At 37.9% G+C, this 72,089-nt stretch overlaps 1 protein-coding gene across 1 annotated transcript; it reads left to right on the top strand.

Annotated features, from left to right (window-relative positions):
• Positions 1-24,104: 24,104 nt before the first annotated feature.
• LOC140138214 (uncharacterized) lies at positions 24,105-55,791 on the top strand. Its single transcript, XM_072160129.1, has 3 exons — positions 24,105-24,846; positions 25,250-26,053; positions 55,693-55,791. Exons 1-3 carry the CDS (start codon positions 24,157-24,159, stop codon positions 55,789-55,791), a joined length of 1,593 nt encoding a protein of 530 aa, XP_072016230.1. The 5' UTR covers positions 24,105-24,156.
• Positions 55,792-72,089: the final 16,298 nt, after the last annotated feature.

A 72,089-nucleotide genomic window follows, 5' to 3' on the forward strand; every position in this document is an offset into this window, starting at 1 on the left:
TAAGGTTATGGTTAAGACTAGGGCTAGTTTTAGGTTAGGGTCATAATTAGGATTAGAGTCGGGGTTGTGTTTTGGGTTTGGGTTATATATGATTATGGCTTAGGCTATAGGTTAGGGTGAATTTTAAGGTTAGGGTAAGGATTAGGGTTTATAACTAATTTATTGGGTTTTCGAACTAATGACCCTTCGGACTTTTGACATGTAACCATAGTAAACCTTAACAACAGATTTAACGATGGAATGATCTCATAATGACCTCATTGCTACCATTTAATCTGTACGCATGCATGTATACTGAAAACGCCGAGTCGCAACGGCAAAACTTGCATGAAACGTCGAACAGGCCTTAAGAGCATTATACAAACCCTCTCTGGATGAGTTGTGTTTATCATTGTTTTCTTAGTATAGATTTAATATTAAAACATTGTAGCACTAGAACAAAACATGTATGTGCATTGCAACAGTAAGGTTTTTATCTGGATATCTGCTTCGCTTTTATAACAATCAGGTATGAAGTATGTATAAACGTGTATAATAATAATGCATAGAGTTTGGGTTTTAGCCGTATATTTGTTCGAAAGTGATCATGAGGCTGATACTATAACAGGGTGAGTAAAAGTGATCCAAGTGATCGGTACCCAAAGGTTCTATTTTGTTCCTGGTATCTTGAAACACCCTGAATAAACAATTTTAATTAATATGCTCAAAAATGCTCACAAAATGTATTTTAATGAAATAATATCGAAACTTCACTTGTTTGAAGATTTCAACTTCGTGTTAATGAAATGTAAATACATGTGAACTGGTGTATTCATACAATAACGGGTAGCAATAACTCTGAAAGGAAATGTAATTATTCTTAATAATAAATATTTTGAACAAGCATAAAAACATGAAAAATACTTAATAATCTGATTAATTACAGGTTTCATTATAGTTTTATATCATGATGTAATATATATACTAAATATAATATAATATAATATAATATAATATAATATAATATAATATAATATAATATAATATAATATAATGAAAATATAAACTTTAAATAATTTGCTCAACAAAACTAGCTTTCATTACGTTTATTTTGCACTTATTTATAACATCTGTATAGCATGCATAATATTAAGTTGATATCATGCAATATAGATAGAATACAATGTACATGTAAATATTATATGATATAAAATGAACAATTTTAAGATCAAATGGATTTTAATTGCCTTTTGTGAGTTGTAAGGCTTGTTATATTACAAGTCAAATCCTCGATTGGCCACGGGGTGGTTGCATCTGCGGCAACACAAGTGACAAAAGACTGCCATTTACATATATGGCCATAATATATACTTGAGATTATTTTGAAAAAATGGAAAAAAGAAAAATATGACCAAAATATAGACGGGTTACTAAAAGACGAGGAGGGTCAAAGCTGATAGTAAAGAGCAGTATAATTATTATGTATCAAAGATACTTGTGATCAAAGTAAAACAAATATATAATCTATATATTAACGTATATATTATTACCAGTATATAGCGGGATTCAATCGCTTGAAAAACACATTTATCCGGTTTTTTATCTTTTTTGAAACTCCGGCAATATTATTAAAAGAAGTAATATCGAAGAATCAAAGTTTTAAACGTGTACGCCATCGGATTGTTCATCGGACTCATTCAGATGCATCAGCGGTCAATCAGAGCCAAAGATGTTTTACTTTAGTAAAACTTTAGTATAGTGGACCTCTGTGATCAGAGCACATATGTTTCAACAATGAGAACCCAGTGGGCACACCTGACGTTAAAATCAATTGAAATTTCGGCGTCCGGACGCCGCCGAAATCAGGTTGAAATCATGTTGTATTTGCAAATAGACTTCAACATGATTTCAGCCTCCTTAATTTTTGCATTGAAAATGCGTTGTAATCAGGTTGAAATTTCAACGTTGTATCAACGTTAAAATTTCAACCTGATTTCAACTAACCTCTGGGTTGAAATCGGGTTTAGGTTGAAACTTCGACGTTGTATCAACGTTGATTCAACGTCGAAATTCTAATGTGCCCACTGGGAAGACGACAGTGCCTTGCAGCAAGAGTAGGGATATATTACTGCTTCTCGTTCATACCTGATGAAGACAGAGCTACACCTGACGAAAGCTTGAACATTTTTATCAATCCGACGGCGTAAGCTCACCCGTTGATACCTTGCTGCTGTTTATGTATTCCTGACGTCTCTTAATTTCCAAAATAATACATTGGTCCGAATCAGTGAATCTATTAAACAATATGGCGCAATTTGGCTGTATACAAGAGCTTACAAGGTATATATTTGTGTTGAAATATTTATTTTATAGCAATCTGCATAAAATTCGTGCACATGTAAAAAATATAGAATGCCAAACAAGAATGTGTCTGCTGTGTTTTATTTTACCAAGTCACTTTGGTGCCGACACGTTGGATAGGCCAAAAAAAATAGTTTGATTGTTTTCATCCGACCGACCTTAATTTGGAGAATCTGGAGAAAATGTGTTTCTGTTTTTACTGTACAAAAAAATACCGACCATATTTTCTTTAAAATATTTTGACATCCTAAATACTTTTTTAAAACGATGAATGAAGTAGTACACAGTAGAGAAATATCCCAATTCACACTAATTCAAGCTATAATTAGGCCTATGTTTGGCGATGACTTATAAAAATGATAAACTGGAGGGGTTCTATGGACAATCAAACAATTTCCTTTTTGACCTATTACGACTCATTAGCCTTTGTGTCGAAGAATTCCCTATTTCTTACTTCTCGACCCAAGGGGTGGCCCGGGGGGGGGTGCACTTAACACAAATGACCATACGGGTATGTTCCCCCGGAAAGATCCCCCTTTTTGGATTTCGCAGCGTCGAAAGCCCCCTATGTTTGACCAAAATAAAGCTCCAAAAGACCCTTGATTTTGATAATTTCAGCTCTAAAACACCCCAAAATTGATCATTCCTCGTATTTCTGGGTTTTTTCAGGCAATTTTCAACCAGAAAGCCAAGAAAGACCCTTGATTTTGACTGTTTGCAGCTCCAAAAGTCCACATTTTATTTGTTCGCATCCAAAAGACCCCCTTTCACCAGTACGCCGTCAGCTCCCAAAGACCGACCACTTCAAAATTCCGGGGAACATACCCACCAAAATATTTTGATGGGGGGGGGGGCAGGCTTATATACAAAATTGTTCATATAATTTGTTAGTGGCCTTTCCGTGCTCTTTTTCATCATTGTTTCTTTCCTCTTCATACAGGGCAGCATGCTTATAATAAAGCTTGGCTTGAGCAATTTGCTAGAGCCTTGTCCATCAGGACCCAAGCGTGTGTTCGCCCGTACCGACTGGTTAAATAATTTCACATTAAACTATTCGAATAAAATCAAATTACATTCACATCAAATTTTCCCCCACCAAATTATATTGAATCTTAGGTATTGGTTTTGGGGCCAAAAACGGGTGCATAGGCCTATCAGTATATAGCGAAAACAGGTTTTTACATACCTACATGTATTTGGCATTTTACGCAATGCCTGGGGTTTGCTGTCCAATACCCAATCTAAATGGATCTTCACATTTGTGTTGGCACTGCTGCTGCTTTCTCCGCTTTCACACTGTTCATAGGAAAAGAATTGTATAGACATATCCGAAAACTATCAAACTATTTTTTTTACTTTTCTTAATATTTTTACTATTCGCGGGATCACTGATACAGAGTGCCTTTAGGCCCGTTCAGTGATTTGCTCATCCAGACGATCGTAAAAATCATCAAAATTCAGATTTTGGTGTAAATTTGTCATTGTCATAGATGTGCTAACATAGCCTATACTAGCTGCTAGTGGTTACCCCGAAAGCATTGTACGTCGTATATAGTTAAGACAAAATATGGCATTTACGTGAATCTGTAATACTGATAGTATAGGCTATAAATTATTTGAATGGGACATCAACTTCGTCAATACTGCAGTTTTCTTCCTTTTTTTGCCAAATAGTTCATTTCAAAAACACCTAATGAAAATTTGAATGACTTATCCTTCACTTCAAGGTTTCATTAGGCCAATTACAATTGATCCTTAGTTTCCTGTTTCCCTCGCGCATCCAAAATCAAGAATGGAAAAATATTTAATTATTTTATTTTTATTTAGGTATTTTCATCTTTTAATTGACTTTTTAATTACTTTTTTTTGCTAATATCTGTTTTTGATCATCTCAACTTTGATTATGAATATGAAACAAGAACATTGTAGGGTCCCCTACTAATATTAATGTAAAAAATCAATTATAAAGGTAAAATAATTAAATCCGTAGTCTTAGTCAAAATGACCAAATGGACTGTTGATAAATAGTCACGACCACATTTTCAAAATAAAGAAAGTAATAGATAATTAATAATTAATAGATAATTAATAATTAATAATTAAAAGTCACCTCGTCCTTTATTTTCAAACTTGAAACAGGAAACTAAGAATTAATTGTGAAGGGCCTTATAGTGAAACCTTCAATCAGAGCACGCTGGCCGAGCGGAACGGGCCCGGACGCGTTATTTCTTTCTGCAACCATAATGGGCCGCAATGCGATAATACATAGTACATACATGTAATTATAGGCCTATGAGGCTAGATATGTGACGTGTCATGTCAAAAGGAGACACTTTTGGGCAGGATCGTAAATGGAGAAATAGCCAAAAATCTGCTGGTGGGTGATTTTTTCACAATTTGGGTTTGTTGCTAATTTGTGATGTTATTAATGTTAAAAATATTGTCTGATAGTTTCAGACCGGAATGTAACTGGCATCTTGTATTTTTGAGACATTTTCAAGTTAATTCCCACTCTCAACATTGTCAATAATATTTTTAAAGGCCGATATCTCAATTTCCAATTTTATAATACCATAACTTCCGAACTCAATATCTTTGCTTAGGAATGTCCAAATTCATTTTGGAAAACGGCGTTGTGGAGCAAAATATCTCTATATTTAAGATATGTAAAAACCTCAAAATTCATAACCTGCCCAAAAGTGTCTGCTTTTGACATGACACGTCACATATAGATAAAACACGAGTTTATTACCATTATTATTTCCTCTTACTTAAGGGCTGGGGTATGAACGTTTGGACAGTATTTATTTTGGGACATTAGAGCACATCAGACATATCGAATTGCATTTTGAATACGAAGAATGTCATTCTGATATCAAATAATTTTGATTTTTTGAAATTCGCAATTTAATACACATTTTATGGCAAATCATTAAAAATTGATATTTTTGATATTTAACAGTACTTGAAGTCAACTTTATAAATTTGATGATTTATACTTAAAGTGTATGTAGATGGGATGAAAAGCCGACGATCAATTGAACATTTTGACCTTTCGTATTGAAGATATGGATTTTTTCCCCAAAACACCCAAAAAAATTAGGTCTTTTTGGGATTAGATCCCTTAATAAAATAAAAAGAAATCGATAGAATTAAAATTCTACAACGGTTTACCTGGGGTTCGAACCCACAACCTATGTATCCATAGTCTAATGCCTACACGACTGTGCTATGATTCGTTGTGCCAGAAAGGTGTTTGTTTATGATACTTATTGATTACGGAATAAACTGCATACACACAATATACTATTACTAGTATATTAGTACTAATAAATACGAATATAATCCTAACCCTAACCCTAACCCTAATCCCTAACCCTTACCCTAAACCCTAACCCTAAACCCTAACCCTAAACCCTAACCCTAACCCTAACACCTAACCCTAACCCTAACCCTAACCATAAGACCCTAACCCTAAGACCCTAACCCTGACAATAATGAACCTTGCCTCGGACTATGCGGTTAGTGATATATTGCGGCCCATTATGGTTGCAGAAAGAAATTAAGCGGCCCGGACTCATAATCGGAAGGTTGCGGTTTCGAGCCCCGGCGACGCCATCGTGTTGTGCCCTTGAGTAAGGCACTTTATCTTGATTACTCCTCTCCACCCAGGTGTTTAAATGCTGGGAAGGTAACAGACTCGCTGTGGAGGAGGTGTAGCGATCCCCCTACAGCAACATTACATGGAGGAGTCTGGCCCAATCGCCAATGAAAGAGAGATGGGCACTCCGATCACTGTTTATACAGAATCGTCTCCTTTACCTTTACCTTTAAGCAATTTATAAACAATTTTATTTTTTTACACTTGCGCTGTGATCACTGAATGGTCCTTTAATATACTGTTTGTTCAATTATGATATTATTATTTACTGTCTGATTGATAAAGAAAAACGTCATTGTCTGTTTTTTAAGTAAATAATTTTCAATCCCTATGTACATTACGAAGTTTACATGGCACATGACGAATCAAATATGACAGCGTTTGTTTATATTATTGTAATGACAATTAATTAAATAGCATTATGGGATAATGATACTTTCGAGGAAAGGGGCGTATGTAAGTTGGGAAACCCGTACAGTTACTGCGAAACTGTTTTATTCGTTGTACGACAATTCAATCTCCTGAAAGAATATCTTCAAGTTTGCAGCTATTTTAAGGTAAGGACATGCAGTAAAAAATGTCATTGGTTTTAATAGTGTCAATGTTTTCTATTATCTTAGCGCACTGTACAAAACGGGTGATGTAGCCCGTGATGTAGACAGTGGCGTAGCTGGATTTTTCCAAGGGGGGGGGCAAGCAGTGTTCGTCAATCATTGACGAACACTAACGGATTTGCTAAAATAACACCCGGGCTTGTGCCGGATGTAGGCCTATGGCGAACATGTGCATCGATCATGGGGGGGGGGGGCTTTCTGAAGGGTGTGTGACGCAATATCATATTCCCCCAGTACTTTAGTGACTGAAAAGTAGAAAAAAGGGGGAAAGGAGAGGAAAAAAAGGAAAAGAAAGTGAGAAAAATTAAAGAGAGAAGAGAAGAGAAAAACTTAAATTACACGCAATTTAGTAGGCCTATGCATGTAAGTAGTATTGAGGGAGGGGCACTTTCTGAAGGGTAGAGGACGCAATATCAAATTCCTACCAGTTTTAGTGATTGACAAGAAAGAAAAAAGAAGAGAAAACATGGAAAAGGTTAAATTGTACGTAGGCCCAGGATAGTAGTATAGGCCTGTGATTATTAATATTATAGGCAGTGCTTAAATGTGGTTCCTTGGCCCAAAAGCCTGTGAAAATTACTGCCGGCCCGTCGATATGTAGGGCCCGTGACATTTTGTCACCAAAGTCAGTATTTATGACGGACTTAGGTCTATTACTGACTTTAACATATCAATCCATGCATGCTTTACCTGAAATTACAAGTCTGAAGTCTTATATCTAAGTGTCAGTGGATCAGTGTAACATTTTAAATTGTGCAAATTCAGTTCGGGCCTTCTTTGTTTTTTGTTTAAGGCAATAATAGTGTAAAAATGATGCACCAAAAATAATTTTCCAAATTTTCCATTTTTAAAACTAAAATTTTACACAATAGGCCTACGCCTAATAATGTAAATAGGCCCTACAGTCCCCATGCAAATGGCTTCAATTGGAGCTCCTTTTTGCTTCTGCTATGGACATCCACGTGTTATTTTTAAAGCAATTGTTTATATTATACAATAATGGTGAAAACCTTTCAATGGCTTCAATTAGGCTTTCGTTTCACCAATTTGCGGCTGTTTCAACCTAAAATAGTACCCAACAATAGTGCTAAAATTGATCCAAAAAATGACAAATGGCTTCAATTGGGCCTTCATTGTCCAAAAGTTTCTCACCTCTATTGCCCCCGGACGCTGGTTGCCCTGATATATCAGATTTGTAGCCCTTTTGTACTTATTAGCCAATATTTGACCATTTTCGTCAAAGTTTTCCCCCTTTAAAAGTTGTCTTTCCCCACTTTGTTCACCCTCTGAAAAAGTGCTTGCTACGTCACTGCCTCTAAGGGGTCAAAACCCCTCTCAGACACCCTCTCCTCCCCCCTTTTCTGATAAGGTGGACGTCCCTGTTGGTGCCACATGCGACGGATTCGCCGGTCATTTGTCGGACGTTGAACGATTGAATATAAAACGCCTGCATGATTATTAGCGGCCACAACGCATAGAGAGACGAACGGGAATCGGACCCCAAATTCGGTCATTTGTCGTACGTTGACCCCCAAATCCGGTCATTTGTCGGACGTTGAACGATCGAATATAAGACGCCTGCAGGATTATTAGCGGCCACGACGCATAGAGAAACGAACGGGAATCGGACCCCCAAATCCGGTCATTTGTCGGACGTTGAACGATCGGATATAAGACGCCTGCAGGATTATTAGCGGCCACAACGCATTGAGAGACGAACGGGAATCGGACCCAAAATCCCACCGAATCTTCTGCCGGACTGGTGATTTTTCCACCGAATAAATTTTTTTTGTATTCGGTGATGTACGTTGATCCAGTCCGTCGTAGTGTGACAGACCTATTAACCTCATTCAAAACAGCTCAACTATGTTAAATCAGGGATGTGTCTCATATCCCTGGATAAATCCATTATATGTTTCTGATTTACCTGTCCGATATCGCAATGTGCTGTGATAAAATAGGTATTATAATTTCAGTTGGATGCACCATTACAAAGCAAACGCACATTTACAATACTGAGCGTGCCTTTGTTTCCGAAATGAGAACAAAAGTCTGCATATTGTTATCCAGCCATGTTGATTTAACATAGGCCTAGTTGAGCTGTTTTGAATGAGGTTAATAGGTATGAGACACATCCCTGATGGTACAACTCATGTCAAACTTGTCACATTTATTGTGATCGTATCACACAAGTAAATGAGAAACATGTCGTTTTAGAACAGAGAAGATGTAAAGAAAGGAGATAGATCCAGCTATCCTCAAACAAAATATGTGTGTTGCCGCTCATTCAAAAGCAATCACGCTATTTAGGTTTAACAATAAAATACAACAAAAGGGTTCGAACCCATGACGGGTGTGATACACAAGTTGCTGCTTACTAGTTTTAGGGAAAGGTCAGTGTCTGTATACCATCAATACTATGCATACCATGCATGCAGATCCTAACATCCAGTTTATTTCAAATAAAATATGACCGAAGTTCCATGGCAAATAATAATTTTGCACGCTTGGTTACGCTTTCAACCTCTACGATTTATGATACAGCCTATTTTCAATTAGGCCCTATCAAAATATCTTTATTAGGTTTGCAGGAAATGACAGGAAAATACATAAAACAATAAAATATAGATGATCAAAAATCATCCATTTTCTAACAAAATCCTAAAACACTCTCCTAAATAATTAATATATGTTCCAAAATGGGCGGATTTTTTTGGAATCTTTACAAAACTACATTTCTTTCTTATAGTATCCACGTGTGGCATCCCTTCAGAGCAACATCAGGTAATTAACACACACGTGTCATACTTTCAAGGGATTCTCTATAGAAACATTGGATATGGTTTCAATTCTGGAGTGAAAATTAATCAACCGTAGTCGGCAACCCACATCACATCAAAGGCTACTTTCAAGTAGATGTGTAACTACTTGAGAATAAAGGACTATGAATAGGTGCGACAGGATTATGCGCCTGTCACACTACACCGAATAGGTCTTCCGTACAAGAAACGGATGGTATTTTAGTAAATCCGTTGTTGTTCGTCAATGATCGTTTTATGTTCTTCTTATGTCCTGCTATCATCCGCCAAATGCGTTTCGTGTTAGGTGATGTTCGTTAAGTCCGTCGGCAAGTTTTGTGCATGCACAAAACTTGAAACGGAGTGTACCGAATACACATGTTCGGTATTTATCCGATGTGTGTTCGTATGGTGCTGCTTATTGCCGGAGTTTGTTCGCTCTCCTTTCGTTCATGTTCGTTCTTTGTTCTCGGCCCGTATTCGTTGCAAATACGTTCCTGTGAGGCCTTCACACCGGATAGCATATTTTTGCATTCGGTGATGTACGTTGACCCAGACCGTGTTAGTGTCACACTACACCGGATCGGTCTTCCGTATAAGAAACGGATGGTATTTTAGCAAATCCGTTAGTGTTCGTCAATGTTCGTTTTATGTTCTTCATATGTCCTGCTATTATCCGCCAAATGCGTTTCGTGTTAGGTGATGTTTGTTTAGTCCGTCGACAATACGTTTCAAGTTTTGTGCATGCACAAAACTTGAAACGGAGTGTGCCGAATACACATGTTCGGAAGTTGTCCGATGTGTGTTCGTACTGTTCTGTATATATACCCTGGGTTTGTTCGTTATTCTTTCGTTTATATACCGCAGGTGTTTGCAAGGTTTTGCAGGCGCTTGTGCCGGATGTAGGCCTATGGCGAACATGTGCATCGATCATGGGGGGGCTTTCTGAAGGGTGTGTGACGCAATATCATATTTCCCCAGTACTTTAGTGACTGACAAGTAACAAAAAGGGGGTAAGGAGAGAAAAAAAAAAAAGAAAGTGAGAAAAATTGAAGAGAGAAGAGAAGAAAAAAAGTTAAATTGCACGTAATTTAGTAGGCCTATGCATGTAAGTAGTATTGAGGGAGGGGCACTTTCTGAAGGGTAGAGGACGCAATATCAAATTCCTACCAGTTTTAGTGATTGACAAGAAAGAAAAAAGAAGAGAAAACATGGAAAAGGTTAAATTGTACGTTATTGAGTAGGCCCAGGATAGTATATATAGTAAGCCTAAGTATAGGCCTGTGATTATTATAGGCAGTGCTTAAATGTGGTTCCTTGGCCCAAAAGCCTGTGAACATTACTGCCGGCCCGTCGATATGTAGTATGTGTCAGTATTTAAGACGGACTTAGGTCTATTACTGACTTTAACATATCAATCCATGCATGCTTTACCTGAAATTACGAGTCTGAAGTCTTATATCTAAGTGTCAGTGGATCAGTGTAACATTTTAAATTTTGCAAATTCAGTTCGGGCCTTCTTTGTTTTTTTTGTTTAAGGCAATAATAGTATAAAAATGATGCACCCAAAAACAATTTCCCAAATTTTCCATTTTTAAAACTAAATTTTTACACAATAGGCCTAGGCCTAATAATGTAAATAGGCCCTACAGTCCCCATGCAAATGGCTTCAATTGGACCTTCATTTTGAAAAATGGACAAGTCTTCCTTTTTGCTTCTGCTATGGACATCCACGTGTTATTTTTAAAACAATTGTTTATATTATACAATAATGGTGAAAACTTTTCAATGGCTTCAATTAGGCTTTCGTTTCACCAATTTGCGGCTGTTTCAAACTAAAATAGTACCCAATAATAGTGCTAAAATTGATCCAAAAATGACAAATGGCTTCAATTGGGCCTTCATTGTCCAAAGGTTTCTCACCTCTATTGCCCCCGGACGCTGGTTGCCCTGATATATCAGATTTGTAGCCCTTTTGTACTTATTAGCCAATATTTGACCATTTTCGTCAAAGTTTTCCCCCTTAAAAGTTGTCTTTCCCCACTTTGTTCACCCTCTGAAAAAGTGCTTGCTACGTCACTGCCTCTAAGGGGTCAAAAACCCTCTCAAACAGCCTCTCCTCCCCCACTTTTCTGATAGGGTGGACGTCCCTGTTGGTGCCACATGCCACGGATTCGCCGGTCATTTGTCGGACGTTGAACGATTGAATATAAAACGCCTGCAGGATTATTAGCGGCCACAACGCATAGAGAGACGAACGGGAATCGGACCCCAAATCCGGACATTTGTAGGACGTTGACCCCCAAATCCGGTCATTTGTCGGACGTTGAACGATCGAATATAAGACGCCTGCAGGATTATTAGCGGCCACAACGCATAGAGAAACGAACGGGAATCGGACTCCCAAATCCGGTCATTTGTCGGACGTTGAACGATCGGATATAAGACGCCTGCAGGATTATTAGCGGCCACAACGCATATAGAGACGAACGGGAATCGGACCCAAAATCCCACCGAATCTTCTGCCGGACTGGTGATTTTCCACCGAATAAAATATTTTTGTATTCGGTGATGTACGTTGATCCAGTCCGTCGTAGTGTGACAGACCTATTACCTACGGGATTATCTCAAGGATATAATTCCGTTCTCCCTCCTTCTTTTTCAACTTTCCTGTTTAGACTTAACACGGTTTGAAAAAAGTTTTTTTCCATTTTTTAGCTCCCTATCGGGCAGTCAGAACTCCATATTTGGGAGGGCTCGACAACAATCTTCCCAAAATCGCATTTTAATCATTTTTAGATGACCATAGAGGGAAAGAATTGAAGTTTTTTTACAGCTTCTATGGCGAAAATTGATCACACCGATCACACGATGGTGCTCGCTCGTTGGAGCTCTCTCGAGTCAGCTGTTGAGCACAATTTGCCATTAAAATTACACGTCCGACTGTTATGAAAGTTTGGAAGACTCTCTTCAGAAAAACAGCTCGACAACAGCTTTCCCGTGACATTTTTTACTTCAAATTGTAGTATGTTAAGGATGAACATTATAATTCACATGTGAGCCTCTATGGCTATTATTGGGTGAAGGGTTTTCCCTCCAGCCCACTAACTAGTCTATTGCTTATACCTAAAGTACAGCGAGAGAGCTAAAGGTCAATCATCAATTGGAGCGCTGTGTGTGCACTGAATAGGAAAAACGGACAGTAACTGCATAATGACCAGGTGGTGGCTGGTGATGGTTAGTGATACCAGGTGATGGTTTGTGATACCAAGTGGTGCCTGGTGATGGTTAGTGATACCAGGTGGTGGCTGGTGATGGTTAGTGATACCAGGTGGTGCATGGTGATGGTTAGTGATACCAGGTGGTGTCTGGTGATGGTTAGTGATACCAGGTGTGCCTGGTGATGGTTAGTGATATCAGGTGGTGCCTGGTGATGGTTAGTGATACCAGGTGGTGTCTGGTGATGGTTAGTGATACCAGGTGATGGTTAGTGATACCAAGTGGTGGCTGGTGATGGTTAGTGATAACAGGTGATGGTTTGTGATACCAAGTGGTGTGTGGTGATGGTTAGTGATACCATGTGGTGCCTGGTGATGGTTAGTGATACCAAGTGGTGCCTGGTGATGGTTAGTGATACCAGGTGGTGGCTGGTGATGGTTAGTGAAACCATGTGATGCCTGGTGATGGTTAATGATACCAGGTGGTGCCTAGTGATGGTTAATGATACCAGGTGGTGCCTGGTGATGGTTAGTGATACCATGTGATACCATGTGATGCGTGGTGTTGGTTAGTGATACCAGGTGGTGGCTGGTGATGGTTAGTGATACCAGGTGATGGTTTGTGATACCAAGTGGTGTCTGGTGATGGTTAGTGATACCATGTGTTGCCTGGTGATGGTTAGTGATACCAAGTGGTGCCTGGTGATGGTTAGTGATACCATGTGATGGTTTGTGATACCAAGTGGTGTCTGGTGATGGTTAGTGATACCAGGTGATGTTTGTGATACCAAGTGGTGCCTGGTGATGGTTAGTGATACCAGGTGTTGGCTGGTGATGGTTAGTGACACCAGGTGGTGCATGGTGATGGTTAGTGATACCAGGTGGTGTCTGGTGATGGTTAGTGATACCAGGTGTGCCTGGTGATGGTTAGTGATACCAGGTGGTGCCTGGTGATGGTTAGTGATACCATGTGGTGTCTGGTGATGGTTATTGATACCCGGTGGTGGCAGGTGATGGTTAGTGATACCATGTGATGCCTGGTGATGGTTATTGATACCAGGTGATGCGTGGTGATGGTTAGTGATACCATGTGATGCCTGGTGATGGTTAGTGATACCAGGTGGTGCCTGGTGATGGTTAGTGATACCAGGTGGTGGCTGGTGATGGTTAGTGATACCAGGTGATGTTTGTTATACCAAGTGGTGCCTGCATAGGGCCTGCACTTTGGCTCGTTTTTTGCAGGTTTACATGGTCCAATAATCACAAGATGACTGACATGTGGTAACAAAGGACGCAGTCACTGCAATTTGATTATGTCCCATATGATTGGCCATTCAAGACACCCCTGTGAATATACTATAGCGGCCTTTTCAAAATATAATACCTATTTGCTTGACTTAACTGTATTGACAATACCCGGGAACAATACACACAGTATATGCATTGGACAAACTTTTTACAATAAGCATGATAAGTGATGATGTGACCTCCAGATAAATACATCGTTCGTCTCGCACACTGACAACATTTGATTGAATGGACTGTAGGCTACTGCGCCGTGATTACGGTGAAGGACACCGGTTCAAATCCTTTGTTTGGAGCCAATCGATAAAAGCATGCAGGGCTTCTATAGAGGCCCTGCATTCTTTTATCGATTGGCTCCAAACAAAGGATTTGAACCAGTGTCCTTCACCGTAGTTATGGCGGAGTGCAGTCCATTCAATCAAATGTTGTCATCAACCTATTCGATCGTAGTGCAGGGTTATATGAGCGAGACGAACTGTCACGGTAGATTGCAATCATGCTTTTGTTGAATGCATTTGAGTAGTCCGCCATATTTACGGGATGATACGTCACATGCAAGGCCTCTATACCCATGTACAGTTTATCCCTACATAACCTATGTCTTGAATACGCTGGCAAAGTTATGTAATAATCGGATTAATACTATATAGCAGTAGGTAAAAACAAGTTTTGAATAATCCGCGCTATAAAGTCCCATTCAGTGATCCCAGCGAAAGTGAAAAAAAAAAATCAAATTGTTACGTTTATAAATTTTTTTGATGAAAAACAAATGGCAAAAAAAACAAAACAGGAAAACGACAGTATTGACGAAGTTGAAGCCCCATTCAAATACATGTAGCTAATTTATATACTGTCAGTACCGGTATATAAATTACAGACTCACGTAAATGCATTATTTTTTTTTTTTTTTAGACACACGGTTTTCGGCTAAACCACTGCATTAGCAAGCTATGTTAGCACATCTATGACAATGACGAAAGGTACAAAATCAGCCATAGGCCTTTAGATAGCAGAAGACACAAAAGTGGTGTTTTATGACCTTTGACATTCTTTTGTGGCGAGTGACATGGTCTTTCAATTCACGCCGAGTGTCCTTGACAGGTTTGACTATGCTTCAGTGGTCATGAAAGAATTCAAAAGATAACCTCTGCCCCAATAATCCCAAGCAATTGTCTGAAACTGCTCCTCGGATCATAAGAACTCAGTCCTCAAATGATAGTCATAATAATGTCCAAAATTTTGATGATTTTTACGATCGTCGGGATGAAAAAAAATCAAAAAATCACTGAATTGGCCTTTAATTCTCTCTCCTTACCCTGGCAATATAAATCAAAGAAAAATAAAGAAAGAAAACAAGAAAAGAAAATTAACCAAATTAAGGGATCTGGAATGAGCGTTTTGAGCGTTTCGATAGTATTTTTTGTGGGACATGAGAGCACATCAGACATATCGAATTCTGAATACGAAGAATGTCTTTCTGATATCAAATAAATTTCATTGTTTGAAATTCACGATATAATACAAATTTTATGACAAATTATTAAAATTTGATATTTTTCACATTTTGATAAATAACAGTCCTCGAAGTAAATATCATAAATCTAATGTTATATTCTTAAACAGTCCCTGGCATGATACCATACATGTATAGGCCTATGTATAGTAAATTTGTCTGCTTTATCTGTTTTGTGCTGTTTAAGCAAATAGTTAAACATAATTTCCATAAAATGTAAGCTTTTACTGTCAGCTAGATATGTCCCCTTTAATTTTGAGCAGAACAAGTGAGGTAAAGCAAAGAAAATTGAAATTTACTACTACTAGCGCCAATGAATGTTATACGATTGTAAAACGGTACGATCCTCTGGGTGTGTGTGTGCGTATGTGTGTCCTGCACGCGTATTTTTTTCTGCAACTATAACGGGACGCAATACGATACCGGTATGTTATAAGAATCAAACTTACAAGAAAGATGGCTCTTGTCAAATCCTACAATTCTGTCAGAGAAAATATGCATATTTGCATTAAATTTTAATTAATTGACATAATTGATTAATTAATAAATATTTTATTTAATGATTTACCATAATTCCAAATATGTCAAACAATATGTCAAATTAAAGCTAATGAAATGCTTTATAAATTGGTCAGAGCGCATTTTGCAGAATGCATTTAGTACTTTAGTTACATGATTCCAAACATTCTATTCCAATTTTTTGCTATACACGCATAGGAGCTGTACTTTTAAAATCCGCGCCTAATCAATAATAATAGTCTTTCACTCCATTGTCAAAGTACTGTGCTCCCTGTAGCTGTAGCATTATGGAGTGACCAGGTCCTAGAGTGTGATGGTTTTGTAGCAGATGACAGTGCTCATTCAAGCCTGTCAAGGTCAGTTAGTAGCCACTTGCTGAATGGATGGCCATGATCAGCTATCAAAGAGATGCCTTGTGCAGCTGCCAATCACAGTAGAGGTTTGATAACATTTTGTTAAAACCCAAATGTGATATAAGGACAAAGCTGTTCATGTTGGTACTTAATTGTTTGGATTCTTACGTTGAAATTCCCTTGTATTAGTATTTTTATGTGTAGTGTATAGTGGTCATAAATTATATAGCTTTTAAATTTTGGGCATTTTTGCTCTGTTGCACTGTACCATTATGGAATTTGAGCAAATCAATTACCGACACAAGCAGGTATACAGTGTATTATTTTATTTTTATTTCGTATCTCAGGAGCACAGCTCACTTGGTAAGGCATCAGAATTTGGTACACTAGCGCTTCGAACTTTAAATCGGAAGGTGGTGAGTTCGAGCCTCATCACGGTCACATTAATTTTATAAACCAAATATTGTTCGAACTTTTCATATTTGTTTTTCTTTTATTGTTTCTTTTCTTTGTCTTTTTTTTTCTTGTCTTCTTTATTTTTTTCTTTATTTTTCTTTGATCCATATTGCCAGTGTAAGGAGAGGAGGGAACTAACGGCCCATTCAGTGATTTTTTTTCATCCAGACGATCGTAAAAATCATCAAAATTCAGATTTTGTACAAGACTGCGGAACTCAGTCTTCAATGATATAGTCAGTAATAATCTTTTGGTCATTATGTGACTATCATCATTTGACGACTGAGTTCTTATGATACATCATATGATCATCCGAAGAACAGTTTCAGACAATTGCTTGGGATTGTTGGGGCAGAGGTTATCTTTTGAATTCTTTCATGACCACCGAAGCAGAGTTAAACCTGTCAAGGACACTCGGCGTGAATTGAACTGACCATGTCACTCGCCACAAAAGAATGTCAAAGGTCATAAAACATCAACTTGGTGTCTTCTGCTAGTGGTTCAGCCCTAAGCCGTGTAGGCCTATTTAAGACAAAAATAATGCATTTACGTGAATCTGTAATTTATATACTGACAGTATATATAAATTAGCTACATGTATTTGAATACTGCCGTTTTCTTGGGTTTTGTGCCAATTTTTTCATTAAATTTTTTATAAAAGTAACAATTTGATTTTTTTTTCACTTTCGCTGGGATCACTGAATGGGGCTTTGCAACGCGATATATTCAAAACTTGTATTCACCTACTGTTATAGCATTAATCCGATTATTACACAACCTCGCCAGCGTATTCAAGACATCCAATGCAAATAATCACCTAGATTATGACGTATCATACCGTAAATATGGCGGAGTACTCAAATTCATTCAACAAAAGCATGATTACAAGCTATTGCAATCTACCGCGACAGCTCGTCTCACACACATAACAAATGCACAAATACGATCAAATAGGTTGACGACAACGTTTGATTGAATGCACTGCATTGTGCCATGATTACGGTGAAGGACACCGGTTCAATTCCTTTGTATGGAGCCAATCAATAATTTCACGCACATCCTCTATTATTGCCCAATTATTGCCCGGGATGATTGCACACTGTAAAAGAGCTATTGTTATAATGTTTGATGAAATCGTGTTTAACTACCGTATTTGCTTAAGAACGGCACAATACAGATAAAGCAGACAGATTGACTACATGTGGTACATGTATATACATATTAATATAGGGAATGTGTGTGAGTCGAGTATTACCTAATTATAATAGGGGCGTATCCAAAAATGAATTCACGCCCCTTTCAAATGTCGAGCCAAAGTGCAGGCCCTATGGTGATGGTTAGTGATACCAGGTGGTGGCTGGTGATGGTTAGTTATACCAGGTGGTGCATGGTGATGGTTAGTGATACCAGGTGGTGTCTGGTGATGGTTAGTGATACCAGGTGTGCCTGGTGATGGTTAGTGATACCAGGTGGTGCCTGGTGATGGTTAGTGATACCGGGTGGTGTCTGGTGATGGTTATTGATACCAGGTGGTGGCTGGTGATGGTTAGTGATACCAGGTAGTGCCTGGTGGTGGTTAGTGATACCAGGTGGTGCCTGGTGATGGTTAGTGATACCAGGTGGTGGCTGGTGATGGTTAATGATACCAGGTGGTGCCTGGTGATGGTTAGTGATACCAAGTGGTGCCTTGTGATGGTTAGTGAAAGCAGGTGATGGTTAGTGATACCAACCTGGTGCCTGGTGATGGTTAGTGATACCAGGTGGTGGCTGGTGATGGTTAATGATACCAGGTGGTGCCTGATGATGGTTAGTGATACCAGGTGGTGCCTTGTGATGGTTAGTGAAAGCAGGTGATGGTTAGTGATACCAACCTGGTGCCTGGTGATGGTTAGCGATACCAGGTGGTGGCTGGTGATGGTTAGTGATACCAGGTGGTGCCTGGTGATTATTGAATAATGGTGATGGTTAGTGATGAATAAAGCTATATCCTATATAGATAGAAAAACGCTCACAAGACTCACAAGCCTTGTATGATTATGAACAAGGAGAGACGCTCACCAATCGTACACTGGAAAATAAAAACACCTTGTTACTATTTCAATGAACAAGTAACATTTTCTGCCTCTATTTGCGTTCTTGTTCATGAAATGCATTCAGACAAACTTAATTTTTGTTCTTTATTACAGCAAATCTCATCTTGTTAATGTTATTGTTGATTTCAGCTCCTACTTGGTTGTTTGTGCTTATCAACAAGAGACGCCTTGAAAACGCGACAAAATCGTGTCTGATCGCAGCATCACACAATCACCATTATACTGCCATTTAGCTATTAGTACCAGCTGGAAAATAGGATTGAAATCGTGGACATGTAAGTAAATAACGTAGCTTTGTAACTCCTATTTGATACTGAATCTTGATGCAATTAAGAACTACTTACTAGCTGGTAAGCTGCGCACATTTTGCTTTTGGCAGTAAGTTCATTTGAACAATCCAAGCAAAATACTGCACGACAACATAATTGTGTATCCTTGAGCGACCTTAGGTAAAAGGTGTTTTTGGCCTTACGCAACTTCTTGATCTAAGATCGTAACACCACAAAGGACTAGTAGTTCTGGTAGTGCCTAGTGATGGTTAGTGATACCAGGTGGTGCCTGGTTATGGTTAGTGATACCAGGTGGTGCCTGGTTATGGTTAGTGATACCAGGTGGTGCCTGGTGATGGTTAGTGAAACCAGGTGGTGCCTGGTGATACCAGGTAGTGGCTGGTGATGGTTAGTGATACCAGGTGGTGGTTAGTGATACCAGGTGGTGCCTGGTGATGGTTAGTGATACCAGGAGGTGCCTTGTGATGGTTAGTGAAAGCAGGTGATGGTTAGTGATACCAACCTGGTGCCTGGTGATGGTTAGTGATACTAGGTGGTGGCTGGTGATGGTTAGTGATACCAGGTGATGCCTGGTAGTGGTTAATGATACCAGGTGGTGTCTGGTGATACCAGGTGGTGGCTGGTGATGGTTAGTGATACCAGGTGGTGCCTGGTGATAATTAGTGATACCAGGTGGTGCCTGGTGATGGTTAGTGATACCAGGTGGTGCCTGGTGATGGTTAGTGATACCAGGTGGTGGCTGGTGATGGTTAGTGATACCAGGTGGTGCCTAGTGATACCATGTGATGCCTGGTGATGGTTATTGATACCAGGTGATGCGTGTTGATGGTTAGTGATACCATGTGATGGTTAGTGATACCAGGTGATGTCTGGTGATAATTAGTGATACCAGGTGGTGCCTGGTGATAATTAGTGATACCAGGTGGTGCCTGGTGATGGTTAGTGATACCAGGTGGTGCCTGGTGATGGTTAGTGATACCAGATGGTGGCTGGTGATGGTTAGTGATACCAGGTGGTGCCTAGTGATACCATGTGATGCCTGGTGATGGTTATTGATACCAGGTGATGCGTGTTGATGGTTAGTGATACCATGTGATGGTTAGTGATACCAGGTGATGTCTGGTGATAATTAGTGATACCAGGTGGTGCCTGGTGATAATTAGTGATACCAGGTGGTGCCTGGTGATAATTAGTGATACCAGGTGGTGCCTGGTGATAATTAGTGATACCAGGTGGTGCCTGGTGATGGTTAGTGATACCAGGTGGTGCCTGGTGATGGTTAGTGATACCAGATGGTGGCTGGTGATGGTTAGTGATACCAGGTGGTGCCTAGTGATACCATGTGATGCCTGGTGATGGTTATTGATACCAGGTGATGCGTGTTGATGGTTAGTGATACCATGTGATGCCTGGTGATGGTTAGTGATACCAGGTGATGTCTGGTGATAATTAGTGATACCAGGTGGTGTCTGGTGATGGTTAGTGATACCAGGTGGTGCCTGGTGATGGTTAGTGATACCAGGTGGTGTCTGGTGATGGTTATTGATACCAGGTGGTGCCTAGTGATGGTTAGTGATACCAGGTGGTGCCTGGTGATGGTTAGTGATACCAGGTGGTGCCTGGTGATGGTTAGTGAAACCAGGTGGTGCCTGGTGATACCAGGTGGTGGATGGTGATGGTTAGTGATACCAGGTGGTGCCTGGTGATGGTTAGTGGTACCAGGTGGTGCCTGGTGATGGTTAGTGATACCAAGTGGTGTCTGGTGATGGTTAATGAAACCAGGTGATGGTTAGTGATACCAGGTGGTGTCTGGTGATGGTTAGTGATACCAGGTGGTGCCTGGTGATGGTTAGTGATACCAGGTGGTGCCTGGTGATGGTTAGTGAAACCAGGTGGTGCCTGGTGATACCAGGTGGTGGATGGTGATGGTTAGTGATACCAGGTGGTGCCTGGTGATGGTTAGTGGTACCAGGTGGTGCCTGGTGATGGTTAGTGATACCAGGTGGTGCCTGAAACCAGGTGATGGTTAGTGATACCAGGTGGTGCCTGGTGATGGTTAGTGATACCAGTTGGTGCCTGGTGATTATTGAATAATGGTGATGGTTAGTGATGAATAAAGCTATATCCTATATAGACAGAAAAACGCTCTATTAAGGGATCTAAAATGAGCGTTTATTGCGTTTCGACAGTATTTTTTGTGGAACATGAGAGCACCTCAGACCTATCGAATTGTATTCTGAATACGAAGCATGTCTTTCTGATATCAAATAATTTTAATTTTTGAAAATCACAATATAATACAAATTTTATGACAAATTATAAAAATTTGATATTTTTCAAATTTTGATATATAACAGTCCTCGAAGTAAATTATATAAATCTAATGATATATTCTTAAAGTGTATGTAGCAGGGAGGAAAAGCCGACGGTCAATTGAAAATTTTGACCTTTCGTATTAAAGATATGGATTTTTTTCCCAAAAAGACCTAAATTTTTTTGGTGTTTTGGGAAAAAATCCATATCTTCAATACGAAAGGTCAAAATTTTCAATTGATCGTCGGCTTTCATCCCACCTACATACACTTTAAGTATAAATCATCAGATTTACAAAGTTTACTTTAAGTACTGTTAAATATCAAAATATCAATTTTAATGATTTGCCATAAAATGTGTATTAAATTGCGAATTTCAAAAAATCAAAATTATTTGATATCAGAATGATATTCTTCGTATTCAGAATGCAATTCGATATGTCTGATGTGCTCTAATGTCCCAAAATAAATACTGTCCAAACGTTCATACCCCAGCCCTGAAGACTCACAAGCCTTGTATGATTATGAACAAGGAGAGACGCTCGCCAATCGGACACTGGACAATAAAAACACCTTGTTACTATCTCAATGAACAAGTAACATTTTCTGCCTCTATTTGCGTTCTTGTTCATGAAATGCATTCAGACAAACTTAATGTTTGTTCTTTATTACAGCAAATCTCATCTTGTTAATGTTATTGTTGATTTCAGCTCCTACTTGGTTGTTTGTGCTTATCAAGAGACGCCTTGAAAACGCGACAAAATCGTGTCTGATCGCAGCATCACACAATCACCACTATACTGCCATTTAGCTATTAGTACCAGCTGGAAAATAGGATTGAAATCGTGGACATGTAAGTGAATAACGTAGCTTTGTAACTCCTATTTGAAACTGAATCTTGGTGCAATTAAGAACTACTTACTAGCTGGTAAGCTGCGCACAGTTTGCTTTTGGCAGTAAGTTCATTTGAACTATCCAAGCAAAATACTGCACGACAAAATAATTGTGTATCCTTGAGCGACCTTAGGTAAAAGGTGTTTTGGTCTTAAGCAACTTCTTGATCTAAGATCGTAGTTCTGCGTACTTGGTCAGAATTTTCAGACTATTTAGCCCTAAATGAGTGAATTTTGCTAATCGATAGGCCACTATTTTACCCTATTTTGGCCCAATTAGTGCTTTATTTTCTTCTTCTATTAAGATCTTTAGGAGGGATGTCCCCCATGGAAAAATTTAGGTTGGGGATCACATCCCCCTGCTTCCACCACCTTGGTCCTGCATGGTCACTTTAGCTTCTTATCTTGTCTCCTGTTCCAGCAGTCTGGACCATTCACCATCAAACAAAATCCTGCCATAAACATCCAGCATATAACACACTATTCTGATTTTGAAATGTTTTGGGAAGATGAAGAATATTGAAACAATTTTAAAGCCAATCAGAGCATCTTTGTGATGTTGACCCCTGTGGAGCCCAGAATATGACCTTTTTCATTTATAACTCGTGAACCATACGTCACAGATAGGCAAAACTATACTTTGCATTAATTCTCATGATCAGAGGAATACTTTAAATTTAGCCCCTCTATAAACTTTGATGACCGCCATCTTGGAAAATATTAAGTTGGCCTTTAGACCAAATTTGTTACGCATATCAAGCTTGAGCTACATCTGTGCCGAATTTGTGTGCTTTTTCATCCTAAATGCATGGCAGGTTTGCTTGCTGCATCATTCTGCAGCAGTATTATTTTTGTCTCATCTTCATAAATGCATGATCTGAACGTGATTTGATTTCTTTTTCTTTTCAGAAAGGAGTATTTTCATCAAATCGCTACTTGTAAAGCAGATTTCTCTGAAGAAAAGGTTACCATGGTTACACAGAATCATTGCAGCATCAGCCTAGCATTTTCCAAGAATGAAGAACACTGTGAGAAAGTAGTTGTTTAAAGAACTCTATTAATTTCTATAGATTATGGAACTAAACATATAGCATAGTTTGTTTGCTTATTTACAAGTTTGTTTCTATCGAAAAGGTATTTTGAGTCTTTAGTTGTAGTATTGGTATTATTCTTTCAGTAGAATTACCCTGACATAAGCCTAGTTCTACAATCATATGAATTGCGTTGGTGATTACAATAAATCAGTTTTACAAAAAACATCGCCTTTTGCTTAGTTCCGCAAGAAATTTGTTTAAGCATATTTGGAGCATTGCTAAATTACTGCAATGTACTGCTAAATTGTATATTGAAGAGGCTTTTATAAGAATGTTTAGAGGCATTTTAACTGTTTAGTATATACTACTGTAAGTTGTATTCAAGTTTGCCAGTTTCCTTGTTACTTTTATTTTATGTACGAAATAACTTTGCCAAGAACACAACCTCTAACCTGTTTTGGGCTTTTTAATAGGATCAAGTTTATATCCCTTGTTCTCTTTACTCAAATACATGAGACCAATTTGTTCTTTATATTGTCAAGTGACATTATCACACCTAACAACATAAACATACGCTTCAATTTCATAAGTCATCAGAACATTCACACTTGGAAGGAACAGGACTACCCTTAACATCGTATATATACCTCAGTCTTCCAAAGTTTGTTCAGATTGGATTGGATTTCCCATTCTCCTAGTATTTTGTTTTCGTTTCACTTCATTGCTTGAAGTGGAACAAAATTATTCTTCTTCAAAGATGGCAGAGTCAAATCCAGTAGACAATGAGGAAGATATCGATAGCCTTATCAATTGTGGTATATGCCGGTCAGAAATGGAACAGCCCAAGGCACTTACATGCTTGCACACATTTTGTTTCAAGTGCCTCAAAAACGTTAAACACCCAACCGACCAAATCACCTGTCCTTTATGCCAAGAAGATACTCTTCTACCAAAAGGTGGAGTCGATGAACTTCAAAATAACTTCTTCATCAACCAGCTGAAAGAACGAAAAGCCATTCGTGGAACAGGAGAGTTCAAGATGCTTTGCAAATGCTGTAAAAAGGATAAGGTCAATGTTGCCAGATGTGTGGACTGTTGTGGATTTATTTGTCAAGACTGTGCTGATTTACACAAGACTATAGATCCACTCAGTAATCATAAAGTATATACCATTGACGAATTGAGATCAGGAGAAGTAGACATCAGCAAAGTATGGAAAGAGCAACGTTGTCACAATCATAAAAATCAAATTCTGATGTTTTTCTGCAAGACATGCGGCATTCCGATATGCATGGCCTGTGGTTTGTACAAACACTCACGACCTGAGCATGATTTCATAGAAATGGAACCTGCAGCTGAAGATCACAAGAAAGAGATGAAAGGATTGTTGGCAAGCTGCAGAGATGTTGCTAAAAGAGTTGACACTGCAATAAAACAAGATGACAAAGTGAGCAATGGATAAAGCCAGCAAGGACCTTTTAACCGCCAAAGAAAAGGCCAAGGAGGATTTCTTAAAGCTCCTGGAAGATAATTATCGCGCAAACTCTGAAAAACTGCAAAAGATTGCTGCAGAAAGAAACACCAATATTGACAGCAGCAAGACAAATTTGAGCAATCTTCAAGCCAAATTAAACAATGCAATGGTGATGACAAATCAGGTACTGACTGCAGGATCCACGCATGATGTGACTTCCAACTACACAAAATTCACTTCTATACTCGGGAAGCTTAAAGAGGAACAAGTGAATTCTACTTCAGATGATGTCAGTTTTCTTCAGTTTTCATCTGACCAATCAGGACAAGTGTTGAAACCATTGGGTTACATCAAGGAGGAAACACCTACATGACAGTTACAGAAAGAAATTGGGAAAGATGGTGAAGGAATGTTGAGTAATGGTTTCGGTGTAGCTATTGCCTCAAACGGAGACATAGCAGTTGCAGATTTCCATGCAGCAAAAGTGAAAGTGTATCGGAGTGATGGTCAATATAAACTAAGTCTTGACACTACACAGGGATTACAGCAAGGTACGACATCACATCCATGGGGTGTAGCTGTTAGTCCAAACCAATTCTATGTTACTGACTTGACTGGTGTGGTGAAGATTTACAGTCTTGAAGGTCAATACCTGAAGCAATTTCCTGTCAAGTCTCCAGATGGTACATCATCTGATACTGATGGCTCACGACTACATGGTCTTGCTATAGATAATGATGGACACCTGTTGGTAGGAAATTACACCAAGAGATACATCAGCAAATGCAAACAAGATGGCACACATATCTCTACGATCAAGGTTGATATACGCCCATGGTTCATTGTAGTTACACCAATAGGAAGAATAGTTGTCAGTCCAGGTACATCCAACGCAGGCGTGTATGTATTGGATCAGACTGGTAAGCATATACACACCATCAAAGCACCAAAGGATGCCAAATCATGGTATCCAACAGGTGTATGTTGTAGTGATGATGGTGTTATCTACATAGCTAGCTGGAACTCAAGAGACCAAGGTGGAATCTATAGGTTTACAGAAGATGGGGAATACCTGGGATGTGTTACAACTGATGTGACCAAGGCATATGGCCTTGCGTATACCTGTGATGATGGGGATGATAAACTGGTTGTAGCCCAGAGTAGTGGGCATCCAGCAAAAGTATTTACTTTCAAATAATTATAAAATGCATTGAGATCTAGCATGTTGGGTTTTATATGTTATTGTTATTGGAAGCTCAAAGATATAGGTCTATATAATAATTGGGCTTAAAACAATTTGCCTCAGACGACCACAGCATAGCTTTCCATATCATGGCAAAACCGAGAACATTTGTAACCATAAAACATGTAAAAAGAAATTCCGCGCCCAGATTCATCATAGATTTTCCCCCTCTTTTCGGCTGTGTCCTTGTTTAAAAAAAGTCTTGTAGCTATTCAACTATATTTAACTAGTTAAGGTGGTTCTCAAACACTTCAAGCAAGTTTTCGTGATACACTAATTTGAAAGACCCATATAGGCCTAATAAAGATATCTCGCTTTTTTTCCAAATATAATTGCAGCAGTGATTGAACTTTTCTGGAAGGCCAGTTTAATAATAATTTGTCCCAACTGACCTTTGACTTTTAACAGGGAATATTCTCTAGGCCTAAAAACATTTGGATTCCTGGCATCTATAATTTTTTAAAACTTTGTCACATGACCTCAAAATTTGCTTATTTACACATTTTTGACATGAATAAACCTAAACAAGTATGCCACATGTGCATTAATCTTTTAATGATAATTTATTGTCACTGGAGGGTGTTAGTCAATATAGTCCAGCCACATGACGAAGAAAAGCATGAAATTTGGCAGTAGAATTTGACGTGCTAAAGAATCATGGATATAATATGGCATTTATAATGTGAATATAAACTGAGCTCAAAAAGAAACTTATAATTTTTCACAAGGTCATATCTTGAAATCCTGTTCATCAAATTGAACCAAAATTACACACAGGTTTACTTCAATGCTCTACTCTTAACACATGTCAGTAACCTAGCAGTTATCGAACTGACACAACAGCAAAATGCACTGACATGGAACAGCTTTCTGGACCACATTCACAGCCCAGCCCTGTTTCACGAAAAAAGTGTATGAAAAGCAGAAAGCAGCACCGTTTTATCATCTGTGCAAGGATCTTGTGTGCATTCTCACAGATTTTTTGTTCTGGGTGCCAAATGTTGGGCTGTGAAAGTGGAGGAAGTCCAGGAAGCTGTCCCATGACAGTGCATTTTGCTGTTGTGTCAGTTGGACAACTGCTTGGTTCCTGACATGTGTTTTGAGTAGAGTATTAAAGTAATCCTGTGTGTAATTTTGGTTCATTTTGATTGACACTATTTTAAGATATGACCTTGAGATTCACAAGTTGTAAAAATTAAAAGTTTCTTTTTGAGCTCAGTTTATATATATATGGTATTCCGAAAATAAAATATGGTTGACTTTTCACAATAAAAGGAGTTGGTGGTACAGGTAAATCTCTCCTGTTTAAACTTGGACCAATGAATTCTTGTTTTTGTTTCTTCTTTCTTATCCCTTAAATACAGAAGCACTCCTGATACATACATCATAATGAGCAAAATGACAAGATGATTTTGTGCAACAATATTTTATTCATACAAACTAAAACAAAAACAGTATTATGTTATCTCATTCTATCCTGATTAGTGTATAAAGTTACTAGTACATGGTGTTACGTAGAATTATCATAAGTCAGTGCAAAATTTGCTACACTAGTGGAACCAAGGTTATTTTGCTTCCTTATACCCTAGGTAACCAAACCTGAGTTGGTTCCATTTTTTCGAGTGTAATGTCTTCGGCGGCCATTTTGAAATTCAAAATGGCCGCTATATTTAGCCTTTTTAAAGCCGTATTTGTCCCTAAAGCGCACAAAGTCATATTTTTCTTAATGATTATTTATACTTTTGATTGTCAAAATCCACTAAGAAAATAATTAGGATCATTTTCTAGAATCCAAGATGGCTGCCAAATCCAAAATGGCCGCCAATTTGTCTAAAATGGTCTGCCAGCTATAAGGACATTGATTTCTTTCCTTTTTCCTGATTATTTTCACTGCGTATGTTTCTGAGAATTCACTGAGAACTTAAAACTTTATTTGGTCCATTTTCTCCAATCCAAGATGGCCTCTAAATCCAAAATGGCCGCCTTTTATTAAAATATGGCATACCGCTTTGAACAATTTACTATCATTGAGAGTAAAATACATCTATCTTATTTCTGTCAGATACAATGTATGGATAAGAAAATGATTCTAAACATCTTAAAGTAGTGCAACAACATTGTTTAAGGAGAATATATGTACATTTAACCTTTCAAAATGGCTGCCAAATTGTCTTGAAATTGGCTAAGATTAATTTTTCAGCATTTATGCAATGAAATGCAGAAAATCACGTTTATGAAAGTTAAAATTTCAATATTGTAATTCAACTTCAAACATTTATGATAGACCTGACCTTGAGGCATTTAAATGCCAAGTTGTCATTATAAGTTCCTCAGTTTGGTGCACAGCTGTAGGTATATCATATTGGTACACTCTTCATCTGCTCTACAATCACATGCTTCTGTATAAGTCAGATTGTGTCGTCTGCAGGAACATCTTCCTGACACTTTTGTGGGCTCTGGAATTTGCAATTTTTGGCCATCGAACTTTGCCTGTTTTGTGCTTACTCTGGATGTTTGGTTTAGCGTGTCTGTTTATATGCACAGTGATTTTCATCACTTATTCTAGTGCAGTTTTGTATCCTTGTTGTTTTTGCAGGTTCAGCACTTACTTAGTGGGCCTTGGAACTGGTAATTTTTGGCTATCGAACTTTGCCTACTTCTTCTGCCTACATGTACATTTGCTGTTTTTGTCCCCCTGCATACTGTCTAGTCTGCATTTTACTTGTTTCCCCACATCAAGTTGGTGTACCTTGCTTTTTTCTTTCCTGCGACAAGTAACTTATTTTGCATCAAAAGAGGAATTCTTCCTATTCAAATACATTGCAAGAACACCCGCTGTGCTCGGGGTCACATTCCATAATGTTAATATGTCTGCGCCCATGGGTGTCACGTGTCCAGAAAATTTTCCCGTGAAAATGTACCTATTAATTCTGACTGACTAAGTAATGAAATCCCCCAAATTTATTTTATAATAATCTGAAAGTTAAGTGTACTGTATTGCAAGGTCCTGCACAACCCTGCTAATGACACTCTGAGCCATTTCCCATTCTTTCAGCCACTTGCCTCTGTGGCATTCCATCCTCAACCATTTGAACAGTTTTGGCAACTTCAACTTCAGTCCGACTTCGAACAGTCTCTACCGCCAGCTATTATTCTGCAAAGACAGTAAGATGGACATTTCGAGGTTGTGCAGGACCAGGACACTTCACCACTTTTTATCTTATCCCTTAAAGTTTAAGTTTCAGAATCCAGCTGACTGAAAAATTGAGCAATTGTAACAACTGCTATATTGGTTGGTTCTTAACCAAGCATGAAGTTGCACTAAGTCTACAATGTACAATCATCAAGGTCAATGAAGTTCGTTTAAAATGTCAAGGGCAAAAGTCTGACCCTTAGGGAGTGTTCAGAAATACTTTGGTGGGGAGGGGGGCTGGAAAATATTTTTTTTTTCATGTCGAAACTTTTTGACCCCCCCTCTTAATGGACCTAAAACGTTTTTGCCCCCCCCCCCTTATATAGGTTCAAAACTATTTTGACCCCCCCCCCCATCATAATGTACCATTCTACTAATTCAATTCTACTACCATTCAAATGGCATTAATGATACTAAAATTTATATTCAAGTGCAATGAAATTGTACCCATGTCATTGATATAAAATATGTGGAATGAGCCCGCTAACATTTTTGCCATTTGGAAGCTAAACGAATGAAATTTGATGTAAAAGTTGATTAAATACGCGCTTTGGGGCTAAAATGGCCAAATATGGGCTTAATTTGGTCAGAAACACACATACAGGCGTCAATATTGGGGGGATGATTGTATGGGCCATGCGGGGGCATCCCCCGGGATCTACGACTATGTTTACTGGGACTTTCTGTTGCGGCGAAGCGCGCAAAAACAAGACTATTTTAGCCTAAAATACAGGGCGTAGCCAGTTTTCTTGGTCGGTGGGTGAATAAAATTTCGGGGGCACAGACATATACCGGTTTTGTTTTTAGAGAGACTGTATGTATTTGAGTTTCTAAAAAAGGCTTTATTGGGACAAAACGTGTGCAAAAATTGTGTATTTCGCCCATGATGGGATGAAAATGCCTTTATTGTGACAATGTGCGCACACAGCATGCAAACATTTTGTATTTTACACCATTTTGGCCCATGATCGGGTTGAATTTATATGGAAAATGGTCTCCTTGCTCCTTTTCTTTGCCCTCCAGATTTTCTCTTTCATTTTTTGTCAGAGGGGCAGTTTTCTCTTTCATTTTTTGTCAGGGGCCCTTCCGCCCCTTGTCTACACTACTGCCGAAATGGTGTGTTTTGCTATTAAATTGATGGGCCAGTTCGCTTGATCGCGAAGCACAAAATTTTGCAATTTTACCCTATTTGGGCCCAAAACATGGTGCTTTTCGATGTGCTAAAAAAGTTGTACATGGCAATTATTACTTAATTTTTTCTTCTTTAAGGATTTTTAGGGGATGTCCCCCATGGAAAAAATTAGGGGGGAGACGTGTACCCCGGTTCTCCAAGCTTCACCCGCCTATAATTGTAATGCAACATGATTGATAATAAATCAATAATCTGTACTACATGAAACATTATTGTAAAAATTGTCAACACTAAAGAAGAGCAAAGATATTGCAGCTTTTAGTGATTTAAAGAGCTGACCAGAAAGAACTGACACAAACCTCAAAATTAAGTTATAGATGACGATTTTTAACACTGGATCAAATGTACTTTTGTTCTGGTTTAATATGGGAACATTTGCGCGCGCAGCGTGGGAAAAATTTCTACACCCCCTCTATGTGCCGAAAAACTTTTTAACCCCCTGTTCATACACCCAAAACTGTTTAACCTTCCTATTCAGAACTCCGACAAATTTGATGACCCCCCCCCCCTACATATTTTCCAGCCCCCCCCCACCAGAGTATTTCTGAACACTCCCTTAAATATTTTGGAGTAGTGTGGTAAAGTTGGGTTCACGTTGTTTTGACTCAAACATTCATAATATCCATTAACTATAAATCCCTATGGAATAAACCAACAGGAATGGTATAACAATTCAAATGGCAGCCATGGTGGAGGACTGAGCTCTATTAAAGATGACCGAAGGACAGGTCTCTTTAGATCAATTCCACAAGCATGCATGTACCTACCACATGTGAGAGTCCTCATGAGGGCTTCCTGTAGCATGAGTGTACACATGTCTCATGTAGGACAGAATTTTATTTTTAAATAATAATATTTTTTTAAATATCTGTTATTGCATACCCTCTGTTAAGAATTGAAATATTAAGGCCCGGTCACACTGTGACGGACGATAAGCAACGAAAGGTGACGAACGTGAAAATCACAAAATGTTGACGGCAAAGCGACGACAAAAAGAGCAAAAACAAGATTCGGTGACGAGTGGGAACGACCTTTAGCGACAACACGACGGCAAGGGACGAGAGGATGCGGCAGGAAACGGAGACTAGCGACCAAATCCGGACGTTGTCTGGGCGATGAGTGACGAAGTCTCGACGGAGCCCGACAACAAGCAACGAGGTCAGACGGCTGGCAGCGGATTTGCTTGCGGCAAGGAACGGCAACTGACGGTGGATTGCGGTGATGATGACGTGACTCAGCAGCCGACATCAAAGCCTGTGTGTGTGCGGGTCGTAGTCCCCTTTGGCGTTCCCACTCTTCACAACGTTCTGATCATCCACTCAAAAAAAAATATCAATATCAATAATAATCAAATATATTAACATCAATATCAACAATAATCAAAAATAGTAAAATCAATATCAATAATAATCAGGATTATTAACATCAATATCAATAATAATCAAAAATATTACACATATCAATAATATTCAAAAATATTACACATATCAATAATAATCAAAACTATTAATATCTTTATCAATAATAATCAAAAATATTACCATCAATATCAATAATAACTAGAAGGCTATATATTTGTACACAAATACGGCTATACCCGCATGTTATCGGTGTACCCAAACTTACAGTCCTTATTTGCTGAGGCCTTAAAATAAAGAAATTGTATGTGTAAAAGTGAAAGTCCAAGTCACAAGCTTTAATTGAATGTAGGTTGCACTGTCGTAGCACTTAAAATAAATATATTGTAAAAGTTCCTCCCAGGGAGTCGTCTCTCTTATTCTCCATAGGGTGCTGTTGTCAGTCTCTCTTACTCACAGTGAGGCTATGCAATATGATTCAGGGGCAACTATTCCAGAGGGAGTATGTAAATTAAATGGAACAGCCATTTCAGAGGGAGTATGTAAATTAAACGGAACAGCTTTTTTTGGGCCATTTCAGAGGGAGTATGTAAATTAAATGGAACAGCCAATGGGTGTGTAATTTAACTGGAACAGCCTTAACGCATCATGCTGGTATTTCCAATTATGATATCATACGATCTGTCTGTTTAGTCCTCTGTGTGTGGGTGTGTGGGTGTTAGTAACAATATAATTCTCAGGTGCTATCTGTGTACAAATTCTGAGCCCGGAAGCTGCCTTATTTGATGAGAAACGACCCGCCCTTTGTTTTAACATTTGGGGCCCTGGGGCCCATAATATTTGACTTATGAGGCCCATGTACATAATTATGTTGAAGTATAATTTCCTAGTGCTATCAGTAGACTCAAGCTGGCCACTGTAGCTACTTTATTTACTGAGTAACGGCCGGCCCTATGTTTTAGCGTTTGGGGCCCTGGGGCCAATAGTGTGTGATATATGGGGCTCATATGTACATATAACAATGTAGTTCTCAGGTGCAAACTGTGTACCAACTCTGAGCCATAAAGCTGCTTTATATGATGAGAAACGGGCGGCCCTTTGTTTTAACATTTGGGGCCCTGGGGCCCAATATATATGACTAATATGGGGCTCATGTACATATGTTGAAGTATGATTCTCAAGTGCTATCAGTAGACTCAAGCTGGGCATTGTAGCTGCTTTATTTACTGAGTAACGACCGGCCCTATGTTTTAGCGTTTGGGGCCCTGGGGCCCATATTATGTGACATATGGGGATTATATATACATATGACAATATAATACTAAAGACCTATCTGTGTACCAAATCTAAACCCTGTAGCTACTTTATTTGTTGAGAAATGGCCGGCCCTTTGTTTTAAAATTTGGGCCCCTGGGGCCCCCAGCCTTGTACATCTGGGGCCAAAATGGGCAAAAGGCACATCTACAACTTAGGGCCCATACATGTGCCACATATGAGCCCTAGTGATCTTGTACTTTTAGAGCTAGGCTTGTCAATCTGTTGCACCATATTTTAACATTTGGGCCCCTAGGGCCCACAATATATAACATATGGGGCTCTTGTATATTTGTAAATATAGAGTACCCCTAGGGCTATCACTGTACCAACTCAGGGCCCTGAGGCTGTTTCATTTGATGAGAAACGGCGTGCTTTGTATTTTCACATTTGGGCCCCTGGGGCCCGTGACCTTTGACCTCTGGGGCCAAGATGGGCAAAAGGCACATCTACGGGGTAGGGCCCATAAGTGTACTACATATGGGCTCTGGGGCCCTTGTAGTTTTAGCCCTACCCTTGACAGAATGATGTGTTTGATAGGAGAAGGAGAAGGAGAAGGAGGAGAAGGAGATGAAACCACAGGATGGCAATATACCCGTCCATGCTTCGCATGCGGGTATAATCAAAAATATTACACATATCAATAATAATATAAAAAAACCAATATAAATATCAATAATAATAATAAAAAATAGTAAAATCAATATAAATAATAATCTAAACTTTTAATATCTATATCAATAATATATTAACATCAATATCAATTATTATAATCAAAGATATTAATATCAATATCAATTAGGCATATTATAATCAAAGATATTAGTATCAATATCAATAATAATAAAAATATTTACACATATCAAAATAATCAAAAAAATTAATATAAATATCAATAGGAGTCAAAATATGAAAATCAATATTAATAATAATCCAAACTATTATATCAATATCAATATATCAATAATGATAAAAAATACTATCATCAATATCAATAATAATCAGAAATATTAATATTTTTGATTATTATTGATATTATTTTCTTTTTATATGAACTTTAAAATTGCATCGTGCCGGGTAGTCTATTGAAATCGAACTGACGTCAATAAAACGTCAAACATCGCACAAAAAGACTTGATTAGAATTTACCGTCACTCATCGTGAGTTGCCGTTAGTTGTCGCTGAGAATCCGTCAGCGACCGCAGACGGCCGCAATTATTCGTCGGGAAATTTTCAACATGTTGAAAATTTTGTGACGACAAAAAAGTAGTTGTGATTCCGTTCAAATTTCGTTGGAGCCCGCAACTCTCATTTCTTTGACGTTTCCATACCGTGGGAAGCCGTCTCTAGTCGTTTTGAGGTCGTCACAATTTCGTTGGTAGTCGTTGTCAACGACTATAAAAAAAAGACTTGATTAATTTTTACAATCCTACAAATGCATATATCTATCTCATGAATCGCACAAAAAGTTTAAAATCGTTGACCATCGTTTAAAATTCGCAAGTCACTGTCGCACCAAGATCGTTACAATTTCGTTGCTTGCCGCAACGTGTCGTCAGGGTTCGAGATGTGACGTCGCCTGCCGTTGGTTATTCGTCAATGGACGTTGACAACGACTACCGACGAAATTGTGACGACCTCAAAACGACTAGAGACGGCTTCCCACGGTATGGAAACGTCAAAGAAATGAGGGTTGCGGTCTCCAACGAAATTTGAACGGAATCACAACTACTTTTTTGTCGTCACAAAATTTTCAACATGTTGAAAATTTCCCGACGAATAATTGCGGCCGTCTCCGGTCGCTGACGGATTCGTCAGCGACAACTAACGGCAACCCACGATGAGTGGCGGTAAATTCAAAATTGCAATTCGCAGCTTAACGTCGCTTGCCGTTCACCCCTATTCGTCACTGTGTGACCGGGCCTTTAGCAGCCGTTAAAGTGTGAAAATTGTGAAAAGGTGTCACCTATTATTATTCAGCGCTCCATGTACAATGCTTCAATGATGAGAACATAGTCGTATTCATCCACCTGTTACTGCCATTGTTCCATACGTGCATATATGGTCGAATCCAACGAAAAGTGTACACGGCATGTTCAGGGCCATAACTTAAAAGTATTAATCAATTGGCATTTGTTTTGTATTGTGTTTATTCGCCTTGATCATACGCTTCGCGCCATATATAATAAGACCCCTTCTGTGAAAAACTTAGACACAGAGACCCCAAAACATGCTATTTTTACCCATTTTTTCAAAATATTTCTTAAAGTATTTTTAAAAACGTCTAAATCAGTTATGAAAAGAAGTTATTGGATTGAATCTAAATTGATTTCCTGAAAGGCGTGTATTCAAAGATTGCCTGTTCAATTTTTCACATATTTGTACATAATTATGAATTTTTTGTGATCATTTTTTGAGTGGTATTTTTTACATTACCTACGAATACAATTTTTCATAGCACTAGATATATCTTTAAAAATGGAAATCACTAATAAATGCGCAATTGATACAAGCTTTGATATGTCCAATACTGAAATGCATTGCATTCGGGCATCTTTATTATTGTGTTTAGCTGCCAGAAATTCTAAACGGCACAAAGGTAGGTTTGGTAAAAAATATGCATTACCTCCGAATACATGTTAAAAGCTGTGTCATTTCCACAAAGTGAGAGAAAAGTAACCAATAGTTAAGCAATAGGTGCAGGGTAATACACTCTTTATTTCTACCAAGTTTCAATAGCCTGCGTTTAAATATTTCTGAGATGTCAACAATAAAAGCAAGTATTCGTAGGTAAATTTCGGTAACCGAATGTTACCTACGAATACAATTTGACATCATGACAGTATTGTGAAACACCGCCATTCATGCCAATGCCCATATTGGTACATAACGAAGGCCTGTATGTTTGCTATCAAATCATATGTCAATGAAAGTTGCGAATTCACATACATGCCCACCATGCAAAACTGAATACGGCTTAATTGTTCAAAAATATGTACTGAAATAGACGACGGTCTGCTCATTTGAAAGAAAAATCAGATTCAAAGAAGATTAGAAGGGATAAATACTTGGATTTGTCAACTGTCATGTGTGCTTCATTTTAAATGTTTACCGACCTTCTGGTGTCTGAGTAATTTGTGTCCAAATTGATTTATTCGAAGGTAACTTTTGACGTTTTCGCTAAGGTTACCTACGAATACCATGGAAAAAACGACTGTTCTCATTGTCTCATGATCTAGACAACATAATGATGGACCCTGGTATAAAGCTAATTGTAGTTGCCCTCAAACGAAAGGCCACAAGACGTAACTGACTCCAAGATGGACTTCACAAGTCTGCAATAACGGTTTTAAGCGAGTTGTGTGCAATTAAGCAAATTAAAGTCACTTTAGTGCCTTTGTTTCTTACTTCAATACTCTTTCAACCGCTGTGAACCGACATTATTAATACATGATAGGGTTTAAAGTATCAATAAACGCCATAAAGAAAATGATACATTCAAAGTGCTTTATAAAATGACGTTTTAATTGGGATATCCACCAAAAGTCTAATTCTTACCTACAAATACTGAAATGTTACTTACGAATACAGCATAATACATGACATGTGTAATGAAGTATCGCTACCAATGGAAATTAATTGTCAAAAACTTTAAGCGGTACCCCAGGACACTATTATTACCCATATACGGATTCATTCAACAATTATTTATTATGTAAAATTGCTGATTAACTACTTGTATATCAAAATGAAGTGGTCAAAATCTTGCTAAAAGCATCAAAAATTTTTGATCTAAGGTAATAGCATTATTCATTTGGACGTACCATCTGAGATCTAAAAACTACCATTTTATTAATTCATTACCATAATAGCAAACTTTAAACCTCTAAACTCAATATAGATATTGTTAAATCGGTCATGTTACCTACGAATACCCGGGTTTGTTCACCTTTTCATTGTATAAAGCGTTAGGTGTATGCTTATAATTCCTAATATTCTTGAAAACATATATCCTACTCGTTCTTATACAATGTTTAAATTGATTCATACTCATTTGATAAATAAAATACAGAAACTGACCTAAACTTCATTTTCAAAAATAAACTAGCATAAATTGACTAAGATCATATTGATCGCGTTATAAAAATAAAAACAAATATTTTCTGGTTGAGCTAGCATTTTCCTAACACCCTGTGGTCTACATTACACGAAAAAAGCGTTAATGGGAATATTCCATTTGTTTTAGGTTGATTAGTATTGCGATAGTGAAAGCATCCTAGTGGTATTCGTAGGTAACATTGGGTTTTGATATCACATTTACTATCACACGTCCTGGATTTATTTTTCAAGATTAGTAATGGCACTTTTGGTTCCTATAAGGCCAATATGTCATCAATCAATGGGCAAAAGGAAAAAATTGTGGAGACATTTTTATTTCGGACTTTTATTTTTGGCCCGTGGACACTTTTGGTTGGATTCGACCATATGCATGTGTAATTGCTTTCAGCAGGTAAACATAGTAAATGTACATCAAGCCTTACAGAAAGATAAAACAACCGTTTAATGGCGGCTTCTTTGTTACCAGGCCAGCAGAGGAAGGAAAAGTTATCTTTGTAATACTAAAATGTAAGTGATTATGTTATTTGAAGTATAAATTTGTTTAATGGACCTATAGTCGGCACCCTTATTTATGGCACCTGTATTATGTACCTGTATAGTGCTTAGTATTATAAATAATATTGGTAATTTTAGGCCAAGAGAACTGTATCTCACGCACAGCATTTGGCAGTGTCCTCTTCCATCCACCGTATGTATATCATGGAAATAGTAGATATTTCCATGTGTATATGGATAACCTTATAGCGTCATCTTACTATAATTTGCCTTATGTTGTATGCGTGTTTGTGTGCGTGTATGTATGTATGTGTGTTAAAGGCTCCGTCAGTTTTGATCCCAGCCTCGCCAAATTCGCACGGGGATGCAGAAAAATACGGGGAGTGTCGTAAGCTACCTTCGGTCAAAATCGGAGCTCGAAGGTCAAAGGTCAAATTTTAAACTTGGTCCGATTGGGCTGTAATTCATACAGGAGATCAAGGAAAATACGGGGAGTGTCCTAAGCTACCTTCGGTCGAAATCGGAGGTCGAAGGTCAAAGGTCAAATTTTAAACTTGGTCCGATTGGGCTGTAATTCATACGGGAGATCAAGGAAAATACGGGGAGTGACCTAAGCTACCTTCGGTCGAAATCGGAGGTCGAAGGTCAAAGGTCAAATTTTAAACTTGGTCCGATTGGGCTCAGGGGATGCAGAAAAATACGGGGATCGAAGGTCAAAGGTCACATTTTAAACTTGGTCCGATTGGGCTGTAATTCATACGGGAGATCAAGGAAAATACGGGGAGTGACCTAAGCTACCTTCGGTCGAAATCGGAGGTCGAAGGTCAAAGGTCAAATTTTAAACTTGGTCCGATTGGGCTCAGGGGATGCAGAAAAATACGGGGAGTGTCGTAAGCTACCTTTGGTCAAAATCGGAGCTCGAAGGTCAAAGGTCAAATTTTAAACTTGGTCCGATTGGGCTGTAATTCATACAGGAGATCAAGGAAAATACGGGGAGTGTCCTAAGCTACCTTCGGTCGAAATCGGAGGTCGAAGGTCAAAGGTCAAATTTTAAACTTGGTCCGATTGGGCTGTAATTCATACGGGAGATCAAGGAAAATACGGGGAGTGTCCTAAGCTACCTTCGGTCGAAATCGGAGGTCGAAGGTCAAAGGTCAAATTTTAAACTTGGTCCGATTGGGCTGTAATTCATACGGGAGATCAAGGAAAATATGGGGAGTGTCCTACCCTACCTTCGGTCGAAATCGGAGGTCGAAGGTCAAAGGTCAAATTTTAAACTTGGTCCGATTGGGCTGTAATTCATATGGGAGATCAAGGAAAATATGGGGAGTGTCCTACACTACCTTCGGTCGAAATCGGAGGTCGAAGGTCAAAGGTCAAATTTTAAACTTGGTCCGATTGGGCTGTAATTTATACGAGAGATCAAGGAAAATATGGGGAGTGTCCTAAGCTACTTTCGGTCGAATGCGGGGATCACATTTGGTTGCGCTCGGTAAAGGATTGGGCTCAAAATCCGCTAAAATATGCATTTTCAAAAGTCAGTGACCATGGTATAAACAATTGCACTTGCTGCCTGTGTTCTATAAATAGCTCTGATGCATTCTGATTCATGTACTTGAACTTGGTAAAATCTATATTAAGCCAATGTCTTCCACTGTGGGTTTTGAAGGGTAAAAGGCTCCGTAGCATACGGCCATACGGGTATACCTCTAGTCTTACTATAATTTGCCTTATGTTGCGTGTATGTGTGTATGCGTGTATGCGTGTATGTGGGTAAAAGGCTCCGTCAGTTTTGATCCGAGCCTCGCCAAATTCGCACGGGGGATGCAGAAAAATACGGGGAGTGTCGTAAGCTACCTTCGGTCGAAATCGGAGCTCGAAGGTCAAAGGTCAAATTTTAAACTTGGTCCGATTGGGCTGTAATTCATACGGGATATCAAGGAAAATGCGGTGAGTGTCCGGAGCTACCTTCGGACGAAATCGGAGGTCGAAGGTCAAAGGTCAAATTTTAAACTTGGTCCGATTGGGCTGTAATTCATACGGGAGATCAAGGAAAATACGGGGAGTGACCTAAGCTACCTTCGGTCGAAATCGGAGGTCGAAGGTCAAAGGTCAAATTTTAAACTGGGTCCGATTGGGCTGTAATTCATACGGGAGATCAAGGAAAATATGGGGAGTGTCCTACCCTGCCTTCGGTCGAAATCGTAGGTCGAAGGTCAAAGGTCAAATTTTAAACTTGGTCCGATTGGGCTGTAATTCATATGGGGAGTGTCCTACACTACCTTCGGTCGAAATCGGAGGTGGAAGGTCAAAGGTCAATTTTTAAACTTGGTCCGATTGGGCTGTAATTTATACGAGAGATCAAGGAAAATATGGGGAGTGTCCTAAGCTACTTTCGTTCGAATGCGGGGATCATATTTGGTTGCGATCGGTAAAGGATTGGGCTCAAAATCCGCAAAAATGTGCATTTTCAAAAGTCAGTGACCATGGTATAAACAATTGCACTTGCTGCCTGTGTTCTATAAATAGCTCTGATGCATTCTGATTCATGTACTTGAACTTGGTAAAATCTATATTAAGCCAATGTCTTCCACTGTGGGTTTTGAAGGGTAAAAGGCTCCATAGCATACGGCCATACGGGTATACCTCTAGTCTTACTATAATTTGCCTAATGTTGTATGTATGTATGCGTGTATGTGTGTAAAAGGCTCCGTCAGTTTTGATCCCAGCCTCGCCAAATTCGCACGGGGGATGCAGAAAAATACGGGGAGTGTCGTAAGCTACCTTCGGTCGAAATCAGAGGTCGAAGGTCAAAGGTCAAATTTTAAACTTGGTCCGATTGGGCTGTAACTCGGAGGGTGGACTCCTTGATGCGAGGGGAATGCGGAGGTCACATTTGGTCGAGATCGGTAAAGGATTGGGCTCAAAATCGGCGAAAATGTGATATTTTGTTTGTTTTATCCAAAATCCACAGTATGGTATATTGCACCCTGAATGCCCTCTCTGTTAATCTATAAATAGCTCTGATGATATGTTCTGATCATGCTGATACATGTATAGGCCTTGCACAATATACCAACTCTTGCTATCAAGCCAATGTCTTCCACTGTGGGTTTTATATTAACCCATTAAATGAAGGAAGAAACAAAGTGTAGTCAGTAAAACAATAAAAATATATTTATTAATTGATGTAGTTAATTACCGGTAAATAAGTGATGTCATCTGAGGTCAAAGGTCATCCAATAGGTCATCCAGGGTCAAAGGTCATAAGGGGTCAATGGGGTGAAACAGTACACTATCAGCTGGATTGAGCTTATTAACTTGGTAAAATAAATCTGAGGAATCAGGCTATGATAAATAAAAGTCCCCAGGATTAGACCTATACCACTTTATGCTGGTGATTGTATTAGGCTATATTAACCCTTTAACTGAAGAAAGAAATGGTCAGTTAAATAAATAAATAAATTCATTAATGCATACGGCCATACGGGTATACCTCTAGTCCCCTATAAAGACTCAAAGATCAGAGCAACTAAAAAAGAGTTGTATCGATAAAAGAAAGGCCTTGGATAATCATAAACAAGTGAAGAAGCTAAGTGTCTTTTCTGCATCTATTTGCGTTTTTATTCGTGAAATACAATCAGACAAACTCAATAGTTGTATTTTTTTAGGACAAAATCATATTAATCATGATGCAGTCATGTCTACAGTAGAATTCATCTCGACCTTTGCAGGACTTAAACCCCATTAAAAGCTATTAAACCAAGATAACACTCATTGAAACAGCTCAACTGATTAAATCGGATCTTCTCTGGTTGTGCACATGTGTCTGTTTTATTAGTGCGATATCGCAATAAAGCTGGTATTATAGCTTCAGTTGGGTAACCGATTATAAAGGAAACGGAAGAACACAATGGTATGTGGACCTTTGTTCACGAAATGAGACAATGGCCTGCTTTTTGTTAACCAGCATTCTTGAAAATGAGCAACATAATGATTGTTGACTTAACACCGTTTGGAAATAATTTCTTCATATTTTTGGTGTTATCTGTCGTTTACATATCCTTCCTAAAACACAAAAGTCCAAACACCTAAATTAGGTAAAAATTTAGGACATGTTACAAAACTATATTTTCTAGAATTCCATAGAATAGTTTAAATGTAGCTTGTACCGTTTTTTTTGTGGCATCCTTCAGAAGTGAGCGGTCCGATACCAATATTTTCGGTCAAATCTCCATTCAATTAACACGGGGAGTTGGCTGGCTATGCCTTGCCCTCACTCATATTTTACAAAAGTGCGACCATTTCTGAAAATCTAACCTAGCTGTAATTTTAGGTCATGTTAGAGAAATATATTTGCTAGAAGTTTGGAGAATAAATTAAATATTGGCTGGTTATTTTTCACACAGTGATGTTAACTGGGCAAGTGTCCAATCTTCCAACATACATCATTTGTAGAGGTCACGCGTCAATGGTGAGAGCACTGTGTATTGTGTATAGGAAAACGGACAGTAACTGCAGTATGTGTTATTGTTACTGTTGGTTTCAGGTCCTACTTTGTTTGTACTTATCAAAAGACGACTTGAAAATGTGAGGAAATTTTGTCTGATCGAAGTGTCACACAATCCTTTAAACTGCCATTTATCTATAATACCAGTTGGAAAATAGGATTGAAATCGTGGATATGTAAGTACAACGTACGTAGATTTACAACTCCTATTTCAAACTGGATCTTGGCGCATACAAAATATTACCAATAAGGCTTTAAAAAGTAAGCCATGCGAATTTTGTTTTTGAGAGCAAAAGTTTCCCACATTTCTGGTTATTTTTTTTTGAGAAATCCAGAAGAAAAATGTATATTTTCAAGCAAAAACTGCATGACAAAATAATTGAGCGATCTTTGGTAAAAGGTGTGTTTGGCCTTAAGCAATGAACTTGGTATAGTCTGTATTCATTTATCGAGTCAGTAATTTAGAAATTGTTTTATCTCTAAATGTAATGATGAGAAGTATATGAAAGTATACATTTTCAGAAAGGAAATGATGCAAGGAATCCAACTAGAATAACAGATTCCTGCAAAATGCAGTTTAATTAGCTCATCTAATGAAACATAATATTATCTCGCGACTGAAATTGCCTTCCGTAGTGAAGTCACGTTTCACTATTTTCCCGGTGGCGGAAATAGCCTTCCGTAAGGAAGTCACGTGATAGTTTCGCGGGCAAGGCTTCGCCCGGGTTGCCGTTAGGTACATGTGTACCGGTTTTCATTCTATATCAGTCAAGCATTCGGAATCGGACGTAAAATTTTTTCTCTCTATGTATCATGTCTATTGTACAACGAAGAGGCCGAATTAAATCAGCAAGCTCATACAATACAGCTTTCTTCACATGGAATAAACTGTGACGGCAACAGATATTAAATCAAGATGTTGTCTGCATAGTTTTGTGTAAATTACTCGATAATAAAAGTATACTGAGGTAGTCAGGCGTTACGAGTGCAATTCGCTGTATGACGATAATCAAGAGTGTGTGCTGATATTCCGGGGTTTCTTATGCTTGAACATACATGTAATGGCAACGACCGATGGCTAACACAATTTCTGTATTCGGCTTCAACGGGCAGAACAGGGGATAAATCGGTGAGATATTTGTTTTCAACAATTTGTCAAACCTTGCCGTTAATCAGTTTTATTAGCAGTGAATAACTGGGTTCTAGCCCATCTTTAGAAATTAGCCATGGAGAATAGCTCCAGATACGGATACCTACTTCTAAAATACAGGTTTACATGTCAATCTAACGTTATCTTGCTGTATTTCAGCTAGGGGCCATGGGTAGAAAATCTGGGTTAATGTTCTTAGAACAATCCAAATAGGCCTACGTAATCAGATTGCGTGAGCACTTTCTTTGTCGCGGGACTGAAGTTGAAAATCGCCCAATTGGACGCCCAAATCGCGGGTTTGGCAACCCTGCGTAATCATAGATGACCATAATGGTCATCAGTTCTATTCACCATGTTCATTGAAGTAACAAGAGAGAATTGAATAGATGCGTGTATGTCCCATCAGAAAGTAATACAATTATTGGTACTCATGAATGCTAAAGATCGATGAATCAAGCAGGTGGCCATTTCTATAACACATCATAAACCGGGAAGAAGGAAAATTGTTTTTGTTCTGGTTAAATAAATTAAAAGTTACATTTATTAGTAAAATTCGGTTTAATTTTTTGTTGTTGTTGTTGTTGTTGTTGGTTCTGAATTGGAAAAATCTCTCTTGGTATAAAATGGCCATAGGCCTATGAGGGAAAGTTATTGTCAATTTTTAACGCAAGGATATGTGCACTGGACACGTAATGGTCGAATTGGATAGTGTTCCGTGTTCCATTTTGACGAAACGAATCGTAACAAGCAAACAAAATAAAAAATAATAACAGTAATAATGATAACTTGAATATTGTCGTCAAAGAAAAAAGGCCATTTTAATTGTGCATTTGACGCGATTGGCGGCCATTGGTATATATAGGTTTTCATAAATGAAATTTCAACTCAAGCAGGGATATTTTGGATAGTTTGGCATCAACTAGAATAAATTAATGAAGGAGTTGGAGTGTAGAATATATACGAGGCTTATATAATATACAGACATGTATATGACATACAGTATTTAGTGTAGGCTTTGCAGACAGAATTTGCTTCCCTTTTCTTCTGTTTTTAATTGCAGGTCGTATGGATTTTACGAGATGGGGGATAGAAGGAAGAACGATAGACGAAAGAACGGGAACTTCTATATGGGGAAAATTATGGGCCTACAACGGCTAACTACATTTAGTGCAGACAAAGAGACAAAGGATCTACATCTTCATTAAAATACAGTGTTTCCCTCAAATTGAGTAGTGTTGCATCTCGAATATTAACATATTATACAGTGCTTCGTGCGAGTAAAAATAGCATCAGCAATTATGGAACTGAATTCTAACATGTCTATGGATGGGTAGGCAGTGAGGAATTGAGGAATATCGGTTCACAGCTTGATGGAAAGGTCAACACTTTTAATATTTGGTATCAGTGGAAGGAGCTTATACAATTCTTTGGCAATCTATCCAGGTTAAACAATTCAGGAAGCACAGTAAGGATACAGTTGGAGGGAATGAAAGAATAATCTTGGGTGTCATCAATGGATCATTCAATTAATAAAAGTTCATACATTAATCGCTGAACTGATCCGAAAGCAAGTAGTTGAAATTAGCGAGTTTTATCTCGGTAGCAGCTAACCAAATATGTTATTGCATAAATTATCTTTGATATATTTGTACAAACAAGGGGCATTCCACATCGGACAACTTGACTTTGGCTAGTTGGGCAAATAGCGACAAGCGTTATAGCAGAAATCAGATGGGATTGAAATATTACTAATCAAATCAGACGTTAGTGTGCGCAAATATTGATGCCTTGCCTTTTGATGCCTTGTCATTTATGTATTTCTGGATCTGTGTATCCATAAGGGTGATGTACTAGCAACCTCTCCCCTTCTTTATCGCATTCATTTTTAACAATAAGCGTGCAATGTGGTTTCTTTGTGACGGGCCCACGGATGTTTCTTCTGCTTTTATCGAAATCGCCGGTGGTTTTCTTTTTAACTCTATGTCATAATGTACATTGATTTTATGACGATTATAGTTTTGATGTGCTTATCATGCTTACTGTAGATTGATGTTGTTTTGAAAAGACCTATGCGTTGTAAATCGCTATATCATAATCATGTTTGATGCTTGCTATAGTTTATGATATTTGATATATAATTTTGTATTTAAGGCCTATGCTTTGTAAATTGCTATATCATGTTTGATGTACTTGTAATTTGTTGCATAATTTTGTATTTAGGGCATGCTTGGTAAAGCGCTTAACGACATCTGTTTTAGCGCTTCATAAATGTTTCGTTATTATTTATATATTATTGACTTGGTTCAGATAAATAAAACAAAAAAGATGAATTAGGGACCGATCGTTATTTACGCCAGGGGGGGGAATGGGTGTTTTGGCAAAAATATCGACAAACAATTTCGCGTTCCCCCCTCGCGTCCGCTCAAAATTTTCGCGTTCCCCCTTGTTTTCCCAATTTTCTCCATTTAAAATTTAACAATCCCCCCTCCTGGTTCAACTAAAATTTCAGGTTCCCCCTCAAGACCACAAAAATTTTCGTGTTCCCCCTAAATTTACCCATTCCCCCCTGCCATAAATAACGATCGCTCCCTTAGGTTTACCTTTTGGGAAATTTAACAAATTTAAGGCACATATTTTCTTACCTGTAGGCGTATCTATCAAACGAAGACCAGATCTCTTCACGATCATTAAGGTTATACAAAATCTGTCATGGCTTTGTCAGCTCAAAAAATATATTATCATCTTACACGTAAGAAAACATGCATACCAATCATGTGAAATAAAAAAAAAATTAAAAAAAAGTGTAAAAATGACCATTTTAGCTTATTTTGTCACCTTCAGTCATCTCCTATTGTTAAATTTGTTTACCGATGCTTGGTAACAAATTTGATTGACAGGCAATAGCTTGTCATCTGTCATGCGCAACACAATTATCTCTATAAAACATACTATAAAGATGTCAGCCTCATGCAATTAAACTGATCACCAGTTGCAAGCTCGACCCAAGACGCACTCGACCTAAAAGACACTGCCCTGTTGTAATGTAGCCAGAAAAAACCCCGACCGGCCCGGTCAATATTTTTTGAGGCCTGTGATTGATTGGGTGGGAGTGGGGCACCCAGGGGAGTCGGTGGGGGAACGTCCCCCACAGATAATTTTCAGGAATACATGGGAACAGCAAAGAGTCCTTAAAACCGGGCCTTAAAATGACTAAAAATGAGATAAAAAATTTACAAATTGGGATAAAAATTTGTCTTTTCGGCCTATCTATCCCTCACACTAAAATCCTGGCCAATAACGGGCTGTGCTGGAGTTTGATTGACAGAATCGTTTCGGGTAGGCCTATTACATTCATGTTTTATATAGCACGCACGGCCGACGGGCTTGCGTTTCAAGATGTATTTGTTTGTAGGGCTCTGTTTAGTTAGTTCGTTGGGGTGGGCGTTTCATGTTTATTTTGTTTGTTTTAGCAGAGAAAATGGGGACATCTAAAGGCTGTGCATGCAATAATTATGAGCCCTGGGGGAGGGTAAAATTAGGGGGGGCAAGAAACTTTTGGCGAGCCGAAAGGGGTTGGGAGGGCAATCAATTTTTGGCAAGCCGAGAGGAGGGGCAAGTGATTTTTGGCACACATTCTTGGGACGCCTTTTAAATAAAACACTCTAAAAATGCTTAGGAAAACCGTACGGAAAAGCTTAAATATGCAAATTTTCCTTCACGCTGCACTCGCAACATGTATAAAGACCATTTAAAGTTTGTAAATTGAGATCCCAAAAATTTGGCATGTGGGGGGGCAACGATTTTTGGCGGGCCGAGATATAAGGGGGGCAAGCGATTTTTGGCGGGCGGGGGGTATTCTGCATGTACATTAGTACCCCCCTCCCCGTGTGGGCCCCTCCCACATACCCGAAGAGGATGAGGGTCAAAATTTGATGAATTATTGTTTTTATATTGCGCATTATATATATATCAAATTTCCGGATCTGAGAAAATCTCGAATTTTAAAATGAAAATTCCTTAGAACCCTGACTGGATGACTCGGCTAGATAATGGTACTCATTTAACATGCATCGTGGCCAAATCAAAGTTTTATATTATTGAGAACACCTTTTCATGCCAAAAATTTATGAATTTTAGTCCATTATATAATTATCGGACCAGCATGCCACTGATTGCTGTCGGGTTTTGCGTTCAAAAACACATCTCTTTTTCCTCAATGAATATTACCCTAGTAATAAGTATGCAATGTGTATTAATGAACGATGATGACGTTTGAGATGATGCTGCATGGACTGATGCCGTATAGGCCTATGTATACCATGTATATTCTAAGATCAAGTCATGTTTAAGTCTAAATGGAAGCAAACTTAGGTCAAAGGTTTGATGTGGACCTTTTAGCTGTGGGGTGGGGGGGGTTGGGTGGGGGTGAGTGAGTGTGTGTATGTATTTCCCTTGGGATATAGGCCTACTATTCAAGTCCCAATTTGTAGCGACACTCTGTATGTTTAACATACCGAATTTTACAAATTACTCTTATATATCATACAATGTATTCTTCATGCATTAGTACCCCATGTGGGCCCCTCCCACATCCCGACGGGGGAACAATTTGATGAATCATTGTTTTTATATTGCGCATTATAAGCCTATACTATCAATTTCAGTCATGTAGGCCATGTTTAATATTATATTAGGTCAAAAAAAACTTTGAAGAATGTCTCTCATGTACAAAAGTATAGGAAACTGAACATTTAAAACCACCTTCGAAGGAATCATTTTTTTTTTCTTCAAAAAAGTCTGAAACACTCAGGATTTAATGTAAAAAATGGTCTCTTTTGGGGTGCTAAATCTGCTAAAATGTTTGTCGTCTTGAAATTGTAACTAAAAGCACACTGAACGTGAAGGCCCAGGATGGGGTGCCGGTTGCTGGGGTTGGGTGGGGAGGCAGTGGATACCAAGCACAATGTTTAATTATTGCCTTATTTTTCTGCTTTCAACATCAGCCATATTGGTCATGTAATAAAACCAAAAAACTTTTTTTAAGAGTGTCTCTTGTGCATAAAAGTATAGGAAACTCGAACCTTTAAAGCATGTTTTCTGGAAGAAGGAAGCACTTGTTATTAAAAGTGTAGAACAAGCCAGGAGCTTTGAAATGTTCTTTTGAATAACCTCTGAAATGTCCTTTCCTGTGGTGCGAAATGTGCAGAAACCATCTGGCTTAGGGCCCTTGAGCGGGCCCCGAACCCCCCGGCCGTGCTGGGCGAGAGTTACACTCGCTACGCTCGCTACGATTTGCAAGTTCAGAATTTTTGGGGTCAGTCTGTGCATCTCTGAATTTTGTAACAATCCAAAAGTTGAGGGTCTCATTTTTTTCAACACCCCTTAATTGTTGGACTGGGATTGACAAGCCATTATAATAAGCGCCGAGTATTTTGGTCCATTTTTAATATCATTAAAACTTTTGCTCCATTCGTGCGAATTTGTTCCAGCAAAATCATTTTGATAGTAGGTCATCAAGACACAGGTTTTGCAATTTGAGGCCCTGCACTGGTAGCCTACCCCCCGTTTTCGAGGCTCACATTCCCCCTCAGACCCGGGCCTCAGACACCCTCCCGATGGTCGCGCTATTCCTGAATCCGCCACTGCCCTCTCGGCCTACTAAAAATTTCATGTTTTTTTGCCATGCGGGGGGTATTTTTGCAATGCACAAAGGCCATTAAATGTTTTCTCCATATTGAGGCCTATTTCACAACCCATTAGGTATATAGGCCTATTAGGCCTAGTTTTCATGTGTTTTTTTTTCTCGTGCATTACTTTTATGTAGGCCTATTTAGGGGGCTGTGAAGTTTTCTTTGGAAGGGGGGTCTCAAATTTACTAAAAGTCAGCGCCAATAAAATTGCGCCCCCCCCCCTTCCCGGCCACCACCGATACACCTTACCCCTTAACAAGGCTAAAATTGTATTGAAATCGGTCCTTTTAAATGAAATAAACACACTATCTGTAGTCATCTTGTGACTCAGATTCTCTACATTTGGTCATTAAAATTTTATGACCCCCTATTTTTCCAAACCCCCCCGTATATTTGGACCCCCACCCCCCAAGAAAATGCCAGCCCCTTAACATTTTTTTAAAGATTGGCTTTAGGCCTATTTATTTTTTATTTTTATTTTTTTATTTACGGTATACTATTTAGCCCTATTAGATTTCATATTGTAGGCCCTATGGATTAATTATATATTTTCTGAGAGAAAGAGAGAGAGGGAGAGAGAGAAATAGAGGGGGAAAGCAAGAGGGACTGAAGGAGAGTGCGGGAGAGGAAGAAAATGGCAAAGAAAATTGGACACAGTTGTTTGACATAGCGGGTCAAATTGAAATAAGGCCGAGTTGCCACAGGGCCGGCCCTCACAGGAACAACGTGAGTGACCTTGTGACCTCTCTTCGGAAATCAACACACGCTGAACTGAATGTGAATTCAAATCAAGTGTCCCCAGGATAAATATTTAGAAATTTTGGCATCTTTGGACAAAATTGGAAAGAAGTAAGTTAGTATTTAGAATGTAACGCTATTCATTAATCGTCATGTCCATTTTGACATCAATAGAATGAAAGATATTGATAAAAGAGCGATTTTGTCGTCATGTATTTAATGGATTGGCCGTAACGCGATAATTGAAAACCTTCACAAAATGACAGGGGAGCGTGCCTAAACGCCCGGATATTTCATTTTTAGTGAATCCTGGTAACACTAGCATACCACATATGTTATGGTAAGGTATCATAGAAATAATGTAGCTAAGAATTCTGGCGATAATATCATACACAAAAACAATATTATTGTTGCAAAAAATGACAACAAGTGGTACCAGATTCCATGCAAATTTTGTCATTGCTTAAGCTTATAAAATTAAATCAACGCAACCTTTATACAGGCTGAATAGCGACATTATTTTGTTGAACTGTTTATTATCTGTAGCCAAATTAAAAGCAAAATCGGGGCATGCATCACTAACTTATGGCCTCTGTCACAAAAATCTTCATGCTCATGTGACGTGAACAAAATTGAAACACTGACAAAGTACATTTGTGTATGAGCTAGATTAATAAATAATAATTAATAATAATGCTTAGAATGTTAGCTTCGAGATGACCTATGATTTTTAGGTCTACGATGTTTATTTTCTGGAGAAAAAAATTGGTTTAGGTGGCTACGTACAGCCCAGATTAGGATGAGAACCATAGAAATTTAGCGTAACCTTAAGTTAAACAAATTTATAGTATTACAGGTCTTTCTTAATGGTAACTATCAAAAAGGGCTATTATATATAGACTTGGGTATTTACTTAGAGGGCAGCATAAAATTCATAGTAAAATATTATATATAGTTAATGGCTAAATGTAGTAGAGCGATTATTACGCAACAAACATGACAAATGGAAGGTAAATAGTTTCCTGAGTTGGAGCTATTAAATTAAGTCCAGAATTCATCCTTATTATCCAGTTATGGTAAATTATGCTCTTATTGTACCTATCAAACAAAGAACAGAAATTTTCACCGCAAGTTGATAAGACAAAGTTGTGGTTTTAAATTGTATCTATTAAATGAAGACAAATTAAATTTTTGCATAATGCATATTGCATGGGTTCTTGCTTTTTGGATCGAAATTACTGTTGCATTTACGTTGTGCAATATGTACAGTGTGCATTGTTTACTATTTTGCGTGTTTTATAATGTATATATATTTCACAGTTAATTGCATCTTGATCAATCGTGTCCTTTTAGGCTTACGATGTGCAATATATTGTTTGTCTTTTTAAACTAGTTTTAATATATTTGCTCGAACTCTTTGTATGTTCTAAAATTGTAAACTCAAATATTGTTCTCATTTTTACAATGTATGTGGTTTTATATAATACCATGTTTTGTATAAGCGCTTTGAGTTCTTTTGATGTGATTGCACTATATAAGAAATTATTATCATTTTTATTATTATTATTATTATTATTAGTTCTCCAGTAGTCAAATTACAGTATTCTCTTTTACGGTGTATGTATGTCACAATGTTAAATAGGTTCACCTAGTTGATACACCCAGAGACAAAAGGAAATTCACCTAAGTGGGCATGAAACATGTAGGTGCATTTGTCAAAACTTGGGAAGTCGACAGTGGCATATAGGGCCTACATTTGAACATCACATGTAGGCCTTGAGGGATGAAAATTCAAATAACGCAAATATTAAAGCAGGCTAATAATCATTGGGTTTGTTTGTTTTGTTTGGCATTGGGTTTTTCTCATACGTAAATCTACCCAAAAGATAGTAGTACATTGTAGGAGTATTTATTGCCCGTCAGACTTTTTGTTATTCCAAACATTTCACCGCAAAGCTCGGCGGAAGGGTAGATGTCATGTAAAACATAAACTGCAATCAGAGGGAGTCAGGCAAGTTCCTTGACTTGTCTACGGAACTTGGTTGGCAGTTTTTTGGATCATTTTTCTAAAATGATCAATTTAATGTACATAATTATACATATATTACATTAATAAATTCTATTTTGTCTTTCCAATCTTCGTGGGTATTTGCCTACTAGAAGATTTGGCGTTGGTTTATGCTGATGCCCACCATGTAATCTAAATATGAATATAATATGAAAATGAGAAAGGGTCAGCCATTTAATTTCTTTTGATATATGTAAGTCCGCGGCTTTTTATATTGTCATCGTTAGATGCAGTCTTTATATTCTATCCATTGTTAAATCGAGTCTTTATATTTTCTCTATCGTTAGATAGTGCATTCCCTGTTACGGGAACTTTTGGTTTATATGCGCAACTGGCTTTCGAAGTAATTGTTTGGGAGGCTCGGTCGGGTAATTACTCTGAGCGAAAAAGTTGACCATAAATCAATAAATATTAGTTGGCTGATTCCAAAGAATTTTCTCAAAGCATTGCATGAATAAATTATGCGTTCTTTCTGAATGACTGATAAGTGTCCAAAAATTGGTGTGAGGCATTTCTTTATTTCAGTGTCTAGGGATAATGCAGTTTAATTAGCTCATCTAATGAAACATAATATTATCTCGCGACTGAAATTGCCTTCCGTAGTGAAGTCACGTTTCACTATTTTCCCGGTGGCGGAAATAGCCTTCCGTAAGGAAGTCACGTGATAGTTTCGCGGGCAAGGCTTCGCCCGGGTTGCCGTTAGGTACATGTGTACCGGTTTTCATTCTATATCAGTCAAGCATTCGGAATCGGACGTAAAATTTTTTCCCACCCTCCACTCCCTTTATGTCAAGGTTGATCTGATTAAAATTGATCAAAATAGAGGACAGGACGTCGAAAACGAGTATCGCAAGAGTGAGACAAATCACATGAAGGTTTCATCTTTATTAAGTCAAAATGTAATTAAGAATGAAATGAAATCAGAACATGTTGGATGTCACGGTTCTTTGTGTTGCATAATAGTACGACTATATGAGTGTACGTGTGTGAGTAGTTCACTTCAGCTTCAGTTTCTATCTCAGCAACATGTTCTATTCTGTTGCGCAGCTGTAATATTTATTCTCAGTGAAATAGTGTGGTGAAGTTTGCTTCTGCCTCAGAAGCATTAGTGAAATTGATTTTAATTTGTGCCATTTTGAGTCAGAAGGAGAAAGGAAAACATAATTGGTTGAGAGCCCTCGGGTTAGAATATACTGCGGAATAGTATGACTAAGGGTGAGAGTGCGTGAGTAGATCATTTCAGGTTCAGGTCTAATTCAGCAACACGTTTTATGCTGTGGCGCAGTTATAAATTTTCAAATATCGTTGTAAAATAGTGTGGTTAAGTTGCTTCTTCTACAGAAGCATAAGTAAAAGTGTTAAAATTTATGCCATTTCAATCTTGGGCGGTATTTTGGTTGATGAATGTTGTGTATAGCGGGAAGGAAGGAATCAACACCAGGTTGGCATGGGGTAGCTAGACAGGGGCCAAGTACTATGCCCTCAGATTTTTCTTGTTCAACAAAATATAAGTAAAAAGGAAATATTGTGATCAAGTTTTTATGAGGTTGCGCAGCCGGCTAGTTATCGCGTTGAATTCTAGGGTAGGCTGTCCTATTGCATTTAGAGTAGGCATCATAACCTAGTGGTGCATACGATATCATAAGCTTTCAAAGCATGGCGATGTGTGTCAAGGAACCTGGGACAGTTTTTTGGATCATTTTTCTAAAATGATCAATTTAATGTACATAATTATACATATATTACATTAATAAATTCTATTTTGTCTTTCCAATCTTCGTGGGTATTTGCCTACTAGAAGATTTGGCGTTGGTTTATGCTGATGCCCACCATGTAATCTAAATATGAATATAATATGAAAATGAGAAAGGGGTCAGCCATTTAATTTCTTTGATATATGTAAGTCCGCGGCTTTTTATATTGTCATCGTTAGATGCAGTCTTTATATTCTATCCATTGTTAAATCGAGTCTTTATATTTTCTCTATCGTTAGATAGTGCATTCCCTGTTACGGGAACTTTTGGTTTATATGCGCAACTGGCTTTCGAAGTAATTGTTTGGGAGGCTCGGTCGGGTAATTACTCTGAGCGAAAAAGTTGACCATAAATCAATAAATATTAGTTGGCTGATTCCAATGAATTTTCTCAAAGCATTGCATGAATAAATTATGCGTTCTTTCTGAATGACTGATAAGTGTCCAAAAATTGGTGTGAGGCATTTCTTTATTTCAGTGTCTAGGGATAATTAAGTCTTTGAGAAAATATTAACATTTTATTTTACTTAACCGACTCGAAGAAGGTATACGGACTACAGATCCAGGGGTGTGAGTGATCTCTATTGAAAAAAGAGGAACTTTGTTCAAAAAAGAGGAAAAGCACTGAAATATGCTCAAAATGGGCTGAAAATGAAAGAAAAAGCTGAAATTTTACCTCAAAGAAATTTCCAAAAAAGAGGAATTCAGCTTAAAAGAGGAGATTTCACACCCCTGCAGATCGTAACCCCTCAAGGAACTGGTTCTGCGCACTTGGTCAGTGATGTGCAGTTCAAGGCATCCTTAATTTACCAACTCTTTATAGTATAGATATTTAATTTTGGATTTGGTTTTAGCACAATGTGAATTTTAGCCCTTGTATAAACTTTGACCTTGAAATTCTGGGCTTGATCAAATTTTTGGACTTACGCAATGGTCTTGCTAGATCGTAACGTCACGAAGTACTGGTTCCATGGAATTGGTCCTGTATGGTTTCTTTAGTTTTCCTAAAATATATGCGGCTTTCTTTCCTTGTCATTCCCGGCTGGTATCTGTTGATGAGAAAGCTTCTGTCCAGCAGCCTGGACCATTCACCATCAACGAAATCTCCCGCCATATTTTAGGTCACCTTTAACTGCGTAGTTTAGGGCTATCCTCCATGACCCCCATAATGCTACCCTGCCCCTTAAGTGACCAACTCTTATACTATTGATATTTAATTTTGGAATAGGTTTTTATTATAATATATTTCTTCAGCATGTCCAAACTATCATTTGAAGCAATAAAACTCCAGTTATACGCAATTTAAGGATGAAGCCGGGGGGAGGATCTTCTAATTGAAGGTGTATGGGGATGTACCACTATTTTGGGGAACCTTTTCAGCAATTTTGGTGTATCGATTGGACAATGCGCCCAATTGGGCAGATTTGGGCAAAAGTGCCCTTAAAAGCAACCAACAAATTTGGGTGCTTTTTGTGAAACATTGGTATACTGATGGGTTGCCTCCTGTTATTTAGGTAATGAAACGTCCAATATATGACAAACTATTCTGATTTTGAAATGTTTTGGCAAAATGAAGAAACTGAAACCATTTTAAAGCCTTTTTTTAAAAGCATTTTTGTGTGTTGATCAATGCGGAGCACTGAATATGACCTTTGACCTTTTTCATTTATAACTCATGAACCATACATCACAAAACTATACTTTTCAATTTTTTCATAACTTCTTATGGTAGACTACTTTGAATTTAGCCCATTTATAAACTTTGATGACCTTTCCCCGCCATCTTGGAAAGAGGAAAGAAATTAATTTGGCACCTAGACCAAATTTGTTACGCATATCCAGCGTGAGCTACATTTGTGCCAAATTTGTGTGTTTGTCACCCTAAATGTATGGACAGGTTTGGTTGCTGCACCATCCCGCAGCATTATTATTTTGTCTCATACTTAAATGCATGATCTAAATGTGATTTGATTAAATTGAATTTTTTTCTTTTCAGAAAGGAGAATTTTCATTCATCAAGGCACCACTTGTAAAACAGATTTCTCTGAAGAAAGGACTACCATGGTTACAGAGAATCATTGAAGCATCAGCCTAGCATTGTACAAGAATGAAGAACACTGTGAGAGAGTAGTCGTTTAAAGAACTCTATTAAGTTATATAGATAATGGAACTAAACATATAGCATAGTTTGTGTGCTTCACAAGTTTGTTTCTATCGAAAAGGTATTTTTGTCTTTATTTGTAGTATTGGTATAATTTTTCCAACATAAGCCTTGTTCTACAATCGTATGAATTACATTAGTGATTACAATTTAATCAGTTTTACAAAAAACAGAGCCCTGAGCTTCCGTACGACATTTTGTTTAGGCATGTTTGGAGCCTTTATAACTCTTGAGTACTGATGTCAATTGTATATTTAAGATACTTTCATAAGAATGTTTAAAGGCGTTGTACCTGTTTAGTATATACTACTGTAAGTGATATACATTTGTCAGTTTCCTTGTTACCTACTTTTAACTTTGCCAAGAATTGCAAAATATACACAACCATTTTTGGTTTTTAAATAGGATCAAGCTGGTATCATATTTTGTTCTCTTTACTTAAAAATACCTGAGACCAGTTCGTTCTTTTTATTGTCAAGAGTGGCATTCTTGTCCTGGAAGTGACATGATCACACCTAACAACACAAACATACGTTTCAATTTCACAAGGCAACAGAACATTCTCACTTGAAAATATATCTCATTCATGTATAACGAGCAGGATTACCCTAAACATTGAATATAGACCTCAGTCTTCCAAGGGTTTTTTTAGATCGGATTGGATTTCCCATTCTCCTAGTATGTTAATATTGTTTCACTTCGTTGCATGAAGTCCCGGCTTTTAGTGACACAAAATTCCTCTCTACTTTGTTTATTCCTTCCAAATATATTGCTCCCCCTGCAGCCTTGTGCATTTGTAATCTTTATCCTCTTCTTGACTTCAGCGATTGGTTCAAATATTTCTTCCCGTGCTGAGACAAGTAAAGTTTGGATGCTGCTGTATAATTGTCCTAAATAGTCACACTTGGGCACATTGAAACAACATTCAAAGTGTTCAATACTTGCAATACTTCACAGGCCTATACTTATTTACTAGCTTTGCAAATAGACCCATTTCCATTTTTGATAGCTTAAGAAATTAGCAAGTTCTTGAAAGATGGCAGAGTCAAATGCAGCAGACAATGAGGATGACATCGATAGCCTTATCAATTGTGGTATATGCCTGTCAGAAATGGAAGAACCCAAGGCACTTATCTGCTTGCACACATTTTGTGTTAAGTGCCTTAAAAAAGTAAAACATCCACCTGGCCAAATCACCTGCCCATTATGCCAAGAAGATACTCTTCTACCAAAAGGAGGAATCGATGGACTACGAAATAACTTCTTCATCATTCAGTTGAAAGAAAGAAGAGCCATTCGCGGAACAGGAGAGTTCAAGATGCAGTGCACCTGCTGTGGAGCAACTGATCGGGCCGCTGTTGCTAGATGTGTAGACTGCAACGGATTTCTTTGTCAGCAGTGTGTTGATTCACACAAACCTTTGGGCCCACTCAAAGGTCATGCAGTTTATACCATTGAAGAGTTGAGATCAGGAAAAGTAGACATCAGCAAAGTTTGGAAAGAGCAATGCTGTCAAAATCACAAAGATCAAATTCTGAGATTTTTCTGCAAGACGTGCGGCATTCCGATATGCCATGTCTGTACCGTGGTAGAACATAGTCGTCCTGAACATGATTACCTAACTCTGGAGTCTGCAACTGAAGGTCAGATGCAAGAGATCAAAGGACTGTTGGCAAGCTGCAGAGATGTTGCTAAAAGAGTTGACACTGCGATAAAACAAGATGACAAAGTGAAAACAGAATTAAATTCGGCAATGGATAAAGCTAGCCAGGATCTCATAACCACCAAAGAAAAAGTCATACACAGTTTCTTAAAGCTCATAGAAGATGACTATCACTCAAACTCTGAAAAACTGCAGAAGATTGATGCAGAAAGAAACACCACTATTGACAGCAGCAAGGCAAATTTGAGCAATCTTCAAGCCAAGTTAAACAACGCAATGGATATGGCTAATCAGGTGCTGACTTCAGGCTCCAAGTATGATGTGGCTTCCAACTACACTACATTGACTTCTACACTCAAGCAGCTTAAACAGGCACAGGTGGTTACTACTTCTGATGATGTCAGTTTTGTCAAGTTTTCACCTAATCGATCAGAACAAGTGTTGAAACCATTGGGCCACATCAGGGAAAAAACACCTACATGGCAGCTACAAAAAGAAATAGGGAAAGATGGTGAAGGAAAGTTGAGTAATGGTGTCGGTGTAGCTATTGCCTCAAATGGAGACATAGCAGTTGCAGATCTCTATACAGGAGAAGTGAAAGTGTATCGGAGAGATGGTCAATATAAACTAAGTCTTGGCACTAAACAGGGAATACAGCTTGGCAAGGCATCACATCCATGGAATGTAGCTGTTAGTCATAACCAATTCTATGTTACTGACGTGACTGGTATTGTGAAGATTTACAGTCTTGAGGGTCAATACCTTAAGCAATTCCCTGTCAAGTCTCCAGATGGTACATCATCTGATGCTGATGGCTCGGAGTTACGAAGTCTTGCTATAGATAATGATGGCCACCTGTTGGTAGGAAATTACAAGAAGTACATCAGCAAATGCAAACAAGATGGCACACATATCTCTGCGATCAAGGTTGATATATGTCCATCTTTCATTGCAGTCACACCAATGGGAAGACTTGTTATCAGTTCATATAACTCCAACACAGGTGTGTATGTATTGGATCAGACTGGTAAGCATATACACACCATCAATGCACCAAAGGATGTCAAATCATGGCATGCAACGGGTGTATGTTGTAGTGATGATGGTGTTATCTACATAGCTAGCTCGCACCCAGGAGATCAAGGTGGAATCTACAGCTTTACAGAAGATGGGGAATACCTGGGATGTGTTACAACTGATGTGACCTATGCAGAGGGCATTGCATATACATATGATGATGGGGATGATAAACTGGTGGTAGCCCAGAGTAATGGGCATCCAGCAAAAGTATTTACTTTCAAATAATTATAAAATGCATTGAGATCTAGCATATTGGGTTTTATATGTTATTGTTATTGGAAGATCAACGATATAGATCTATTATAATAATTGGCCTTAAAACAGTTTTGCCTTAGATGACCAGCATAGCTTTCCATGTCATGACAAAAATGATTACATTTGAAGCCATAAAACATGTCAAAAGAAATTCCAAGTATCGAAGCCACTTACAAAAATAAATAAATAAATCCGGATACATCATAGGATATTTAACTAGAAGAGGTGATTCTCAAACACTTCTCGCAAGTTTTTGTGATACATTGGGCCGTTCAAATAGACCCATATGATATTAAAGATATGTCCTTTTGAGAGGGAATCTTCTCTAGGCTTTAAAACATTTGAAGTCTATACAAAATTTGATTTTTTTAAAAAACTTTGTCAAATGACCTCAAAATTGGCTTATAAACATTCCATTACTGGATTGTTACCAATCTTCAACCAAAATAAGTTTTCTTGATGTACTATTTGCATAATTTTTTACATAGCTACATGTGCACTCCATCTTGTGATGACAATTCATGACATTGTCACTGGAGGGTGGTAGTCAATATAGTCCAGCCACATGGTGAAGAAAAGCACATTTGAAGAAAAGTGTGAAATAAGCAGTCAAGTTTGGTGTGCTGAAGGATTATGGATATGTGGCATTTTCCAATTGTGGCATTCCGATATGTCATTTCAAAATAATGTACAGTTGACTTTTTACAATAAAAGGAGTTGGTAGTACAAGTAAATCTCTCTTGTTTAAACTTGGACCAATTTTTGTTCCTTCTTTCTTACCCTTTAAATACAGAAACACTCCTGATGCATACATGTTAATTAGCAAAATGACAAGATGACTTTGTGCAACAATATTTTATTCACACAAAATAAAACAAAACATTTTTATGTTATCTCATTCTATCATGATTAGTGTATAAAGTTACATAACAAGTTGAACTTATCAAACCTTTTGTCAACACTTACAATCACGCTGGCAATGTTATATATTAAGAGACCGACTCATGCAATGTCATCTTTATCTGAGACTATACTAGTTTCAGTCTTTATGGACCAGTTTTTCGAAGCATGGCTAGTGGTCAGGCTTCCAAAGCCATTATACTAAAGCCCAATTAGTCCTTTATATAAGTGCTTACAGTGTCACATCCTACATCACCTAGAAAGATAAATCAATAAAATGGATCCACAATGGTAGCCAGACTAGCCACTAGCCAAGCTTCCAGAAATCGGACCTACATGCCTTAGATCTTAAGCCTTTGCAAGGAAGCAATATCATCTAGTGATATGTTACAATGAAAGGTACCTTGTCGGCTGCCACATGATGCACTGTTCTAACTACCGCACCATGAAGAAGGCCAGGCAAACAGCAATATAGATGTAGATAGAATGGGCAACATTCTACCATGATTAGTGTATAAACTTACACTCCATTTAAGTTGAAATTATCAAACCTTTGTCAAACAATCACACTGGCATAATTCCTGGAAGAAATGTTATATATCAAGAGACCGACCTTTTGAAGCATGGCTAGTACCCACTTAGCCATGCCTTAGATTTTAAGCCTTAAGGATGTGCATGAATGGTTGCAAGGGAGCAATTTCATAGTACTGATATGTTACAATGAAAGGTACCTTATATCGGTTGCCACATGATGCACTGTTATAACTACCACACCAACATGACCAAGAAGAAGGTCAGGCAAACATCAATATAGAATGGGCAACATTTCTATGAAATGACAAGCATCAAAATTGTTTTAGCCAGATGTATACATAAGGTAAGGTACCTTTTAATTGTAACACATCACAATTAGATCCTCAAAACTAGGAACTACTTGGAATATAAGTACCTGTGCTTTACACATGAACAATAGAGGTTATCCGTGTTCTATAAGCTGCATATTCTACCAGCGACTCCTATACCTTGTTTAGGACTTTCAAAAGAAGTACCTGCATGTGCAACCATGACTATTTCAAAATAGCCCGCCAAAGTCATGCAGGTAACTCCGAGGTCGTGCATTGAATTAGTTTGAATGAGGAATACTACGGGAACCAGCGCCTTTTGTTAGAAGTCACGCATGAGTAAAGTGGATAACCTCTATAGTTCTTCTTCTGCATGCTTTAAATTTAAGCTTTGGTGTATTCAATATTGAAATGATAATACTGAAAATAGTGAGAAACTTTTGAATTACAATTAACTTTGGTGTCAAACAATATGACGTGTATAATATCTTCAAATAGTTGGTAGGGTATCAACTGTGTGTTATGTGTAGTTCTGTACTGAGAAGGTATTGAGTCAGAGGATGGTATTGAGTATCATTTTCTTTAGTTTATTATGTGACCCATTCCACCAAAGTGTACCTGAAGTGTGTTTTTTAAGAAAGTGTGATCACTTTGTATTTAAAGAAAAAATACTAAAATGAGCTTTTTGATAATACCTTGCTTTTGAAAATTCAAGCTATGGTGATTTTTGGTGACTATTTTCCATGTTTTTCTTTATAAGTTTGAAGCTTAAATTGCCTCTAAAAACTTTCCCGGCAGAATTAGGTATTCAATATTTTGCCAAAACGAGTCACATATTGACCCTTTGTATGGATCCACCATCTTGATCTGAAAATGAGATTCTCCTTGCAAACGCATGCGCGAAAGGTGCTGTTAGAGGTCTTTAACACATACATGATAATCAGAGAAGATGTAAAGAAAGGAGATAGATCCAGCTATCCTCAAACAAAATATGTGTGTTGCCGCTCATTCAAAAGCAATCACGCTATTTAGGTTTAACAATAAAATACAACAAAAGGGTTCGAACCCATGACGGGTGTGATACACAAGTTGCTGCTTATTAGTTTTAGAGAAAGGTCAGTGTCTGTATACCATCAATACTATGCATACCATGCATGCAGATCCTAACATCCAGTTTATTTCAAATAAAATATGACCGAAGTTCCATGGCAAATAATAATTTTGCACGCTTGGTTACGCTTTCAACCTCTACGATTTATGATACAGACTATTTTCAATTATCAAAATATCTTTATTAGGTTTGCAGGAAATGACAGGAAAGTACATTAAAACAATAAAATATAGATGATCAAAAATCATCCCGTTTCTAACAAAATCCTAAAACACTCTCCTAAATAATTAATACATGTTCCAAAATGGGCGGATTGTTTTGGAATCTTTACAAAACTACATTTCTTTCTTATAGTATCCACGTGTGGTATCCCTGCAGAGCAACATCAGGTACTTAACACACGCGTGTCATACTTTCAAGGAATTATCTATAGAAACATTGGATATGGTTTCAATTCTGGAGTGAAAATTAATCAACCGTAGTCGGCAAGGCACATCACATCAAAGGCTACTTTCAAGTAGATGTGTAACTACTTGAGAATAAAGGACTATGAATAGGTGCGACAGGATAACCTACGGGATTATCTCAAGGATATAATTCCGTTCTTCCTCCTTCTTTTTCAACTTTCCTGTATGAACCCTATGTTTAAGACCTTTACAGTTCTAAGCAGGGCCCTGTTTATTGCATGAAAAGAACCAAATTATGCCGTTACCACAAGTTGTGACATGGATGTTAGAGACGGTATTGGACTCTCTTTGAACAAAGGTCAATCCTCCTCTCCTTTTCCTCTTTTCAAACCAACCGGTGTTTAATGAAATTAGCACAAGTTGAACAGATCAATGTGCCATATGTTTTAACATTACGAGAGTTGAGGGAGTTGACCTGGGTTTCTCACTTTCCCAAAGTAGTATTAACATATAATGATGTATATTCATACGTAGCGTTAAACGTAAATAGAAAGCAAACTTATACTTCTACGCTACTCAAATTTGGTACACTCACCGGAGCGCTTTCACATTTGTTCCAAGTCAGCGATCAAGGAACACGTCGACAGGAGCAAAGGACACCAGATTGACTGGGAGAATGTAAAAGTGTTAGAAAGGGAGTCCATTAAGGACTTCCCTCGCAGGGTCTTGGAAGCAATCCATATCAGAACTTAAAGACCCAGACTGAACCGTGACAAAGGGTTGGACATCGACCCTGTCTGGGACAACCTCCTGACCCCCGGAACCAGGGGGCGGCACAACATCTTCAAGTTTGACGTCATCAACATCTGTGACGTCATCGGAGGTGTCCTAGTACTACATCACTAGCAACAACAATCTTCAGAGCAATAACATCTGCTGAAGACGCCGGTTCACCCGGTGAAAGCGCTCCGGTGAGTGTACCAAATTTGAGTAGCGTAGAAGTATAAATTTGCTTTCTATTAGTAATACACCATACATAAATCAGAAGCCATAATTTACTATACTTTTTGTGTATACATGATTAATAGATATTGCAATTCAACTGCCCCAGTCTACAATGTACATACTATGAAAGTTGGATCTAGTATGGCTTAAAATCTCTACTTGAATACTTTAAGAATGTTAATGGCTAAAGAGAATTTAATATCTACTGTATGATATATTCAAAACTACACAAATCAGAAGTTAAAATTAACTGTTAACTGCAAATATATTATGCTTAATTGTTTTATGTGCAATTCAAAGTAGAAAAAATGGCAGGACAAAAAGCCGTCAAATTTGTTGAAATATGCTTTTCTTGTTGAAAAATGTGTAATTTGTGTATATAAATATGATGGATAAATCTAATCTACGAAAAGTGCACTTGTACAGCTAAAATGCCTAACTATCTACATGATACTGTAAAAGTTGACATTTTTGTGCTTTTTGCCTTCAACGAAGCTACCACAAAAATAACAATACGCGAATATGTTCTTTTGTGTATAAGTCTATGCCAGAAAACTTTGTTGAAAACTAGCGAAGTAGATCAAAATCGGCAAAAATTATACACACAAAAATATCCACTTTTACGGTACTTTCAAAAAAGGTTAGACTAAACGAAACTCTATTAAATGTGAATTTTAGCCAATCAGAATACCACTAAACAATTGTAATTGATCTTGATTATTTGAAATAGTCAGCATGATGGTAACATTTAAAACTAATTCAGTGTAATATGGTCAGTATCACCTAAGGGACCGTTCACAAGCACTTGTTAGGGGGCCTGATGCAAGGGGGGGGGCCTTCAAAGTTTTGACCCTCCTAAGGGGGCCCTGAAAAAATTGACCACAAATTGACCAGGGAAAATTGAGTTTGTATGCTTTTCTATGGGGTTGACCGATAATTTTTGTGTCAAAAAGGGGGGCCCTGAAATTTTTGAGATCTGAAAAGGGGGCCCGAAAAATTTTCATGATTTTTTTTTGCATCAGGCCCCCTAACAAGTGTTTGTGAACGGTCCCTAATTTGAGAAGGTTTCATCTGGTTAAAACATTTGCTGTTTTTAACATCTGAACTCTAAATATGGAAATATTTTAGTATTACTTAATAGGTTACCATTTGTATAGATATGATATGGTTGTGATTGGAATTACTCTATAGTAACTTTAAGGATACACAGACGTTGAAAGTTGAAACCATTAAACAACATATTTGATTTGCTAAAAAACAAAGGAAAAGTAACTGTTGAATAACACAGAGTATCTTGTCTTGGAATAAAATGGTTATCATATGAAAACATTACCTTTGTAATTGTGTGCTTAATTTGGTTTAAAACATAGTAATGAATGGATAACTTAATAAACTCTTTTTAATAATACTTCTTCGAATAAAAACAACTCTTCAATAACATTTGTGAAAATCTTTAAACACCTCAAAAAACATGCAATTTTTATTGCATGATGTGAACATGCTTTGCATGCTGGGCTTATACTTTCAAAAAACCTGCAATGTATTCGAATGGCCTATGGTTTTTCAGAAGTTCTTAACAGTCACACCTGAGCATTCACATTGCAGTGACGTCTTTGTGAACCTGACTTCCGTATTTATCTCAGGTTACTTTTACAGACTTGTAATGCATTGTTAGCCCCTAATACGGAATGAGTTTTGGCTTTGAAAACACGTGAGATGGGGAGTTTTGGTCCTGAAAAACAGGACCAATAGTATTTTATTTGAAAACTTAGGATGGGATTGGGTCTCAAAAGGCTGAAGCTTTTGAAACTTCATGATGGATTCAAACAGGATTATGTTTCCTTTTTTTCTTGAACGATGGAAGCTTGGTAGGGGGCAAAGTGGGGGAATCAGAACATTTGCCTACAATTTTGCCATTTTTGCCAAAAATCTTTTGTTTGTTTTGACATTAAATTTTGAAACAAGTTTTATCCTTAAAATCTAATATAAGGTAAGGGGCAATTTGAAAAATGTACACATGCATGAAAAGGGGCATTATTAACTTTTATGCAAGTAACTTCTATTACACATTTCAGGGTTACAAAACATGTTCAAGAAAAAAAAAATGGCAGTTTCCCAAACCATGCTTACGTGTACTCAGTACCTTGTTTAGGGTAGTTTTTCCCATTTTCTTTTTGTAAAGAGAGAGGCCAAAAAGGTTTTTTTTTGCCAAAAAACATGCTTAAATGGGGAAAGAGTACCACAATTGTGACCTGCTCCCACGCAATTTGGGAGTTGTTAGACATTCCAACTGTTGAGTTGCTGTTCTTTGTTTGAAGACACCAGTATTGGCAGTGGTATAATCATTTGTATTCAGTGGTATATATCCCCATTTACAAAGGACATATCACTGACTACAATGCATCTACAAACAAAGAACAACAGTTCAATGATTGGAATGTCTCGAAATTCCCAACTTGGTTACGAGGTACTTTGGCTGGTACAATAATACTAAATTAGGGGGTGCTCTGATAAAGTGTGCATGCATGTGTACACTTACACACTTAACCTGAGCATCACCCCCCCCCCCCCAATAATGTTGTCTTTATCTTATTCTAAACTAACATGACTAAGCTAAATGAGTGATCCTGGGTTTGTTTCTTTCATCTCAAATTTCTTCATCACTGCATTTATTTTTTAAACACAACTCCCATGTCAACCAGCATAGCTTTAAGCTTTAGAGTGATACTTTTTGATGGAGACTGTTCAAATACAGATTTGGTATCAGGTGCAGCTCATATTTTTCTCATTAACATATTGAAATTAGGCGTTCCAAATCGGTATATTTCCGGAGAAATCATCAAAAAACTGTTGAATTGGTCTCAATTGTGGTATACCACATTTGAGATTAATTTAAGAGTAGTTTTTTGATAATATCTTCGAAAATACACTGATTTAGAACGCCTAATTCCAATATATTAATAAGATAAATAGAATCTTTCATTTGATATCAGTTTATTACAGGATTATGATGGTTATCCATACCTGCCAACCCCAGAAACCCCAAAAGTGGAACACATATTTGCGAGGGAGCACTTGTGCGACCGAGCATATAACAAAGGGGGTTCAGGGGCAAAGCCCTGGTGGGGGTCAAGGGGGCAAAGCCCCCTGAAGCCAGAGGGTTTTTTACACCATTTTTGACCTGTTTTAGACTTTTTTGAAAAAATGCTTCCTACATCATAAAAAAGGGTTTTTAAATTTTCAGTTTCCTATACTATTGTACATGAGAGACATTCTTCAAAGTTTTTTTTTGCCTGTATAACATGGCCTACATGACCAAAATTGATATATATAATGCGCAATATGAAAACGATGATTCATTAAATTTTTTCCCCACCCCCCTCCTTCGGGTATGTGGGAGGGGGCCCACATGGGGAGGGGGTACTAATGTGTATTTCAAAGCTCCTGGCTTGTTTTACACTTTTAATAAAAAGTTCTTCCTTCTTCCAGAAAACATGATTTAAAGTTGTCAGTTTCCTTTACTTTTGTACATGAGAGACATTCTTCAAAGTTTTTTTTTTGCCTAATAACATGGCCTACATGACTGAAATTGATATATATAATGCGCAATATAAAAACAATGATTCATCAAATTTTGACCCCCCCCCCCACACCTTCGGGTATGTGGGAGGGGCCCACATGGGGGGTACTAATGTGCATGAATAATACATTGTATTAAAAGTAATTTGTAAAATTCAATATGTTAAACATACGGAGTGATGTCACTACAAATTGGGACTAAAATAGTAGGCCTATCCCAAGGGAAATACATACACACACTTACCCACCCCCACCCAATCTCCCCCACCCCCACCCCAAGTCCACCCCGACTGACACCCCATTCTTCCAGCCACTTGCCTCTGCGGCATTCCATCCTCAAACATTTGAACAGTTCTGGCAACTTCAGTCCGGACTTCGAACAGTCTCTACCACCAGCTATTATTCTGCAAAGACAGTAAGATGGACATTTCGAGGTTGTGCAGGACCAGGACACTTCACCACTTTTTATCTTATCCCTTTAATTTTGAGTTTCAGAATCCAACTGACTCTGAAATGCAAAATTGAGCAATTGTAACAACTGCTATTGGTCGGTGCTTAACCAAGCATGAAGTTGCGCAGCAATGTACAATTATCAAGGTCAATGAGGTCCGTTTAAATTGTCAAGGGCAAAGTCTGACCCTTAAATATTTTGGAGTTGTAAAGTTGGGTTCAGGTCGTTTTGAATCAACCTGTATAAAATGTTCAAACATTCATAATATCCATCAACTATAATCCCTAATGGAATAAACCAACATGAATGGTATAACAATTCCAATGGCAGCCATGTTGAAAGACCGAGTTCTATTAATCATATAATAAAAGGGTGACAGAGGGACAGGTCTCTAGACACACCTACCACATGTTTTATGTGAGAGTCCTCATGAGGCTCCCTGTAGGACAGAATTTTATTTAAATATCTGTGTTATTGCATACTCTCTATTGTGAATTTAAATCAATTCTTAACATAAAATTGATAAAATATAAATATTAGCAGCAGTTAAAGTGTGAAAATTGAGAAAAGGTGTCACCTTTTATTATTCAGCGCTCCATGTACAATGCTTCAAATGATGAGCACATAGTCCTATTCATCCACCTGTTACTGCCATTGTTCCATACATGTACATGTGCAATTGCTTTCATCAGGTAAACATAGTAAATATACATCAAGCCTTACAGAAAGTTTAACAACTATTTAATGGCGGCTTCTTTGTTACCAGGCCAGAGGAAGGAAGCGTTCAAGTTATCTTTGTTATATTAAAATGTAAGTGATTAGGTTATTTGAGGTAGAAATTTGTTTAATGAACTTTAATATAGTTGGCACCCTTATTTATGGCACCTGTATGTACCTGTATAGTGCTTAGTATTATAAATAATATTTGTAATTTTAGGCCAAGGGCACTGCATCTCACGCATAGCATTTGGCAGTGTCCTCTTCCATCATCTCATCCACCGTATTTATATGGATAACCTTATTGCGTCATCCCCTATAAGACTCACAAATCAGAGCAACTAAAAAAAGAGTTGTATCAATAAAAGTAAGGCCTTGCATAATCATAAACAAGGGAAGAATCTAAGTATATTTTCTGCCTCTATTTGTGTTTTTTATTCGTGAAATACGACCAGACAAACTCTTTTTGTATTTTATTAAAGCAAAATCATATTAATGTTATTGTTTCTGTTGATTTTAGCTCCTACTTTGTTTATATTTATCAAAAGACGCCTTGAAAACGTGAGGATATGTTGTCTGATCGAGGTGGCACACAATCATTTAAACTGCCATTTACCTATATGGTACCAGTTGGAAAATGGGAATTTGAAATCGTGGACATGTAAGTACAACGTACGTAGCTTTATAACTCCTATTTCAAACAGGATCTTGGCGCAATTATAAACTACCAATAAGGCTTTGAAAAGGCTTGTTTCAAGTAAGCCATGCACATTTCGTTTTTGAGAGCAAAAGTTTCCCACTTTTCGGGATATTTTTTTGAGAAATCCAGAAGAAGATATTTTCACGCAAAAACCGCATGACAAAATAATTGAGCGATCAGTGGTAAAAAATGTGTTTGGCCTATAAGCAAATGGACTTGCTATTCTGTATACATTTATCGAGTCAGTAATTTAGAAATATTGTTTTTATCTCTAAATGTAATGATCAGAAGTATATGAAAGTATACATTTTCAGAAAGGAAATGATGCAAGGAATCCAACTAGAATAACAGATTCCTGCAAAATTATGTTTTTGAGAAAATATTAAAATTTTATTTTACTTTACTGACTCGAGGAAGGTATACGGGCTATAGATCGTAACCCCTCAAGGAACTGGTTCTGCGCACTTGGTCAGTGTGCAGTTCAAGGCATCCCTTGATTTACCAACTCTTATAGTATCGATATTTAATTTTGGATTTGGTTTTAGCACAATTTGAATTTTAGCCCTTGTATAAACTTTGACCTTGAATTTCTGGGCTTGATCAAATGTGTCAATTGGACACTTATTATATATATTTCTTTTTCAAGCAAAAAATAATTGTGTATCCTTGCGCGACTTTAGGTGAAAGTTATTTTTGGACTTACGCAATGGTCTTGCTAGATCGTAACGCCACAAAGTAATGGTTCCATGCAATTGGTCCGGTATGGTTTCTTTAGTTTTCCTAAAATCTATGCGGCGTTCTTTACTTGTCATTCCCCGCTGGCATCTGTTGATGGGCAAGCTTCTGTCCAGCAGCCAGGACAATTCACCATCAACGAAATCTCCTGCCATTCTTTTACGTCACCGTTAACTGCACAATTTAAGGCTTCCCTCCAAGACCTCCACAATGCTACCCTACCCCTTAATTAACCAACTTTTATACTTTTGATATTTAATTTGGAATTGGTTTTAACACAATTTGAGCAATTTTGAATTTTAATCCTTGTATAAACTTTGACCTTGATATTCTGGGATGGGGTCAAAACACCAATCTTCAATTGAAGCATGTACAAACTCATTTGGAGGAAGCAAGTGGGGGAGGCCAAGGGTTGCAATCGCTTTCGGGCAAGCGCTGGTGCAAAATGGTGAAAGTAATGTGCACTTGTAGTGAAAGGTCTGATATTTGACAGACATATTAGCTCTTGCTATTGAAAATTGTTTCAAATTATTATTTTTGTAAAACAATTCAGATGAAAAACAAGTCAAGGTCAATAAAGTTGACATTTTCCTTCCTGTTACCTAGGTAAATGAAACGTCCAATATATGACAAACTATTCTGATTTTGAAATGTTTTGGCAAAATGAAGAAATTGAAACCATAGCACAGGATATGACCTTTGACCTTTTTCATTTATAACTTATGAATCATTATACGTGACAGACAGGTAAAACTATATTTTTCCTAAATTCTTATGATCAGAGGAATATTTTGAATTTAGCCCCTCTATAAACTTTGATGACCTTTTCCCGCCATCTTGGAAAGAAATGAATTTGGATCCTAGACTAAATTTGTTACGCATATCAAGCTTTGTGTGCTTTCAACCTATACGCATGACAGGTTTTGTATGCTGCACCATTCCGCAACACTATTATTTTGTCTCATCTACTTCAACGCATGATCTAAACGTGATTTGATTTCTTTTTCTTTTCAGAAAGGATAATTTTCATCAAGTCATCACTTGTAAAACAGATTCTCTGAAGAAAAGGCTACCCATGGTTACTAAGAATCATAGAAGCACCAACCTGGCATTTTCCAAGAATGAAGAAACACTGTGAGAGTGTAGTCATTTGAAGAACACTATTACTTTATATAAATTATGTATCTATATAATATAGTATAGTTAGTTTTCTATCGAAAAGGTATTTTCAGAGTCATAAGTTGTAGCATTGGTATAATTCTTTTAGTTAAATCACAACATAGCCTAGTTATATAATTATATTAATTGCATTGGTGATTTGGTATCACTTTTACAAAAACAGATCCATGAGCTTAGTTCCGCACGACATTGTGTTTAGGCACAGAGCCTTTATTACCCTTTAGTACTGCTGTAAATTGAATATTTTAGAGGCGCTTTATAAGAATGTTAACTGCTTAGTATTTACTACTGTAAGTGGTGCATTTGTCGGTTTCCTTGTTACATGTACCTGCTTTTATTTTTATGCACAAACTAACTGCGCAAAGAACTGTCAATACACACAACCTCTAACTTATTTTTGTTGTTTTTTGTAATAGGACCAAGTTTGTATTCTTTGTTTTCTGTACTCAAATACCTCACACCAGTTTTTTTTTTATTGTCAAGAGTGACATTCTTGTGTTAATGGTGATCGACATCCTGGTAGTGACATTATTACACCTAGCAACATATTAAGCTTCATAAGCCATGAGAACATTCTCCCTTGAAAATATTTCTTGCATACAAGAAACAGGGTTACCCATAACATCATATGTAGACCTCAGTCTTCTAAAGCTTTTCAGATTGGATTGGATTTCCCATTCTCCTAATATTTTAATATCCACCTCGTTGCATGAAGCTTGATTGCTTCTACTTTATTACTTTCCAATATATTGCTCCTTAAGCATTTGTAATCTTAAATATCCTCTTCTTGACTTTTGGATCAAAATTTCTCTTCGCGTGCTGAGACTAAACTTTGTCATTTGATGATTTTGGCATACTTTATTATCCTAAATAGTCAAGTGTTTGTGCTTTGACAATACTTCATTAGGCCTACACTTATTTACCAGCTTTGCATTGACCCATTTCCATTTTTAATAGCTCAAGATTCTCAAATTAGCAAGTTCTTCAAAGATGGCAGCGTCAAATCCAGTAGACACTGAGGAAGACATCGATAGCCTCATTACTTGTGGTATATGCCTGTCAGAAATGGAACAGCCCAAGGCACTTATCTGCTTGCACACATTTTGCGTTAAGTGCCTAAAAAAAGTAAAACATCCACCTGGCCAAATCACCTGTCCTTTATGCCAAGAAGATACTCTTCTACCAAAAGGAGGAATCGATGGACTTCGAAATAACTTCTTCATCAATCAGTTGAAAGAAAGAAGAGCCATTCGTGGAACAGGAGAGTTCAAGGTGCAATGCACCTGCTGTGGAGCAACTGATCAGGCCACAGTTGCCAGATGTGTAGACTGCAATGGATTTCTTTGTCAGCAGTGTGTTGATTCACACAAAACTTTGGGTCCACTCAAAGGTCATGCAGTTTATACCATTGAAGAGTTGAGATCAGGAAAAGTAGACATCAGCAAAGTATGGAAAGGGCAATGTTGTCACAATCACAAAGATCAAATTCTGAGATTTTTCTGCAAGACGTGCAGCATTCCGATATGTCATGTCTGTACTGTTGTAGAACACAGAAGTCCCGAACATGATTACGTAACTTTGGAGTCTGCTGTTGAAGGTCAGATGCAA

This window comes from Amphiura filiformis, chromosome 17 (genome assembly GCF_039555335.1).
Source record: "Amphiura filiformis chromosome 17, Afil_fr2py, whole genome shotgun sequence".
Taxonomy (NCBI): Eukaryota; Metazoa; Echinodermata; class Ophiuroidea; order Amphilepidida; family Amphiuridae; genus Amphiura; species Amphiura filiformis.

Bases quoted from the DNA above. Each gene is read 5' to 3' on its own strand.
- LOC140138214 (XM_072160129.1), top strand. From the start codon at position 24,157: ATGGCAGAGTCAAATCCAGTAGACAATGAGGAAGATATCGATAGCCTT. The intron at 24,847-25,249 runs GTGAGCAATGGA...CCTACATGACAG, and splicing joins CAATAAAACAAGATGACAAA to TTACAGAAAGAAATTGGGAA. The intron at 26,054-55,692 runs GTATTTACTTTC...TTTTCTTTTCAG, and splicing joins GTAGTGGGCATCCAGCAAAA to AAAGGAGAATTTTCATTCAT.